We start from the raw sequence: 72,089 nt of genomic DNA on the forward strand, positions 1-72,089 counted from the left end.
ATTTATTTACAAATTAAAAAAGAGAGTGAATATTTATAATTTAAAAATAGGTTGTTGTTTGTTTAATTAATATCTTAAAATTTATATCATTAATAATAATAAAATAATTTAAAAAATGGAGAAGGAAGGAATGAATGACAAAAATAAAAAAATTGGCCAAAAATAAATATATGCGTACGATAATATCCGTGCGGTGAATTCATTATGTGCGGTTTAGATTGAATGCTGCTAAATTAAGAAATTGCTCAAGAGGTGAGAGACGCAACAAAACTACGATTGCAATTTGACTTTTTTCTGCTGCCGCTAAGTTAATTAATTATTATAAAATTAAGTTAAAAAAATATAAATAAATTATAATGGTATGTCTGATTAATTATGATTTCTAAGTAAAAGATTCACTATATAAATATAACTTGTTAATATATTTTATTATAATCTTATAAATAAATATTATAGTTTATTGATAAGATATATTTAAATCTTTATCATTCAAATTCTTATCATCTATTTATTTATTTTTTACAATTAATTTAAAATTTTAAAAATAATATTTCTAAATATAAAATTATAATATTATAAATAAATACTCTAATTTATTCATAACGTATATGTAAATTTTTAACATTCAAATTCTTATTATCTATTTATTTATTTTTTATAATTAAATTAAAATTTTAAAAATCATAATTATAATATTATAAATAAATATTATAATTTATTCATAACATATATGTAAATTTTTATCATTCAAATTCTTATTATCTATTTATTTTATTTTTTATAATTAAATTAAAATTTTAAAAATCATATTTCTAAATATAAAATAAACACTATGAGTGAGCATCGTGGTTTATGAAGTACAGTAGTTTTGTTGTAATTTATTGTTTTTAAGTTTTTTTAATAAAAAATAATTTTTGTAATTATTATTTGCTAACCACAATTATTAAATCGAGTGTTTACACTTGAAATTTGAGTAAACCTATAGGAAAATAAACCAAAAATACAATTAAAAAACAATTTCATTTTAAATTTAAAAGATTTTGATTGATTTACATAGTATGACATGAAAATTACATAAAAAATTCATGGGTAGTTTTAGGCTGAAATTTCTTCTAATGTTTTTTAGTAATTACATATTAAAGTTGAGATGTATCTCAAAAGTAGTTATCTACTTTGAATATGTTTATGGTTTTTTTGGGAATGTTACATTAGTAAACAATGACAATGGTATTATAACAAAGTCTATTTTTATACTTAGAATCTCTATGGTAAAGTGAGGTAAATCTCCATTATATGTATATGTTTAACTCATATTAATTATATTAATTATTTTAATAATAGTAGTAATTTAAAATAAAGTTATAGTTTCATGTTGGGTATGTGTAACGTATAATGAGGTAATGGTTTTGACGTCTATGTCTATCAGTGTTTATGAGACATTTAATTTATATTGATGCACTAGTTATATGATGACTACGACAATAAGTGTGTCTATTTTGGAATAGTGCTTCAATAATTTTAATTTAATTATTAAATGATTGAGCCAAAATAGTGCTTCAATAATTTTAATTTAATTATTAAATGATTGAGCCAATAAGCTTTCCACAACCCAGTATGAAGGAGTTGTATGTAATGTTACACTTCAAAGTAATAAAATAATACTTACATTAACAAATTTAAAAATAATAATAACAATAAATCAATGTCTATAATAAATAAAATACTTCAATTTTCAACTTTATCGAGCCGAGAGGATCTCCAAAACCCAGTATGAGAGAGATGTGAGATGTTGTCATGTAACGTTACATTTAAAAATATTAACAAATTAAAAAGTAGTAATAAAAAAAAAATCAATGTCTACTATAAATAAAATACTTCAATTTTTGTCTTTATTTTACATCAGAATTTCTATAATGAGATAAAGAATTGAAAGTTAAAAAAAAAAAGAACTTTTTAGTTTGTGGCCTATGTAATTAATTTCATTACTTAATATGGAGTTAACAAATGACATCTAACTAATTAAAAATTATTATTAACCAAAACAATCAATATAGTTTATAAATAAAATACTTCAATTTCACCTTTATTTTACATCAAGCTTTATATAGTAAGAACAAAAAATAATTAATATGAGAGATATATGTAATTTTTCATTATATTATTTAATATGAAACTCACAAATGGCATGTAAAACTAATATTATTAATATTATAGGATGATTAATTCATTCTACACATAACATTTAATACAAAAATATGCTGATAACAAAAAAATGTTTTACTATTAGTTATAAATAATATAATTTATATCAACTTTATATAGAGAAAAATAAAATAATTAAAGTTAAAAAAAAATCTTATATTTTCACTTTGAAGATATTTTACTATTAGTTATAAATAATATATATTTTACTATTAGTTATAAATAATATAATTTTATATCAATTTTATATAGAGAAAAATAAAATAATAAAGTTAAAAAAATTGTTATATTTTCACTTTGGAGTTGTTCAATTTATTCCATTAGTTAATAATAATAATAATAATAATCAAATAAATGATTTCTTTCATAGTTAAAATATTTTATTAGTATATTGATCCATTATTAAATTCATCAATTTTTGAATTAGAAAGAGGTGTCCATGTTGAGGGATTTGATCCCTCATTATTAAATTCATCATTTTTTGCATTTAGAAAGAGGTGTCCATGTTGAAGGATTTGATCCCTCTAGGCTCATCAATTTTTGAATTAGAAAGAGGTGTCCATGTTGAGGGATTTGATCCCTCATTATTAAATTCATCAATTTTTGCATTTAGAAAGAGGTGTCCATGTTGAAGGATTTGATCCCTCTAGGCTCTTAGTTGATCCCAACTTAAAATGAAATTATACTTGTAATTAGTAAATGGATAATAAAGACTTAATCTCTACATAATATTTTAGAATATTCTTAATAGTAATTATATATCAAAAATTGATAATAATTTATACCATTTTTTCTATTTAAAATAAATTAATTAATTAAAAAATATAATATGAAATATGATTTTTTAAACATGTCATATAAATTATAGATTTAAAACATTATAACAAAATTTATTAATAAATTAAAAAATCTTTATAATGAAACGAAGGTGAGGGTGAATTATATATAGAGAATGAATGAATAACAAAATTAAAAAAATTGCCAAAAATAAATATATGCGTACCATACTATCCGGTTCAGATTGAATACTGCTAAATTAAGAAATTGCTGTGAGAGACGCAACAGAACTGCCGTTGCAAGTTGACTTTCTTGTCTTTCCCATAACCTTCGCCGTGACGGTGAACCCGGGCGTGGGAGGAACCTGATCTCTCTTTTAAAAAAGAAAGGCAAGCAAGGCCTGCTTTAAACATTTTACGTTTGGGTATATTTGGGTGGAGATTTGATTTATTAAATAAATACGTAATATTATTATGACTCTGATTATAGAGTTTTTATATGGTTTTAAATCAATTTAGATTCATTTAGAGTTAAGATGGATCTATGTCAGTTTAATTATTAATTATTTTAATTAATTAATTAATCAATTTATTTATTTTTATGTAATTTGATAAAGTAAAGATGTTTTAATAATAGTTATAATTATTATTATAATTTTATTTAGCTAAAATATTTAACAAGATAGGATAGGACATCACAACATCTCTTTCATATTGGCCTGAGTACCTTTTGGTGCAATAAGTTTGATGACTTTATATTACTTTATATGTAGAATTGAATTTCTATGTTGTAGTTATCACTATTTCCTAAGCAACTCTTATAAACAATTATGTATTTGTGAATATGGAGATGTTCATAACATTCCCCACCACCATTCTATAGCATTTATAGACAATTATGTATATATTAATGTGATGATGTTGTTGATATTTCTCACCACTATTCTGCTTTCCCCTCATATATTATAAAATCCCACTTTGCATATCACATTTCTCCTTTTGAGTAACTATTATGTATTTGTGAACTCTAGATTATTTTCTATATCACATTTGTCTTTTCGAGTAACTATTGTGTATTTGTGAACTCTATATTATTTTCTATGCTAAATTGTATGAAAGTGTACCATTCATATTGTTCCAATCTAGGTTAATTATCAATGATTACATTAGATAAAATATGAAATGTGATAACCATCCACTCTCGATGTATGTTAGCTACGTGGAATATATGCTACTTGATAGTTACAACTTATCATCACTATTTCAACATGCATAATTGGATATTGTTATAATTGACCTTCCTCCCCAAAAGTGACTTGCAAGCAAAGCTTTGATCTACAAGTGAATTTTCTTTGATCTTTGAGGTTTAGGTACAAATTACACATACAGGCAATTCATGAGTAGAAAATATTATTCTTATTAACATATACATATTTATTAGTTCAAAGTAAAAAAAATTGTAAGTCGATTCTAAATTGACTACTTTGATAACATAATGTTATCTAAATTCTATCTACTCTTAGTCTCCTCACCAAGAAAGTATGTGGACTTCATATGTCTTAAGAAGGGAAATCCAAGCATCCTTTGGTGTCTACACATGTAATTTGTAGTAGTTTTATGTCCTTCAAACTTAGGACTACACTGGCTAATGGTTTTGAATCCCTTTCTTCCACTTTACTACTGCATTTGATTCAAAGGGAATAAGGATCATCCCATCACTGTTTTTATAAACATCCTGGCATATCCATTCCTTTTATCTTGAAATAGTGATACTCATTGCATCAAACTACACAAGGGTTGATCAAAAGTGGTTGGAGAACTTCACTCAAGGAGTGCACTTATCACAAGTCATATTCCTAATCCAATGAAAAATGTATTAGCCAAAAAGAGCTTAAGAGTTTGATGCTTTGAGTGGAGCAACATATAGAGGACGTAGGTTACAATCCTAATGATCTTGTTAATTTTCTTGGCCTTAATATTGAATTTGGTTTGAATATATTAATATGTGCGTGAAGGACCTAGCCTATAAAAATTATTCTATAGAAGGAAAATATACAAAGTTGGTAGGAAGTAATTTTGATTTAGAGTAGCTAGCAATATTATTGTCATTCAAACTCTAAAGTTATGGCTAATTAACAAGTGATAAAAAATATTGTACTTATCATGATCCCCCACCCATTGATCAATTTACCACCTTTTATCCATTATTTTCTACTAATTTTCTATACAATAATACCAAAACTTTCATTAAAATTGCTTCAAAGAAATAATCAAACAAGAAGCTTACTAGGGAGACAACAATGTTGGAACTAGAATGGGTATGATAATTACTCTATATATTTATGGAGATGAGGGTGGCCATGAATTTTGTACCATTGATGTAGGCTAGGGTCGAATGACCTAGATGTTTTTTCCTCTGGTTGTTGATACTATTGATATGTGTAAGAAACAATGCCCAATATAATTCAATTGATAATAAAGCTAAGAGAATTGAGCATAAACCCAATTCACTTTGGTCATGTTATAAAAGATGTATATCTAGAAATTAGGAACTTAATTTACTTGATGGGCAAGGAGAGGGACACACGTCAATTCCTATGTATCTATTTGACTACTGCTTCTACTCTTAGATGATTATCACTACAATTACAACTCAAATTCTTACAGAGAATCATGTAAGTTGGTTTTTATAACATGAAAATGTATCACATTATCTAGGCATGTGGCAAGGAATGTTATTAAAACACAATATATGTCTATGTATTATAGTTGCAACAATAAACCATTGCAACTTGGATGTCACTATGTGATCAAATCTAATAGATGCATGTCTTGATAGAAAGACAACATAAATTTATCCCATCAACTTTTGGGATATTAAGAAAGGATGCATTATTCTCAAAATGCCAAATAGGTATTGCAAAAAATCAAGGTGCAAGATATCCAACATAGATTGGTTAGAGAGGGGAATTAATAATCAACATGTCTCTTCTTTACATTATTTGAAGGGGATTTTTTTTAATTGACTAGACCCACACAACTCTTTTTCACACAATTTATCAGAGGAATTTCACTTTTAGGATAAGATATTTCTCTCAATTGGATATATTTTAACTTCGTTTGTTGAATTTTCATTGTGTAACATACCCCCTATGATCCATATCCCCAACTGAAGGTAGCAAGAGGAACTTACTAAGCTGGCCTGACCTCCATAGTCCTACCATGGAAATGGGGTTATAAAATTTCTCATTTTCCAGTTTCGTTAAAGATAAAACCCAATGCAACCATTATGTTTGTCTCATTGAGACCTTTCTAGTGATATGAAATTTACCTCGATCTAACTTACAGACCAAAAGATGTGGCCACTCAAAGATATGCCCACTATAAGTTTTCCACATCATCATTGATTCCCACATAGCACCCACGTAACAACCCACATGGTGGCTGAAGTGCTTGCTCTTCTATCATGGATAAATCCACTTGTAATAAGTGTGCCCCTCTAGATAGTCGAAGGTCGACCTACTCGACAAAACACAAATATAGCTTTTGACCAAAGCCATGACCCCAACCTGGACAACTGGACTGACCCCCCAACCTAGAGGTCCCACCCAACCATACCTGAATTTGGTTATGTAATAGGTCCGACCATACCATACCAAGGTAGGAATTCAGTTATGTAATAGGAAAAGCAGATAATATTGAGATTTCAATTTAGTTCATAGACATTCACTAGATTCTATAAAACATAAAAATAAAACCCTTTTAAGTGGTTAAACAATGGAAAGTGGGTCAACTTCTTTTTGGTGAACAAACATGGAGTAGATCTAGTGGACCCTTACAGGAAGTTTTATTATTCATAGGGAGTGGAAAAATCCTTCAATTCTAAAAAACTATTATACGGGTATAATATTTTTTGAGAGGAGAAATGAATGTGCTTAAATTTTGCATGTATTGAGTTATCCCTAGTGTTTTAGATTTTCTACATCATTTTATGGAGTCAGATTATACTCACTCAAGCAAGCTTATGTTGTGATTTTATTTTATGGTTATGACATATTCATCATCTTCATATTTTGTAAAATGAAAAATTCTTAGGTTCATGCATCACATTAGGTGCTAAGAACAACTAATTTGCTTCAGAAGGCTTTCGTGCTAATAGGTACCAATAATTTTAATGAATGTTTTCCTATGAATGGGTAGGTGATTGTGGGTAAGGGCCTTTCCTAGTCTATTAATGGTCATTCCCCATGTTAAATAAATAAATAAATATTTTTATTATTACTGATAGAGGCAGGCATATCAGTATCAATAGAAAAGGCATATAATCCACTATTAGCAAGACCTTTTAATGTTCAACTTGTTTAAACACCACCACTGATATATGAGGTAGTTGATATTTCTCCAAATACAATTTCTCTATTAGGATATTTAATACTATGTACATATACATATACAATAGTACTATTTACAAAGCCATGAAAAATAGAAAACCATTAGTAATAGCATATCCAATAATAGAACATCTAGTTTATCTTTTAACATTTTGTAGCAACTATAACAAAGCATATTCATGAATAAGATTGACATTGAAACAATGGTTTAAATTGATCCATTAAATGAGGATCCAACATCATATGCGTATATGTAGCTTGGATACACCAAGAGAGGATCCAACATCATTCACATATATGTATATCAAAAGTTACTTCTAAAGTAAGAGATGATGATGAAAATAGTATAAATATTACTATTAGCAAAGACATAGGCTATGAAGTAAGCCCTATACTAGTAGAATTTTTAGTAACCAACCTAGATCCATCTTAATTTTTTTTCCCATGGAAAAAGTCGTAATTTCTATTAATATATAAGAAATTACATTTTGTAGATGCCAAGGCATATGCATATGGAGGCATGGTTGCCTATCAAGATACATGAAACTGTCTAGATAAAGATAAAAACTTAACTGCTAATCGTTGTTACTCCACGCAGGGAGTCTACTATCAACCATATTGTATCAAAACTTCCCTCAACAGAAGGAGGGAAAAAGGTCCAAAATTGTATCGTCTCTGCGCAGAGAGAGATATACTATGTACCAAAACCAATACTGTTGTATATACAACCGTTAAGATAGATATAAGAAAAACATAATTTATACAATGAGTTCAGCAAAATATTGGGCTTATAGCCCAATTTGTCCATGTTCTACAAAAGGTCTGTGGTAGTATTGATGGTAGGTACCATCAATTTCCTCCTGTATCAACCAGTCATTGCCCTGTAAATGCGCTGCCTCTTTTGAAAGTTGATCAGCCTCCGAGTTTTGTTCCCTGTAAATATGTCGACAGACAAAGGAGTCAAATGTGGCTATCAATCTTCGAGCTTCTCCTAGAATATGCCTCAAAGTATATGCATTACAATGCGATGCATTGTTGAGCCAGTTACACACAATTTTTGAATCACCAAACAATTGAAGATGACTACAATGATGTTCTAAGGTAGATCCATCTTAATTTATTTGTAGATAGCCATGGATATTCCACTCGATAGTTTGTCACAACATATATGATAAAATATACTTAAAAATCCAATATCTACAATATTATAGTTTTATTTCTCTTTAGAGTTACATATTTGTAGATTAGTGTTAATAGTACATGAATGTGAATTAAAAGTTTGAAAAAATTGAGAACAATGAAACAAAAAACTAACACAAACATTTGACACAGGACATGATCAGAGAAACCCTTTCAAGAGAAAAACCTAGTTGGAAGGTGAGGTCGCTCTACTCTCTTTCTCTAATGGAAATATGGTTGTGAGTAAAAGTAAGTATGGCTTGTGGACTGTGGGTCCACAATGGAACAATAATGGTAAATAATGGAAAAAATGCACTCGAAATAATGAAACCCTTTTTCCTCCTAGTGGCATGGTTATAACACAACCTGATAGTGTACTAATGGTTAGATTTGACTACCTCAACTCCTAACCAGAGATAAAATATAGGCTCTTCTACATCATATCACGTGGATATCCCATTTTTCATGAATAATGGGGGTTGGCATGGCATCCTCTCAAACAATGGTGGTGAAAACAAGAAGGTCAACTTTTGAGTGGTATGACTTTCAAATATAGACTCTGATTGACGTGATTCTTACATCATTGGAAAGGTCCCTGTGTGCAGAATAGGATAAAAGGGGTGCCACACTAATTTGGAAAAAATTTACCCCCAAAATACGTTGTTTCATGCCTCAAAACACTCCTACAGGGTTTTATGCCCCTATTTTCCAAACTAGGCCCCATAAAAAAAATGATCCTGAGAGTTGATTTATCCACATTTTCCACTCTAAAAGCATTGAGATGGATGAGAAACAATATAATTATCCAGTATGGATTAAACCTCCCTATTTGGGAGGCTTTTGGTCCCCAAAAGATTCTATTGAATCAAGTGAGGAAACTTAACCCTCCACCTTCTCTTTGGTGTACAATTTAGCTTTGCTTGGAAGTTATCCTCTCAACCCAATATGAAAAAGGTGATGTTGTCCCTGTCTTGTGGTTTTGGACCTTTTCTACAAAATTTTATCTTCTGTCAATTATTCCTAAGTATCTGGATCCAAATTCTCTACATAAGGTAGGACTTGTTCACCTTCCTGATTTATCATGGAAGGCTCATAGAGTTTTAGATTCTCTACATTCACAACTAAGTAAATGCACATATGTGGTGGTAAACTAAGTCAATAATAATTATCAACCACCTTTTCTAGTATCTCGATTGGACCATAACTCAGAGCCTTAAATTTCTTACTTTCCTCCTAGAGCTTTTCCTTGTTCGATTGTAGCCATACTTTGTCTCCCACCTTGAACAATTTCTTTGTTCTATGATGATCATGCCTAGCCTTATATTTATTGTGTGACTTCTATAGTGTATCTTGTACTTATCTATGTATATACCTAATCTTCTCTATAAAAAAATTATCCCTTAATGCATATTCTATAAGATCTTCCCTCACTCCTCCTTGTTATCCATATGTAATGTCCAAAGGTGAAGGAAAAAAATATTCAAAACATGTTTCAAATTGGGACTTTCTTATAGAAGTGTTGATTATTCTATTTCAATAATGTTGTATATGTACTATATTTTCATCCTAAGTCTTCGAATGCTTTTGGATGCACCCCCTTAGAAGTTGCAACAAAGTCTTGTTGAATACTTTTTTCCCATTTATTTGTGGATGGAATTTTTTATATCACTTCAACTTCATGTCCATCTTCTCCCACAGTGTAGTCCAAAATGCATTGAGAAATATTGTGTCCTTGTTTGAAATGATGCTCCTTGGTATCCCAAAGTGCACCCAGACCTGTCCGAAGAGCAAGTTTTTTTTTCCTACCCACTGATGGTTTTATTACAAGGCATCAGAACATACATCTTGTTGAACATGACAACTTAACGAATAGTTTTTCATGTCCATTCCTTGTTGTTGGTAAACCTCCCATAAAGTCCATGGAAATTCTTTTTGAAAGATGAGTGGGTACAGGGAAGGGATGATATAGACCATGTTTCCTATCACTAGGATTTATAGTACAAGAAAACATGCATCCTCTTATGAAGCTAGCTTCTTTTTCTTACATCTTGAGCCAATACACATACCTCTGCAAGTTGACCACTATCTTCCCTACATCAAAGTGCCCTGCAACCTTGGAGGTATGAGCCTATCTAATTAGTTGCAGTTTCTCACCTTTAGGAACAGACATCTTATCCAACCCGTAGAGTAACCTATCCTTGAGATGGTAGTCAACAGTATTGTCACCATTGTAAACATGACTCTAGCTCTTCAACTGCTAAAACACCTCCTTGAAGTCCTCATCCTCTGAATATGCCTCTTTGTATTCATCATGGGTGAATGGATCCATGTGCATAAGGGTACCTAAAGCTATGATCTTTGATGTAGGTAGCTTGGAGAGCATGTCATCTAGCTTGTTTTTGTTTCCCTTCTTGTACTTGATCACCAAATGAAATTGTTGTAGAAACCCCATCCACTTGTAATGCATGGTGTACTGTAACTTAATCTATGTCCGCAAGTACTGTAGTGGCTGGTGATCTATGTGGATTATTGCCTTCTTATTCATCAGATAGTACTTTGAGTTCTTCATAGGTAGAGTAATTAAGAACTACCCAATGAAATACATTAGATTGGTAGCATATAAGCCTTCATCGCTACATCAAGGCCACTCCCATAACATACCCACCCGCATCTATCTCCACTTCAAGCAGCTGCTATAAGTTTGGTAATGCATGAACTGGTTCTTAACTGATATTCTTCTTTAGCTCCTCAAAAGCCCTTTGCTGACCCTTTCCCCACTAGAAACTCTTACCACTTGTTTTTATGCGATGGAGTGGTGTTGCTACCACTATAAATGAGTCTATGAATTTCCTCAGGTACTGTGTTGCCCCAATGAAACTCCCAACCTTATAAACATTAGTAGGAACCATTCATTTCATGATGGCCTCCATCTTGACAGGATATATTGTTAGCTCTCATCTACCTATCACAGACCCAGATACACCAAATATCGTTGTGTAAACTCACACTTCATGATATTTTCTAGCATTTGGTGCTTCTTTAAAGTCTCCAACACCTACATCAAACTGTAAATGTTCTCCTCTTAGGTAGCACTATACACTAGTATATCATCCAAATAAACAATAAAAACAAATCTATAAAATGATGCAGTACATCATTCATTAATCTCATAAACATAATTGGTGCATTGCATAGGCCAAATGGCGTGACTAATCACTCTTACAAACCTTCTCTAGTTTTGAAGGTGGTCCTCTAAGTGTCATCTTCTCTGACTCGATCCTAGTGATATATAGCCTTTAAGTATAAATTGGTGAAGTATTTTTCTTGTTGGAATTGATCCAGTAGATCATTCATCCTAGGTGCAGGGTATCTTTTCTTGAGCATTATTTTGTTCAATGCCATGTACTCTATACACGCTTACCAAGTCTCATCCTTATTTGACACAATGATGATGGGTGACACACATCGTGGTGTACTTGGTCAAATGACACCTTGTTCTAATAGTTGTTGCAACTCTTTCTTCTTCTCACTTGCTTCTATAACAAACTACCTATATACCCCAATTCTTAGCAATGGGGAGTCTGGAAATAGCTGGATCTCATGCTCTATTTCCCTCTTAGGTGGTAACCCTTTAAAATCTTAGTTTACATCCATGTATGCCTATAAAAATTCTTCCAGTTATTGTTTTTCTTTGTTAATACACCCCTCCAGGGATGCATTTCCTCTAATAAACTCTTCTACAGACTAATTTTCTCTTAAAAACAATAAAACATACTTATTGATCAAACTTATTAATTTCTTCACTTGGTTGGCAATTACTAGAGAAATTTTCAACTTGCCTTTATGTGCATTGATGGTTAACTATTTTTCATCCTTAACGAGTTGATATTGGTTGGTTCTCTGCATGAATATTGCATCTTACATGCACATGAGTGACTTCGAAATACACTCTACATACATGAAGGGAAACCACATCTAGTTCTACTTCATTAATAAAATAAAAAATGGTGAAATATATAACTTTGCACCATTTTTTTACATTCGACTCTTCATCCTTATCTACCCGTCCTAGTGGTTATGGGTTTGGATGATCATAAACTTCCAATCCAAATTTCTTGACTAGCTTTGCTGCAATGAGATTCACTTGTGATCCTAAGTCAAACAAAGTTTCAATCTTGGTATTATTTACCTATATATTTATATGGAAGAGTTTGGTCATTTCTTTTTCTTGCTCTATTGAAGGCTACTTATATTCACTTCCTTATGCACTGATGTACAAATAATTTTTTCATCCATGTTTGAGCTAATTTCAACTTGGTTGCTCGAATTCGTGGCCATGAGATTCTTATTTTGAATGTCTTTCTCTTTATTCTTTGTGTTAAGCTCTAGATGCAACTTCCAACACTTCTCCTCTATATGGATGTCAATGTTGCAGTGGTTGTAGTGGTTGCATGGATCTTTGCACTGATATGTTATGGCTTCCATATTTTTATATTTTCCCCCTTTTTTCATCTTCTTCCCCTCCTTAGAAACATCATGTTGCTCCTTCTACCTAAATCCACTTTATTTTTCTTTCTTCATACCTATGTTCTCCGTGTATTGTGCCTGTGCACAAGCCTCTTCCACTGATTTGGGTTTGAAAAACATCACTTGCTCACGAAGATGGCTATGTAGACCCCCCAAATACTTCAGGAGTACATCTAGGTTCTTTTGGGGAGATACCAAACATTACGACCATATTTTTGAACTTTGTGGTATACTCCTGTATGCTTTTCCTTGACTTTTCTGTAAAGTAGTGCCACTGGATCCACTGGTTCTCTACATACCCAATACGGTAAAACTATAACATAATGAGCGTTTTAATGTCCTCACACTTAGCCACTAGATGCTCTCCCTCCAACCTCAGGGTCTTCATGTGGATTTCCCAACAACTTAGGGCATGGCCCTCCAATTTCTTCTGCACAAATGAAATCTTTTATTCTTCCTTAAATTGATGGATACTGAAATACACTTTGAGTTGTTGCAACCAATGATTTAGCTTCAAAACATCGCTGTCACCATGCTATGGCCTAATATCAATATTCACTTCCATTTTGAATAGGGGTAGTGATTGATTCATGACACTCTAACTGGGTTGACCCTTTTTGAGTTCCTTCTTTGGCTAGTTCTTTGTTCCTCATCAATCTCTTCATCCCCCTTCTTATTTTTCCTCTACATTAGAATCCCCATCTTCTCGAATATCCCAATTTTATTGTTCAATGCCACCATGAGGATATTTACATTATGATTTATATCTTCTACTTGTTTTCAGCAATGAAAACCTCTCCTTTGCAGGATCACAAGGGCTATTCACATATTTGTCAGCGATGATTAGGGCTTTACAACTTTTGGCCCAACTGGTCTAGATCCCCTATAAATCTCCACTTACACCTAAATAAACCTACTATGAGACCAATAGATACATAAATTTCCATGGTTATTCTACTAGATAGGTTATCACAATATATCTAATAAAATATACTTAAAAACCCAAGATCTTCACTCTTACAATTTTATTTCTCTATAGATAGATTACCATTAATAACATATGCATGCGAGTTAAAATTATGTATAAAATAAATAATAGTGAAAAAAACTCACGCACACATTTGACACAAGATATGATCTGGTACACCCTTAGGGAGAAAAACCCAGTTAGAAGGTGAGCCTGCTCCACTTTCTTTCTTTGAATGGAAATCTGGTTAAGAGTACAAAGAAGTATGGTATGTTGCCCGTGGTTTATTATAATGCACAAGTCCTCCCTTTGTGCTCTACCTTTTATCCCTCTTGGCTATTTTTTCTTTGCTATTGAAAAATGTACTCAAAAGAATAGAACCCCTTTTCCTTCTAGTGGACTGGTTATAACACAACTCAATAACCTAGTCGTGGTTAGGTTTATCTACCCCACCTCTTAACCAGAGTTACAATAGAAAATCTTTTAGATTCTTCTATATCATATCATGTGGATAGCCCCTCTTTCATGAATAATGGGGGCAGAGATGACATCCTCTTGAATTATGGTGGTGAAAATAGGAAGGTCAACTTCTCAATGCCATAACTTTTGCATATGGTCCTTGTTTGACGTGATTTTTGTGCCATTTGAATAATCTATGTCTTTAGAATAAGGAAAAAGGTACCACACTAGGGAAAGAAAGTTCTACCTCCCAAAAAACATTGTTTAATGCATCAAAATACTCGCGAAAGGTTTTAGACCCTAATTTTTTAAGTTGGGTCACATCGATAAAAATGGTCCTAGGAGTTGATTCCTCCACTTTCCTCTCTGAAAACATTGAGATGGGTGAAAAAATGTACAATGATTGAATACAAAAAATTAATTCCAGACCTACAGGGCGCCAAGAAGAATCAAATCTCTCGAGGTGCAAACCTATTTTAAAGTGAAAATAGATTTGATCCCTTTTGGAAGTAGGCAAATCTAAAGTTTATATATATATATATATGCAATGGACTTTTCAAGGTATTTTTTCTAGTTAATTTTAAATAAAATCTAGTGGAGATTTTTTAAAAGTTGAGATTAAGTTGTTTAATCCATATAATTCTAGTTCCCTAGGGTTTTCCAAGGTGCTAAATCCATATATGCATTCAAACATGTATCTTAAATTACAAAAAATCACACACACACACACATATACTCAAACATCACCAATAGTAAATTGACTATTTTAACTCAATTATTTTAATTAATATTTTTTTATTTTTTTTATTTTCTTTAATTCTTTTTTATTTTTATTTATTTTATGTGAGTTGCCAAGCCAAATGTTTACATAATAAGACATTATAATATCTCTTTAATAGTGACTAGAGAGTGCCTCTCCACCATTATTATTATTATTATTGTTTTTTAATAAATTACTTTATTTTTATTTATGAATTATAGTAATTTCTTTTAATTATATTTTTGTTTTAAATATTACATATGAACTTCTTTTTTTCCGAGGAAAAAAACCGAGCTTTTCTATTAATATGGAAATAAAAAAGCTACAAGCAGATGATTTAACATTCAGCAGAGTACACTGCCTGAGACAGAGAGGTGTGAACCATCCTTCTCCGCGAAGTTCATCGAGCAAGTCTATACATATAGACATATACACCAAGTTCAGCTGAACTCGGCCTGCCACAGCCAAAACAAACCGGCTGTAAAGGAAGAACCCGGGTCTCCATTTTCAGGAAAACAACCCGTTAAATGTCCAAAATTGAAATAACAGAGTTTTTGTATCTTTTTTAAGCCATTGCGCATGGAAATACAGCAGTGTGATAATCAAAACACAGGAACATATGCCTCCAGAAACAATAAATAAATCCGTTACTCCTGGAGCATATTCAGCAAGTAAAACAAAAAAACCACTATGTGTAGGGGGCCAAATCCGTCTCGCGGATCTGGTCCTGAAGCTGCTCTTTTATCCTCCACGAACCCACAGGCTGTTGAAGACCTTCTTTAGAATACCGGTCTGCCTCATCATTTTTGTCCCTGTAAATGTGTTCAAGATAGAAAACAGAGAAAGAAGCTTTTAGAACTTAACATAAAATAAATTACACATCAAAATCCATATTAAATAGTAAATAAATTACATATCTCATACTCAAAAGTAAATTATTTTTTATTTTACTTTGAATTACGTTCTGTCTTTATATAAAACTGATTTAAAGTTAAGATGGAAATTGGTTTATTTTATCTGTGGCCAACATTAAATGTTTAATTATTACTTTTTTAATTTATTGATATACTATTTTTTTATTATTTTTAAATTTAAAGTGATAAGCTGTAAGATTTACATTATATGATGATATTGTTGTAGAGTTGGTAACACGGTTCTAATAAATAAAAAAGATAATATAGTATTGTAGGTAGATTAAAAAATTTAATTAAGAATTATTTAAAATAATATGTATTTTATGCTTAGTATTAGAATAATATTATAAAATTATTTAATAAAATTTATTATAAAATATAAAATTTATCGTAAAATTTTAAAATTACAATTTAATAATATATTATAATTTTCCTTTTATTAATTTAATTAAAATTAAAAAATTAAAAATCTAATCAGATTTCAACCTTTGATATCAAAAATAAATTCAAAACAAATCATGAAAAAATATCGAAGGAAGTCATTCAAAGAATAAGTCTTATTGATAAAAGGATCTCATTCAAAAGAATCAACTGTCTTCATCCATGAATCCTATATTTGCTAAACCTGTTTTGGGAAAAAATATTTTTAATCAATAAATTTATTAGGCTTTTACATTAAATGCCGGTCATATATTTGACAGACATTCTCGCTTGTGAATTAAATTTTGATAACGTATGTAGCCAATATATATTTTTTGTGGCCAGTATTATTATTTTAAGAATTTTTTTATTATAAATAATTTAGGGAAGAAGAATTTAGGTAAATTTGATGAAGTAAAGAATATAAAAGGGAAAGCTTGGATTATTATAATTTTAACTAAACTGGATTGACTATTTTTTTCATTAAGGTTAAAATGAAGTGATTAAGGTGTTTTGAATTAATTAATAAATTAATTAATATTTAAAGGGCATAATCAATCTAATAAGTATTATTTATTTTTATATAAGTTGATATAGGGGATTGATGAAAAGTCTTATGCATTAAATATTCAATAATGGGTGGTTTACATAAGAAGAATAAGTGAGAATTAGAATCAAACACCTTAGATGCGAGATGGTTTTATATATATAATTATTAGAAATAAATAAATTCAAAATAAAAATCACAATTCCATTAGTGTTCTTCTCCTCTAGCTAAAACTTTCCCATTGAACAACTTGGTATTTCCATAGTCACAAACATCTAGCACATAATAAATATTGTTCATTAATATCTACTTAATCAAAATAGATGAGTCATTCGGAAAAAAAAATGTTTATGCCTAATCCAACTAAAAAAGATTACATAATTAACATCAAATCAGTATATTGTTCTTTGTCAGATTAATATAAAAAAATGAAATATATTTCAATGGTTGAAAGTCATATAGTACAATATGACTACACTTTACCTAGTAATAATGAGCTAGATAAAAGACATTGAGATTTATTATTTTCAATCTAGAAGTTTGAATGCATAATTAGTTATAGAAAATAAAAACTCTCTATAGAAAGTTCATATTAAAACATGTATCTTCTAAAAAATCAAAATCTTATATTAATTTTTTTATTATTTTAAAATTATTGTAGCTTTCCAATATAGCTAATTTATATTTGGACTAAAATATGTATGTCTATATATATTTTGGTGGTATTAAGTTAGCTCACAAAAATATTCACTTGAGAGTTCATAAAACTTCAAACTATTTTGATGAACCACCCAAAATAATCCCAATTAAATTATTTTTCACTCAAATTATTTTCTAAAATATTAGTAAATATAAGAATCCAAAACATCATAATCGCGTCATAGTTGTTGATACACATTATTAACATTGCGATTATTCTTGATCATCTGTAACATGTTCTATTTATAAATACTATAAACAATTAATTGGAAATTTCGGTTTTTCATATTGTTAAAAATTAATCTAAAAAATAAACATAAATAAATCACCAATGTTTTCCAATGCAAATTTAAAAGGCAGAACAAAACCACCTCAAACTTCTGCACTCATATATTGGATTACTACTAGCATTTGCACCTAATGTTGCAAAGGAAATGTCGTAAGGCATAGTGTGTGGAAGAATATTGAAATGTGAATAGGCTTTTGTGGGCTTTTTTGAAAGCAAGGGTTGATGATTTCGAGTTTAAATTTGAGGAATCCATGCCGAAAACCGTTGAAATGGAATGCAAGTAGCCATAAATATGCATTGAACTTGTTTAGAGACATTTGTTTGTAGTTGGTAAAAATTGTGGAGTTAAAGGTGAAGATAAATGAATGAATCCATGCGAACAACAACCAGGTATCCATATTGATTTGGATAGGGTTATTTAAGAAATCGTTATTCAAACGGGAAATTAAACTAATATGAAGATATATTGAAAACATGTATTATATTCATTATAAACAATTGGATTTTGTCAACAAAATATGTTAAAACCCATTGACAATGAATTGGTTGTGAGGACATAAACTATCAAAATGGTATTGATCTTGAAACATCCCTTTTTAAGTTTGAAATGGAAAACACAAATAGTTGTGAGGACATAAACCATCAAGATGGTATTTGATGTTGAAACATCCTTTTTTAAGTGTGAAATGGAAAATACAAATAGTGTGTTGTAGCATCTTTTTTTAAGTTTGAAATGGAAAACACAAATAGTTGTGAGGACACAAACCATCAAAACGGTATTTGATCTTGAAACATCCTTTTTTAAGTTTGAAATGGAAAATACAAACAGTGAATTGTAACAGAAGAGGTTCGAGAAGGAATATAATATTCTAAAGAACATTGTGCTTGTCATTCCATATTTGAAGTTGTATGAAAACATGTTGGAGGCATCGAAGACCTGAAGAAGCAGTAATGGACCTGCAAAATGTATATTTTGTTAGAATTAGTAATATGTAAATCAGCTGCGGAAATTTATTAGCAATACTTTGCAGGTGAGTTGTGTTAAAATGAATCTGGAATGAATGGAAATGAAGTTACCTTTGCTATGGGGATTTATATATTGTTAGTGGAAGATGCATGGTGAATAACGGCATATTGAACACCATTGGAGGTTAATGCGTAGTTGGAGATGCATATCTTTTGCTTGCCATTCTACTTATAGTTGCTTAGCTATGCTATTTCTGAGTCCATGTGTCCTGTTGCAAAAGAAAGAAAATGTTAGAATGAGATGTATAGATAATATAAAGACATTCTAATATTTGCTTAATTATTAATATTGATTAAAGTTGGTTGTTGTTGAAAGATATGAAAAGTATGTTATGAAATAGAATGAGGTAAATAAATGGAGGAAACCTTTTGGTGATGTTAAAGTATGGGCTGGAGTAGATTATCTGGAGGCGGCATTGAACGGAGAATTTCTTCTGCGTGTTTTCTGTGAGCAATGTTTTTGTTGTCCTTCATTTTACTGTAACGATCGAAACTGAATGCGGGGTTAATCCGGAGATCTTGTAGAGAAGGTACTCTTGAAATAGCTATGAATGTGAGACCTTGACGTTCTGTTTTTCCAATGTCAATTGTTTCTTTTGGAAGTGTCATACCTTGAGATTTATGTATGGTTAAAGCCCAAGCCATCTTCAGTGGAATTTGTGCACGTCCATTTCTTTTTACTGCTGGAATAGGCAAGTGAGTGGGGTTTCTCTCATCCCAAGGAGGCCCAATGTATTTGGGAAAATCTACGACAACAAATGTTGGAATTTGTGGTGGTGCAGTTGATTCTTTGTAAAAGATGGTCACAATTTCTCCGAGGGAACCATTAACAAGTCCGGCAGAAACCCAAAGGTTGGAAGTCAACATAACTTTTTTGCCATTGCATAGTAATACAATTCGCTCAAGTTGCTCATCTTCTGAGGAAATGCTGGAATATGTGTTGTCATCTTCAGCAATGGATCTTGCGATAGGAGTGTTTAGAGATTTCATCATTTGCTTATTATGGACCATTGTTTGAGCATTTGTTGGAAATAGATGCATGGAATCATGGAATGAACATATTTCTTCTTCCGATAAAAAGGAATCTGTGTACGACATGAGTACATTGTAGTCGTCAATTGTTGGATTTGCATCTCTAATGTTCTGGAGAATGTTCCTGAAAGTAACCTGTGCAATGTTGTCGCCTTGTTGATGAAATATTGTGTCTAATGTGATGACTGTGTTGAAGGTGTTCCAGAGTGCACTTCCATGGCTTGTCCCTGCATATAGAGGTATGTCTTTGACAGGTGGTAGTTGACCGAGATCACCAACCAATATAATGGAACAGCCATTGAAAGGAGCGTTTCTTTGGTTGGAAAATGCCTCTCGAAGACGTTCATCAATATGGTTGAGAAGCTTTGGCCCAATGAAGCTCATTTCATCGATTAGTATGTATCTTATATGCCTGAGTTCTTCTTGGAATTTTGCAAGAGCATTACCTTGTAAGGGCATAAGATCCTTTATAGGAAGGTGCAGAGCAGAATGGATTGTCAATGCTTGTATGTTGAAGGCAGCAACCCCTGTAGGGGTGAGGAGCATGATCGGTGAAGGTTCTGGGCTTGCAAGGCTTATGAGCATATCTTTGATGCAATTAATAAGGAGGGATTTTCCTGTACCGGCAGTGCCTTGTATTATCATTCTGAGAGCGGGTAAATAATCCTTCCTAGCAAAATGATTAGAAATAATATTTAGAGCTTTTCTTTGCATTGGAGATAATGTAGTAAGGGTCGCCAGGATATGTTGATGTGTTTGAAGAATGCGGTGGATGGAGCGGCTATTCTCAATGAATTGTATGGCATTATTTTGTAGATCCAATGGGATAGTGGTATGATTCCAGTTATGGGTGTCATCAAAGCCACAAAGACCAAGCATGTCAAGGTCATTTATGAAAAGCTCATTTGTAGGGTGTAATTGGGAAAGTAATTCCCATTCATTTATTTCCATGGTGTCTGGAGGATTGGTTTCATGAATAGTTGAGGTATCATTTGTGACAGATTCAATATCAGATAGTGTGCGGTGTTGATGCCAAGGTCTGTAGAATGGACGAAATGTTTGCCAATTTGCGATGAATTCTGCAGCAGAATCTCCTATATCTTGTACGATATGGAGAAAAGGTTTGTATAGCATAAGTTCAACCCTGCAAAAGTTAGTGTAGCAAGGTTCTATTGTGGATGGTATGGAGGAGTAACGTGGTATGACCCGAACAATTGCTTTTTTAGGTCTTTGTTTCCATTTGTTTGTTTTGCGACGAGGATCATATGACCAGGATCTTTCCAATTCTATTAGTGATGTGGATTCTAGGGTAGAAGGGCGCTGGATATATGTATCTATGATGTGTGGGGATGTAGTGGAGGGGGTGTTCATTTGTGGAAGGCGCATAAGAATTTTTTGGTTTACATTTAAAGAAATGAATGGTCGGCTACATAATCTTAATGGTAATTTTTGCAGCATATGGCAGGTTTCTTGTGCTCAAATGTCACGATCAACAAGGGTTTCTGCAAGAAATTTTCGAAATACGGATGTTGCTGGGTCAGCAATGGGTGAAGCCAGGACAATTCTACATAGCATGTGGTGGAAGCTTTCAGATTTTTTTTTCTGCTTTGGATGCATATTTGTCGATATATTTTTGTACAACGTGTATGGAGAGTACTGGTTGGCAATCAACATTTGCACGCCAAATAGATAGGATGGTAGGGTTATGGCTATTGAGTCGATCGTCGTTGCGAGCAGGGGTGTATGTTTTTTGGCCATTGGAATCAATGAATAAGCCCAATTTTGGATGTAATTCCCATGGTGCTTTATAATGACATTGGAGTGAGGATCCATTTTTTCTTAGGCATGTGCTTTCTGAGCATTTTGTGTGACGTTCAACACAATTGACGAGCTGTTCATAGTCACTGAAAGGATTGGTTCTGAAGATTTGCGGTGTGGAGAATAGACAAGGGTCTTTGGGATTTGTGCAAGCAGTTGGTTGGTTTGAAGTCGAAGGGGTATAAGGGTTCCAAGCAGAAATATATTTGTCGAAGAATTGCCTTGTAATATCAACTGCTTCTATGTCTTCCCAGTTGAGGTTTTCCATATCAGGTGCATTTTCTATCCAAAGGAAACCATGGATGTGCGCAAATCCCCTATGTTGCCATTCATACCTATCAAGTATGCATTTTTGTAAGATAATTTTGCAATAGGTGAGGAATGTTGTTTCGCGTTTTTGGGAAAAAATGCGGTAGAATGTGTACCTGTACCAGTAATCTTTTCTATTTAAGTGTTTCTCTAAGATAATCTCATGAAATGCTGTGAATCTATGGTGCATATATAGTGATGTTAAATGTGGGTTAGAGATAATGTTATCATTTCTCCACTTTTGTTGTTTTGCAATATCAGAAGGAAGACATCCGAGCATGATTGCATGAAGATTAGGCCATTTTGTATCAGTTGCACTTAATGTGAAGAAGAACGTCGGGAAACCGAGTTGAGATATCATGTCCGTTAGTTCATTCTTAGCTTTGTGCCAAAATGATCTTGTTCCACGTAAAGAGCTACCGAATCGCATGACTTGCTCTGCCAATTTCTCATCTAGAAATTGTTCTAATCGGATGTTCAGATCTTGAATAGATATTGGGAGGTTATCTGTGATGTTCTTTTTCACAAAAATCGATGTTGTTGCTTGACTGCGATGTTGCATCATGAGATTATATATGTAATAATGAAAGCGTGGGTGCTTTCCAAATCTGTTATCATAGTAACGTATGAGATGAAGCGCATATTCATGTAACTGCACTGCTTTCATTCTTGGCTGATTTGGCATTGTAGCTCCTGTCGGGAAAAGGCTGGGGAAAGCCATAGAGAGTAGACCTTTTGTGTTGTATTCATTCACTGGCGATAAACCAATTTTTTGCCACTCAATTTTAGTATCAGATTGGTGGTTGTAAGCATGTAAATAATGGCGAATTTCTTGGATTTCTATATTTGTATTAGGTACGATGGGTACGAATGCTGATGTTTGGTTTACGGATGGGTCTGCGGAATCTTCGGTGAGCTCATGTGGTGGTTCAAGTGAAAGGTGGATAGTGGTTTCTGTAGTATTGGAATGGTGAAGGGAGGAGGAGACATCGGTGGGGATTGCTGGTAAGGATGCCAGTGCGTTGGTATCAATACGAACATTCTTATAGTATGGGTCATTTGCTAATTTGTATTCTAAAGTAGTGAGAATGCGATGTCTACTGACAATGAAATCATAAGCCTTATGGTCATTACTATGACGCGTGAAAATTAGGATGTCCAAGTGTTCAACACGTCGTGGCAACATGTTTGTGATTTTTGTAATGTCTTGAGGAAAACAAATTGTGTGGCCACTGTATTTATATTGGCCACCACGTGCATGTGTTACTTGTAGTATAGGGTTAACCCTAGCAATGAGCATTTCTTCTATTTGTGAAAGAGATGTAAGGATAGCTGGTTGAGGACCAGGGTCCATGTTGTTTGATAATGAGAAGCGATGATCCTTTGTTTCAGAGACGCATCTGGAGCAGCAATACATGTGGTTGGAATTGCGGATATGTATTCCAGGATATGATTCAAGACAAATGGAGCATGGGCATTTAGGTGGAAGTTTATCAATCTTTGCATGGAAATCTCGATGTGCTTGATTAGTATAAACATTGTTGAAAGCATGTGCGAAGGAGGGGTTAGGGCAATGAGGCATGGATGTATTTGTTTGAGAGGTGTGCTGAGAAGATAAAGAGTTTGATAATTGCAAGGGAGGATTTTTTTCCGGGTGGGCCATTTCAGACGAGGAATGTTGGTTTTCCTTCTGTTTTTTGTGTTTTTGACATTCTCTGATGTCTTTTTTTGCGTGATAAAGCTCACGACGATGTGCATTTATTCGTTCTTTATTTGTTGCATAGTATCTTCGAGCACGTTCATTATTAGAAGAAGAAGCCATTCACAAAATTTATGGTACCTATAAGCAAGAGAGGAGAAAAGAAGAATGTTATTTGGAGACAACAACCATGTTATTGTATGAAAGCGAAAGAAGGGTAAAAAATTCAAGCGAAAGCGAAAGAAGGGAAAAAAATCTAAGTTTTGAATAGCTTTATGTGAATTTTTTTATTTGAATAATCTGTTTGAAAGAACATAGTAGTATTTTTTCTTTATACATGTAGATAGTTTCATGTGTAACGTAGCAAGTTACGTCATTTTTTAAAAGAAGATGATAGAAGAAAAAAAGAATGTGAATTTGTCTACTCACATAATGCTAGATACAATGGAGGATAAATACTTATTTCAATGGTATATAAGAAAATTTCATAAGAAGGCATGCAACAGTATATCTTGTAAAGTTGTATTTATAAAATTGGACAATAGGAATTATCAAAAAGCAAGGAATACATTTTGCAATAATTATCTACAATGTCGAGATGTTCTGAATTTCTCGAAGGATGTTGTTGCATTCTGTCGTGAAATACAACTTTTCTTCTTTTATGATAACGCATTTCAATCGTGGCACTTCTTTAAAAGTTTCTATCTTCACTGATACCGTGAAGATATGATCTGTCCATAGATCTTTAGAGACAATTTCCTTGATCAGTTCTAGATCTGAAGACAATAAATAGAAGTCTTTGGCATTATTTCCAAGAATTGTAGATCTCGCGTCTTCGAAAGCAAAAGTTGAAGCTAATTCACCAGTGTGATCTTGTATTTCGATTTTCAATAAGTATCTGTAATCACAGTCACTTACTTTAACGTTGCATTTTGGACAGAACCACATCCCTATATTTTGTGGAATAAGCTTTTTCATGCATTTTTTCCCACCAATGATCGACGGGCAAGAAATGTAGTAAAAACTATCCATCCCAATTTTTGTTATTGTGCCCTTTAATTGAAAAAATGTTGGTTTCTCTAAGGAATCCATACTGTAAATGTCAGCAATTGTTATTTTTTTTTGTTGATGGCCAAAAGGAGATCTTGTTGTCAAAGATGTAGAAGCTGCAGTTGAACCTTCTTTTTTAAACCACGACTTTAGCGTATGGGCCTCTTCAATGTCAGGATCTACAAGAACAATGGATCTCGTTGTAGTGCCGATATTTTTTCCATTAAATTCTCCAACACGCGCAGATTTGATTGTAATGATGGGGTTATTTCCTGTAGCACATAGGGAGGAGATTTCCTGTGACACGGCATTAAAATTATCTCCCCAAAATATTGCATCTATGTTATACCCTGACATGTCTTCAAGTTGTACTGTTTGTTTATTAACTTCAGATCCGTCTTTTCTATGTATAGTGCATACACTGGAAATGGCTGTGACAACACCAAGAATATCAACAATGGAGTTGACGTTTGTTGTTCTGATATCATTAATTGATTTTATATTGAATCGCACTGTTGGATTATTTTTTTTTTCGTTAGCAACATGTTCTATGGTAGATGTTGCATTCAACAAAATTTCCCAGTCATTGTTCAAGTGGTTGTATTGCTTATTAGCCATTTTTACATTCCCTTTAGAGATAATGTAGACATTTTCATTTTGGATTTTGTCGAAAAAATAATCTATGACATTATTGAAACATGTAATATGTATTTCTCCACCCTCTGTATCGAACAAGTCAAAACCAAACACTTTACTGGGTCCATATTGATTCTGAAACTGTCGAAGAGCTGTTTTCCTTTGGACGTATCCTTTTATGCACCAATTTGAGTGGTAAGGGTTTAACGATTTGATGGGAATTTGAACTGGCAGAACGGATGGAGTTGGAGTAGTTGGAAGAGGGCAGTGTCTTTTTGATAAAGGATTTGGGTCCGATAAGGATGGAGTGTTTTCATCAGATGTGATCGGGATACTCATAGTTTTTGGATTGCCAGTTAAGGGTGCAAATGATGTAGATATTTCAAAGTCCATTAGCTTTATAGACCTACACGACAATGAGAGTCATATGAATAACTGTTAGAAGTGGTTGTGTTATAAATAAAAAATGTTAAATTTGAAATAAGAAATTTATAACAAACTTACGTTGATGGACCGATAGCTGAGGTAGTCCAAATTTTAACATTTATAACAGAACCCTTTTGTAGCAAGCCTGCTGCTACGAGATCATTGAAATATTTTGGAAGCATGATGTGTTTCTTATGTGTTCCATCTGAAATTGTAGTACGATATCGTGGAGTTGAATTTTGCATTTATTGTATTGGTTCAAGTTCAACAATTTGTCGGTATGGTTGAATATGAGTTGATCCAGATAACATTGAGGAAATTGCATTCTGAGTAAGGTTTGTTGTCATTTTCTGGTACAAAACAAAACACAAAAATGTTGTTTTCTTCACATAAGATGTTTAATATTCATTACATTCCTACAACATTACTTGAAAATATATGAATTAAAGGGCAAAGGGCAAGAAGCATGTTCAATTTGTTTCTGAATGAATGGATATCTAAGCTTGGAAACATAATGAAGAAAGATATTTATTACAACAACTTTTATACGATCATTTTTTTTGAAACATAGTTTCACCAAGCGAAGAGGAAGAAGGAGAGGGAGAAACAGACGAAGTAGAAGGTTGGAGGGTAACTCTAGTATCATCTGGTTGCTGATTTGATTGCTCAAGAATCATGGTGTTTTGAATGACAGATGTCGAGAAAAGCCATATTGGCGGGCCAATTGCAAGCCCTGGAAGGGACAATGTAGCCATATGAGGTGCACCAACATCTCCCCTAGAGGAAAAGGGAGTAGGATTCCCCCAAGGGGAAATCCTTGATTAGTGGACCCCATTTTTTCAACCTAAGACCAATGAGGGAACAATGATGTTATTTCGATTTAAATAAATTTTATGACGCTTTGACACAACTTGCTTTTTCAATTTTTAAGAGTTGAGAAAAAGCTAAAGATGACTCTAGTCGCCTTCGATTTGGGTAACTCTAGTATCATCTGGTTGCTGATTTGATTGCTCAAGAATCACGGTGTTTTGAACGACAGAGGTCGAGAAAATCCATACTGGTGGGCCAATTGCAAGTCTTGGAAGGGATAATGTAGCCATATGAGGTGCACCAACATCTCCCCTAGAGGAAAAGAGAGTAGGATTCCCCTAAGGGGGAATCCTTGATTGGTGGACTCCATTTTCTCACCCTAAGACCAACGAGGGAACAACAATGTTATTTCGATTTAAATAAATTTTATGATGCTTTGACACAATTTTCTTTTTCAATTTTTAAGAGTCGAGAAAAAGCTAAAGATGACTCTAGTCGCCTTCGATTTTTAATGAGCCTGAAGTGACAAGTGCTCAGATGGACCTTTTCTTTTAAGGAGTCTGAAAAGGAATGAAGGTGACTACTCTGGATATCTAGACAGGGGGATTACCAAACCAATCACAAAACTGCATAATACTTTTTATGGTATAGCAGTCAATCTTCCTGAATGCTGTGTTTAGTGCATTGCGATTGATAGGGTGGAAGACACGGCTTCCTATGGATAAAGGGTATAGCCTACTATGGTCTCCCAATACATACTCGACGGTACGTGGGAGCACAAGTCCATACTGGAACTTGTCGTTTCAAAGAGGAGGAATCACCCAACCTATGATGAAAGCGATAGTTACCAGGCTTTACGACGTCGAAATACGTCTCTAGCCTAGACTTCTAAATGTTGTGCGTTAGGTTCCAAAGAGTTTTTATGTTTATTGAAATTTATTTTACAGTTGATCTTTCTTAAGAAGTTTTCCTTTAAGGTTGATCGCGTGATGTACATATACAATTCCTAAATATGCAATCTAAGATGATAAATAGTCGTTTACTTTCTTTTTGCAGTGAAAATCCTAGCTACTAAGGAAAGAGAAGTGAAAATGTTTCAACATAGAGCAGAGAGCACACACTAAGTCATAAATCAATTTCCGCATGCATTCTAAATGCAAATGCACATGCATGTATTTGTTTTCCGCTTTCTTAATGTGTGGATGACAAAAAAATGCCAAGTGGAATATAATATCAATACAGGGATATGACTATTCCAGAATTCTGATAGACATGATCAAAAAAATTAAAGTTGGTATCTAAGATTTCTAGAGTCTGTTCACCAGAAACAAGACAGTCACGATGGCACCACTTTGCATTAGTTTAACACAAAGGAATAAAGTTTAAATTTTCAAGAAAGCATATATATAACTGAATCAATTCAATTGGGAAATAATTTTGAATCAAATTTATAAGACTCTGTATCTGCTTTGTGGCTAATGTACAATTGATGGCAGAGGATTTTCTATCATGGTCCATGGATGAAATAGAAATTAAACAAAAACTCATAAAGGAGATTAAGGTTGTTACCAGAGATGAAGTAAGACAGAAACGTCCAGAAATGTCCTTGAAAGTTGAACCTGAAAAAGACGAGGGTTATGATCCTCGATCTCAAACATAGACTTATCACATTGAAACTTAACAAGACTATGGTTACAATCTTCAATACCAAAAATAGATTATGACAGTGAACCCTAACAAGACTAAGGTTATGATCTTCAATACCAAACATAGACTTATCATTGTAAACATTAACAAGACTAAGGTTATGATCTTCAGTACTTATAAGAACAATCATACTTCCATTTCATATCTACAGGGGATGAAATAGAGAATCGAGATCACTACATCATATACCTATGTGGGGTTCCAATTCACTGGCAAGGAAGAGGCCTCAAAAAGATACAAGCCTTGACCTAAGTGATAGAAACTCAAGGGACAGAAAAGTTAAAAGTAAAGGGGTCAAGTCTTTCTCAAGACAAGCATTCCGTGAAAATGGCATATGGATTCCTTGAACCCCTACTAAATGCCCATGAAGATGAACATGGTGATCATAAATTCACAATAGAACAAATATATGCAAAAACAATACATTCTTTCATAAAGGCTTACAGGTACCTACATTAACAATGGGCAAGAGAAATTTTGATGCAGTAGTAGACACAAGCAGTGATGAGCATCATCTCTAATCTCTGCTGGGAAGAGGTATTCAGAAAACCACCTATAAAACCAATAAAGATGATAAGATCCTTATAAGGGTGGCCAATCACATTATTTGCAAGACCATAGGTAAATTGATGGCAGTAAGAACACAGTGTTATGAGATCACTCCTCATAAAACATTTGAAGTCCTTAGATTACCTAGAAAATTTTATTGGGCATTGCTTGGAAGATCTTGAATATATGCAACGAGAAGAACCAGATGTTTCGATAAGGAAGAATTCATTTTCAAAAACAGCCAAAGAAATGTAAAATCGCACCAGATAAAAGTAATGTGGTAGTGGAAAGTGAAACGGATACCACAAATATAGACCGGCCATCAGGAACAAAACCCAAATGGAACACACTTGTATATGATGTGGAACCCAGGCCATCAGGAATTTTTGTTTTCTGAACAGGGTTTTCATAATTTTCATCTTTCGCTGGATTTTTTTACACTTTGCTGGAGGGTGGGCTGACCACGGTGAAGAAATTTATAATTGGAAAATGTAAACTATTGTTAAATTACGTTGTTCTGGAGGTGAACATCTATTTGATAATATATCAGTTTGTGGAGTGACTGATAATTTGTAACGTTGATAAGCCACTCATTTTGTACTGGCATCTTTATAGTAACAGAATCCAAACTATTGAGTTAGTATTTTCTAATTTCCATGGCATTTGGTCTGCATAGCTTTTTTTTACATATATTTAGTATACTGTATATGTCATTACCACTATCAACGAGAAGAACCAGATGTTTTGATAAGGAAGAATTCATTTTCAAAAACAGCCAAAGAAATGTAAAATCCCACTAGATAAAAGTAATGTGGTAGTGGAAAGTGAAACGGATACCACAAATATAGACAGGCCATCAGGACCAAAACAAAAATGGAACACACTTTTATATGATGTGGAACCCAGGCCATCAGGAATTTTTGTTTTCTGAACAGGGTTTTCATAATACCATATTTAGCTTGCAACTGCTTGCTATATAGTAAAAAATGGCTATTGTCAGATAAAGGTAGTGAGAAACAACTGCAAATTCAATAACGGAACAGAGATTAAACTGCATGCAAGATGATCCGAGAACGAGTAGTAAAGAAAAAATTACCTAACACTTTCTCCAAGGTGCATAGATATCGAATTCAGCTGTGCCTTGTTAAGGCTTCTAAGGTTCCCTTTTAGAACTATATCTAAAAACATAATAGCTGCAAGGGTAGTCCTCAAATTTTTATTGCCCTGTGATGTGATGTGAATTTTTAGGGACATTTCTAACAATAATATATCTAGACCTATCCCGAGATCTATTGGGAACATGGAACATCTATTAAAATTGTAAGTCTTGTATGTAGAAAAGTTTTTGAATTATTAAGCTACAAGTTTTATGTGTGAAAGTTATATTTATTTTTAACCCCATTGGATTATGAAAAGCTTAATGGGTGAGAGTTATATTAATCCCATGATTTCTATTGGATTATGAATTCAAGGAACTTGAGTGGAAATAAATTGAGTGGGTTTCTCCCTGCAGACTTGGGAAACTTGAGAAGTATCGGGGATATGTAAGTCCTTAGTATTTGATTTGTGTAGCTTGTGAACTAGTTCTACTTTCTAGTTCTTTCTACATCTCTTTTTGGTGTGCCCTAGCGACTTCATCAAAACAGTAACATAGTGTGGTATTTTTTCAATGCAGGGACCTTTCTGCCAACCAATTATCGGGCCCTATTCCTTCAGAACTTGGACAACTACAGAATTTGGTCTCACTGTAAGTTCCTTGGAGTGATCCCTAAATTATAATTTATTAATACCTTCACAATTATTCTGAAAATAACTCTGTAAATGGATAATATATAGGATACTGAATAACAACAGTTTATCAGAGGAGATGCCATGGCAGTTGACCAACTGCTTTAGCCTTACTACTCTGTAAGAATTTGCCTGAATTGGTGCTATTTTTTGTTCATTTCATCGTGAAATTACAGAGGAAATAATCCTCGTATATCAACTCGTAGTTATTCATACTGGAAACGATCAATTTGTTTTACAGAAACCTCTCCTACAACAATTTGTCTGGGAATATTCCTGTCACACAGAACTTTACAAGGTTTACCCCAGAAAGGTGTAGATATAATGAACACATTTTATTTCTAGATCAAATTCAGTTTTCTTCTTGATATTGTCAAGTCTGTACATTTTATCTGATGGGAACGATTTTTGCCTCAGTTTTTTTGGAAATCCAGGTCTCTGTGGTTATTGGATTGGATCACTTTGTGGGATATCTGCCAGACAACCAAAAGGTGAAAACAGAACTAGATATTACAAATCAGATTCCATAGATTTGTATTAAATATCCTTTAGATTATATTGATAGTGTTACCTATTGATTGTGTAAATGGACAGCTTCTGTGTCAACAACAGCTATTGTTTGCATCTCATTGGGTTCAGTGATATTAGTGTGTGTAATCACCATCGCTCTCTACCTTTCAAATCAACATAAACCATTCACTAAAGGGTCATCAAGCAAAATGGGTCAAGGTATTATGCCTCATTTCAAATTTGTTATTTCTCAGAGTAAAGCTATCATCTTACCATCAATATCTATGCCTCTTGTTAAAATATTCTTGCATGTCCTGACCGGGTTCTCCAAGGCTTGTAATATTGCACATGGATATGGCCCTATACATGTATGATGATATAATGAGAATGACCGAAAATTTGAATGAGAAATTTATAATTGGCAATGGTGCTACAACCACAGTTTACAGATGTGATCTTAATAACTGTAAGCTAGTTGCTATAAAAAGACTATACACACACTATCCACAAAGCTTGCGGGAATTCGAAACTGAGTTAGAGACTATTGGAAGTATCAAGCATCGATCTGTCCTCCAACAATATCACGGGAACAATTCCTGTAGAGCTGGGCAATATTATAAATTTAGACAGATTGTGAGTTTTAGTTATTCTAATGTCTTGGTTAAGGCTTCTAAGGTTCCCTTTTAGAACTATATCTAAAAACATAATAGCTGCAAGGGTAGTCCTTACATTTTTATTGCCCTGTGATGTGATGTGAATTTTTAGGGACATTTCTAACAATAATATATCTGGACCTATCCCGAGATCTATTGGGAGAGCTCTTATTTAACAAAGGAGAACTTTCAAACAAATGGCAATCTTGGTGTTGAGACAACGCCCAGTCAACCCAATGGCAAACTGATTAGGTTCTGATGGATGTGCAACAATCACAAGCGGATAGACATTGCCACTGCACATATAAATCAACACAAATTTCTCAACAACAATATAAAATAAACAATAGGACCAGCTGGGATCCCTGCTATTTAGATGAGGATAATTTACCAACATTGATTTACACAGTAGATCTTAGAATGACGACAATTTAAAATAAAACTGTTTCTCAACATCCTCACAACTTTCTGAGAATAAACCATGATAGCTTGACCTTTTATGGTTCAAACAACATTTACAAAGCATATACATAGAGATAAAAAAAATTGCTAGAATGGTTTGAGATTCGAATCCAATAACCAGAAGTTCTTTTTCAGGAGATAAATGCCAGTAATAAATCAGTTCCAAACACAGGCCCCACTATTTTGAATTCAACAAATCTGACAATTACTACATGATGTTAATTCGGTCAGCATCCGATACAGATATAACACAAAGAAAATGCCTAAGGTTATGCACTGTTCTTTTATGGTGTTATGGCTCATTGTTATATTGTTATTATCATACTATCTGATTGAAGATTATCATACTATCTGATTGAGAGGGCAATAGCAGGCAAAAGGCAAACATGATATAGCTAATTTCTTTATGTTAGTTATTCTGGATGGATTTGGAAGTCCTATCAATTTAGTTTGGTAATTTCTGTACATTAATATAACTTTTCCAGGTTAAGAAGGGGATTTCTGTTGTTTTGTAATATTATTATAGCGGTGATGATACACTTACATTATCCATCCAAAAGAGGCCAGTTTTGGGAACACTTTAAGCATATTTTACGTAGAAAAAGGTCACTTATTTGCACAAAATGCACACGTTTTGAAGCTACCAGGCAACCACTATTTAAGAGTATTAAACTGGAGAAGATAAACAGAAATTAGATAACAACACTTCATGGCATAAGGCAAATATGAACATGGCACATATCAGATGGTATACCTGTTGAGTCTTTGAGCTGCACTCTATGTAAGCAGCAGCACTGACCTGTTTCCTCAACTCCTCACCCTGAAGATAAACAAAGACCTTCATATCTTTTCGTGGAGCATGTAGGGTGTAAATGTAGTTTTATTAAGCATGTCCATCATCTAAATTCAAAAGTTGTGCAAGCTACAATCCCAAACATGGGAACATCTAAGCAACTTCACCTAAACTGGAATTTCCCTTATTATTAACAACATAACAATCTAATATCGAGAGTAAGCAAAATGAAACAAACATACATGTGCAGTTGTTATTGGTGTAGTACCCAGATTGTCAGCCAAATAACGCTTATCTTCACGAAGATCTGCATTGTGAATAAAATTCACCATTGAATCAGCCTGACAAGTTAGATATATGTCTCATAAAATGCAGAGTAGGCAACAGAGGTTGGAATGTTTTCAAAAATGCAGAGCAGGCAGCAGAGGTTAGAATGTTTTCAATCTGCTTTTGTAAAATTCTTGAACTGTGAGATGTCATTAGAGAATTCACCAATTTTACAAACATCACATGCTGATGAAATTCTTTCAGTGAGAAGTAATAAGTTAGCTGTTCAAGATTATCATACTATCTGATTGAGAGGGCAATAGCAGGCAAAAGGTAAACATGATATAGCTAATTGTTTTATGTTAGTTATTCTAGATGGATTTGGAAGTCCTATGAATTTACTTTGGTAATTTCTGTACATTAATATAATTTTTCCAGGTTAAAAAGGGGATTTTTGTTGTTTTGTATTATTATTATAGCGGTGATGATACACTTACATTATCCATCCAAAAGAGGCCAGTTTTGGGAACACTTTAAGCATCTTTTACTGAGAAAAAGGTCACTTCTTTGCACAAAATGCACACGTTTTGAAGCTAACAGGCAACCACTATTTAAGAGTATTAAACTGGAGAAGATAAACAGAAACTAGATGACAACACTTCATGGCATAAGGCAAATATGAACATGGCACATATCAGATAGTATACCTATTGAGTCTTTGAGCTGCACTCTATGTATGCAGCAGCACCGACCCTGTTTCCTCAACTCCTCACCCTGAAGATAAACAGAGACCTTCATATATTTTCATGGAGCATGTAGGGTTTAAATGTAGTTTTATTAAGCATGTCCATCATCTAAATTCAAAAGTTGTGCAAACTAAAATCCCAAACATGGGAACATCTAAGCAACTTCACCTAAGCTGGAATTGCCTTTATTATTAACAACCTAACAATCCAATATCGAGAGTAAGCAAAATGAAACAAACATACCTATGCAGTTGTTATTGGTGTAGTACCTAGATTGTCGACCAAATAACGCTTATCTTCACGAAGATCTGCATTGTGAATAAAATTCACCACTGAATCAGCCTGACAAGTTAGATATATGTCTCATAAAATGCAGAGTAGGCAGCAGAGGTTGGAATGTTTTCAAAAATGCAGAGCAGGCAGCAGAGGTTAGAATGTTTTCAATCTGCTTTTGTAAAATTCTTGAACTGTGAGATTTCATTAGAGAATTCACCAATTTTACAAACATCACATGCTGATGAAATTCTTTCAGTGAGAAGTAATAAGTTAGCTGTTCAAGATTATCATACTATCTGATTGAGAGGGCAATAGCAGGCAAAAGGTAAACATGATATAGCTAATTGTTTTATGTTAGTTATTCTAGATGGATTTGGAAGTCCTATGAATTTACTTTGGTAATTTCTGTACATTAATATAATTTTTCCAGGTTAAAATGGGGATTTTTGTTGTTTTGTATTATTATTATAGCGGTGATGATACACTTACATTATCCATCCAAAAGAGGCCAGTTTTGGGAACACTTTAAGCATCTTTTACTGAGAAAAAGGTCACTTCTTTGCACAAAATGCACACGTTTTGAAGCTACCAGGAAACCACTATTTAAGAGTATTAAACTGGAGAAGATAAACAGAAATTAGATGACAACACTTCATGGCATAAGGCAAATATGAACATGGCACATATCAGATGGTATACCTGTTGAGTCTTTGAGCTGCACTCTATGTATGCAACAGCACCGACCTGTTTCCTCAACTCCTCACCCTGAAGATAAAAAGAGACCTTCATATCTTTTCGTGGAGCATGTAGGGTGTAAATGTAGTTTTATAAAGCATGTCCATCATCTAAATTCAAAAGTTGTGCAAGCTAAAATCCCAAACATGGGAACATCTAAGCAACTTCACCTAAACTGGAATTGCCCTTATTATTAACAACCTCACAATCTAATATCAAGAGTAAGCAAAAGGAAACAAACATACCTATGCAGTTGTTATTGGTGTAGTACCCAGATTGTCAGCCAAATAACACTTATCTTCACAAAGATCTGCATTGTGAATAAAATTCACCACTGAATCAGCCTAACAGGTTAGATATATATCTCATAAAATGCAGAGCAGACATCAGAGGTTGGATTGTTTTGAAAAATGCAGAGCAGGCAGCGGAGGTTAGAATGTTTTCAATCTGCTTTTGTAAAATGCTTGAACTGTGAGATGTCATTAGAGAATTCACCAATTTTACCAACATCACATGCTGATGAAATTCTTTCAGTGAGAAGTAATAAGTTAACTGTTCAAGATTATCATACTATCTGATTGAGAGGGAAATAGCAGGCAAAAGGTAAACATGATATAGCTAATTGTTTTATGTTAGTTATTCTGGATGGATTTGTAATTCCTATGAATTTACTTTGGTAATTTTTGGACATTAATATAATTTTTCCAAATTAAAAAGTGGATTTCGGTTGTTTTGTATTATTATTATAGCGGTGACGATACACTTACATTATCCATCCAAAAGAAGCCAGTTTTGGGAACACTTTAAGCATCTTTTAGTGAGAAAAAGGTCACTTCTTTGCACAAAATGCACACGTTTTGAAGCTACCAGGCAACCACTATTTAAGAGTATTAAACTGGAGAAGATAAACAGAAATTAGATGACAACACTTCATGGCATAAGGCAAATATGAACATGGCACATATTAGATGGTATACCTGTTGAGTCTTTGAGCTACACTCTATGTATGCAGCAGCACCGACCTGTTTCCTCAATTCCTCACCCTGAAGATAAACAGAGACCTTCATATCTTTTCGTGGAGCATGTAGGGTGTAAATGTAGTTTTATTAAGCATGTCCATCATCTAAATTCAAAAGTTGTGGAAGCTAAAATCCCAAACATGGGAACATCTAAGCAACTTCACCTAAACGGGAATTGCCCTTATTATTAACAACCTAACAATCTAATATCGAGAGTAAGAAAAATGAAAAAAACATACCTGTGCAGTTGTTATTGGTGTAGTACCGAGATTGTCAGCCAAATAACGCTTATCTTCACGAAGATCTGCATTGTGAATAAAATTCACCACTGAATCAGCTTGACAAGTTAGATATATGTCTCATAAAATGCAGAGCAGGTAGCAGAGGTTGGAATGTTTTCAAAAATGCAGAGTAGGCAGCAGAGGTTAGAATGTTTTCAATCTGCTTTTGTAAAATGCTTGAATTGTGAGATGTCATCAGAGAATTCACCAATTTTACCAACATCACATGCTGATGAAATTCTTTCAGTGAGAAGTAATAAGTTAACTGTTCAAGATTATCATACTATCTGATTGAGAGGGCAATAGCAGGCAAAAGGTAAACATGATATAGCTAATTGTTTTATGTTAGTTATTCTGGATGGATTTGGAAGTCCTATGAATTTACTTTGGTAATTTCTGGACATTAATATAATTTTTCCAGGTTAAAAAGTGGATTTTTGTTGTTTTGTATTATTATTATAGCGATGATGATACACTTACATTATCCATCCAAAAGAAGCCAGTTTTGGGAACACTTTAAGCATCTTTTACTAAGAAAAAGGTCACTTCTTTGCACAAAATGCACACGTTTTGAAGCTACCAGGCAACCACTATTTAAGCGTATTGAACTGGAGAAGATAAACAAAAATTAGATGACAACACTTCATGGCATAAGGCAAATATGAACATGGCACATATTAGATGGTATACCTGTTGAGTCTTTGAGCTGCACTCTATGTATGCAGCAGCACCGACCTATTTCCTCAACTCCTCACCCTGAAGATAAACATAGACCTTCATATTTTTTCGTGGAGCATGTAGGGTGTAAATGTAGTTTTATTAAGCATGTCCATCATCTAAATTCAAAAGTTGTGCAAGCTAAAATCCCAAACATGGGAACATCTAAGCAACTTCACCTAAACTGGAATTGCCCTTATTATTAACAACCTAACAATCTAATGTCGAGAGTTAGCAAAATGAAACAAACATACCTGTGCAGTTGTTATTGGTGTATTACCCAGATTGTCGACCAAATAATGCTTATCTTCACGAAGATTTGCATTGTGAATAAAATTCACCACTGAATCAGCCTGACAAGTTAGATATATGTCTCATAAAATGCAGACAAGGCAACAGAGGCTGGCATGTTTTCAAAAATGCAAAGCAGGCAGCAGAGGTTAGAATGTTTTCAATCTGCTTTTGTAAAATGCTTGAACTGTGAGATGTCTTCAGAGAATTCACCAATTTTACAAACATCACATGCTGATGAAATTCTTTCAGTGAGAAGTAATAAATTAACTGTTGAAGATTATCATACTATCTGATTGAGAGAGAAATTGCAGGCAAGAGGTAAACATGATATAGCTAATTGCTTTATGTTAGTTATTCTGGATGGATTTGGAATTCCTATGAATTTACTTTGGTAATTTTTGTACATTAATATATTTTTTCCAGGTTAAAAAGGGGATTTCTGCTGTTTTGTATTATGATTATAGCGGTGATGATAAGCTTCATTATCCATCCAAAAGAGGCCAGTTTTGGGAACACTTTAAGCATCTTTTACTGAGAAAAAGGTCACTTCTTTGCACAAAATGCACACGTTTTGAAGCTACCAGGCAACCACTATTTAAGAGTATTAAACTGGAGAAGATAAACAGAAATTAGATGACAACACTTCATGGCATAAGGCAAATATGAACATGGCACATATCAGATGGTATACCTATTGAGTCTTTGAGTTGCACTCTATGTATGCAGCAGCACCGACCTGTTTCCTCAACTCCTCACCCTGAAGATAAACAGAGACCTTCATCCATTGCCAAGAAACATAACAGCCATGTAAACATAATATCCTAATTTCCCATGTATTAGCTTCATTCAAAATGTACAAAACGGTACCTTGCATAAATTTAAACAGATTTGGGATAGAAGCACAAGGCTACGCAGTTTTGTTCCAACTAGAACAACTGGAACTCCAGGAGCATAATGTCTAAGCTCGGGCATCCACTGCCAAGAAACAGAACAACCATGTAAACATAATATCCTAATTTCCCATGTATTAGCTTCATTCAAAATGTACAAAACAGATCTGTACCCTGCATAAATTTAAATAGATTTGGATAGAAGCACAAGGCTACGTGGGCTACGCGGTTTTGTTCCAACTAGAACAACTAGAACTCCAGGAGCATAATGTTTAAGCTCGGGCATCCACTGCCAAGAAACAGAACAACCATGTAAACATAATATCCTAATTTCCCATGTATTAGCTTCATTCAAAATGTACAAAATAGATCTATACCCTGCATAAATTTAAACAGATTTGGGATAGAAGCACAAGGCTACGCGGCCCTCATGCAGGGAAGAAAGACACGTTTCAGTCATTGCCAGAGTCTCATCGCCAGGAGGCCTACCCTTTCATAGCCCATAACCAGATCCTCCCATCCTCCCTCTCTGTCTTCCAGCCGGTGGGAAAAAAAGACGTTTTTCCATGAAAAAAAACATATTAAACCAACGACAGAAAACACCCCAATGGTTTAACACAGAATCAATGGCTCAGGATCCCACTCTTCACATTTTAGGGATGTCTTTTTCAGATGGAACACCTTACCGCGTAATTATTATATTTGTAAGTATTGTAATAAGAAACGATGTACAATGAGCGATTTCAACGGATACAACTACATAGTATTAATGTGACGTATCGAGATTACGTATTACACACGGTGATTCGTTTCTCGTTTTACTGAATTACATCCATTTGTGATTTTATCCGATGCAGTTTCTAATCGCCCATGGACATCTGATTTGGTACTTATTTACATACAACAAAATATGCTTTTGAATGAATTGTTCACAGATGTAGGATCGAAACAGCCTGTGACAAGATGTCTTCTGCCAGGATACTGTAAGTTTTCTCTGTTGGATGGAAAGAATCCCAGAACACGTGTTTCGATGGATAGCGACAGATGGGGGTCAAGGGGGTGCACAGTATTGATGCCTCCAGCAAACCGGTTCCGCAGCAACCTCTCCTCACTTCTTCAAAGCCTTCCACACATTAATTAATTTATAAACTGTTAGGAAGTTCTGCACATAAACGCCCCCAAATATATTCAAGCATTAAGGGATAAGAAAGAGCGAGAATATTACCATATTTTTTGGGATTCGTTATCATGTCAAGCAGCTTATCATATATGTCAATATAAGCCATTTTAAGACTAGGAAATGCGGGTTTCAAAGTCTCTAGTAAGGCTGCAGCTTTTTGATTAAATGACATCGCCACATCATTAAACTCATCAACGCACGTGTTACCGAGCAAGTTGTGCAGAGTAATTTGCGAAGGCAAACATCCAAAAGGAGGAAGACCGATTAGGCCAAATAGGGTGGCCCCTTCGCTGTAAATACCCTGTCACAAACTCATTTGGTACTCACAGTTATATTAGCGCAAGGTTCTCAGCAGTAATTTATCTATTCGTTATCATAAAAAGGATTAGATCAAATCCTAATAATTATCAATTTTCCTAAAAAGGATTTGATCAAATCCTATAGAAATTTTGATACAAACAGATCAACATAGTGTTCATCACTTCTCGTAAAGTCTAAATATAGATATATACCCGTCCACATGAAATATCATTGTTAAAATCTATTCAGTGAAATCATTTGAAAAAAAACACATTTCAATCAAGTAATTATCATTTTTCCTAAAAAGGATTAAATCAAATCCTAAGGAATTTTGATATAAACAGATCAACACAGCGTTTATCACTTCTCGTAAAGTCTAAATATAGATATATACCCGTCCACATGAAATATCATCGTTAATGTAAAGTCAATATGATCACCTCGATAAATCTTGAGAGAGAGGTGAGAAGATGATCCTGGAATTCTGTAACATTATAGTCTGCTCTAGTAATGGGATTGATGTAATAAGTATTGGTGAAGTCATCGGATCCGGTACTTAGCACAAACAAGGCTCCTGATATTATCTCGCTGGCATTCTCCCCGCCTACCATATTTACAAGCCGCTGTCGATAAAGCTTGAAATTCTCCAATTGGTGTCCCAGAGTTAGAACATTCTGCATGAATTCAAAATTATATTTCAGCTATGAAATGCTTTTCTATATATCTGTGTCCTGTGTAGCATAACATATAAAACATGTACTAACCATGGTATGCGAGGTAGTATCATCGTATCCAGAAGCAGCAGAAGCAAAACTGGCTCCCCTAAGAATTAGTGGTCCTCGGAATTCAGGATCCAAAGATGCTTGCACTATATCTGGAAGGCCTGCCAATCCGGCTGTATACAGCGCGAAAAACTAAACATAAACATTATTACCAACAGATAATAAGAGTACTAGAATTGGAAGATTTAAAGCTAGACATTTTACCAATGGATAATAACAATCCTAGAATTGTGATCATTATACATAAAAGTGTGCCAGATTAATTAGAAACACTTGTAAAAGAAGCCTACTATGAATTCCTATCACCATCTATGCAAACCAAGCCATCATATATTTTCTTTCTACATTAAAATATAAAGTGAAAAGAGGGGGACAGTGAACTTACAGAGTATATCTGTTACTAATTTCCCGTTTGTAAATCGACCAGTGGGTTTATGATCAATGAAATCTCTCCCATAGGGAGGAAAGTTGGCCTTTGCAAGAGTTACAAGTTCATTGTTATTGCCAGGGTCTACAGTAGAATCTCCAAAGAAGTAGATGGCTGGCACCAAAGGCTTTGTGGCCCTTGTCTGTGTGTTGGTTAAATTTCGCAGACGTATTGCCAGGAAAATACTCAGACATGTAATAAATATACAAACAATAAGACGCCCCTCCATAGCTGATACTTTGTCTGAATTGCTATGGCACCCCCACGTTAAAAACAGCGTGATGGGTTTACATCGGGCAGTTGACGATAGCGATGAGTTAATTGCCTGCGTAACCTGGCACAGGATGTAATTTGCCTGACGGATCACAGAGTAGATTTTGACGGGGTCAATTTGCTTAGCCAATGGAATTAACTCTTCATGTTATGATTATTTTTGTATTAGAGTGTGTTTACATCGAAGTTAATTTATCAATGGAACAATAATGTGTTAAATAATGGGAGGCCATCAATTCTGTGAGATTGGGTTGATTTTTATCTTGCTTTCAGAAATCGTAATGTGAGACAGAAGATGGTCATATTTAATCTTCTATGAAAAATAGAAACAAACTTCTTAAATATCACGTGGGCTTCCCTTTGTATGAAACTCGTAACGTGGACATAGCAACCTAATCCATTTCAAGGTTGACAAGATGCCTTCAAATATATTTCACGCGAAAATATATTTATATCGGATTCTTGACCGTTTCTTTCGGATTCGGTGGTTGAAGGAGAATGAACAACTAATGCTTTGCCGATGAGTATCTGTTGACCTCTTCTTCTTTTTTTAATTAAGGTTCTAGATTGATTCTTATGTTCAAATATGTTCGGAATTTTCACCAACTACTGTGTTGTGTTTGAGAGTTTATTAGATTATATTGAATTTTAATAAATTTCAAAAATTTGATATCTGCGCTTTTAATGGAATCCAGATAATTTAGTTTTTTTTTGTAGTTTAGTTTTGTTTTGTTACAATTTCCCTGCACACAACTGAACCTTTAACTCTAAAATTTAGACAACCAACATTTAACAACATTTAAGCAACCAATATTTACCAGCCTATAAACCCATTATTACTAAAAGCCATATATGCCAACAGTTAAATTTAATCAGGTACATTATCCAGGTGGGCGTATACCGCCCAAGCCCATTAGTGGAACTATAGGCTCGTAAATATGAATCGGCACGAAGTTTCCGTTCACCCGTCACCGCACATCAGAGCTGGCATATCAATTCTACAATAAAATACGGGATGGTGGCTGTCGGCCCACGGGAATGATTTCATTATGTCAGCGGTGACAGTACAGCCGTCTTTGGGTGGTATATCAATTCTACAATAAAATTTATGGTTAAACTATTTTTTCAACGAAATATGTTTTCGTGGGGCACCTAAAAATAAATTCAATTGACAACTATATTCTATATATGATTATTAAATGACTAACTATACTCTATATATTATCATATACTTGAAAAAAAAAAAAATTTCCTTTTTCGATGGGATTGCCGAAGTGAACAATTCAAGCTTTACTTATTCAAACATACACCAATGCTTTTATCAATTTCATTTTTTGAAATTTATTTTATGAATATTAAATTATTTTACCTTATTAAATTAATCAATAATTTGAAAATAAATTTAGACAAACTATTAATCAATAATTAATAGTTTTGTTCTGTTACAATTTCCCTGCACACAACTCAACCTTTAACTCTAAAATTTAGACAACCCATTAATACTAAAAGCTATATATGCCAACAGTTAAATTTAATCAGGTACATTATCCAGGTGGGCGTATACCGTAAATGTGAATCGGCGCGAAGTTTCCGTTAACCCGTCACCGCATATCAGAGCTGGCATATCAATTCTACAATAAAATACGGGATGGTGGCAGGGGTTAAATTTGACGGGTGACCCTACCCGTTAAGGAATTTTTTTATGACGTTTTTATTTTTAAACTGCCCATCATATGACTTTTAAAATTTATTTGTACAAGTTTCATCTAATTTCAAATTGTACTCATAATTGTTCAAATTTTTCATTTTTTGTTGTACAATTCGGCTCAAATCTCATTGCTACACTTTGTTTTGAGACCTGCTGATCAAATTTTTCTGCAAATTTTCCAGATTGTTCAAATGTTCTGAGTTTTTTTTGTTTAAAATGAAAATACTGATAAAATAGATGGGAAATATATATAGAATCAATTGAAGCAACCCTGGAAACCTGATTCAAACACAATGGGGCCAGAAAGAACCACCAGTCCCTGCCAGCGTTTGTCCTATGGGAAATCTCGCTGACAAGGAATGAGGCCTTGTTCCAACTTCCAAGACAAAGTAATCTCTGCTGGGAACCTTCCCTAAATTTAAGACAGCCTACTTTTGCTACCAAAAAGTCTCAAAGCAAGAAAAACTAAAAAAATCTAGCAGCCCCAGACAGCTCTCCTAAACTTTAATACTCCTCATGGATTCTTCGATGGTGTAGCAAGCAAAGTGGAGGTGGGGGGATTCTGATTCTTCCAGAGAATCTGAACACAACCAATCTCCTTTGAATGTGGATTAGGTGCTGCCACAAATACTTTTGCAGAAGTAAAGGCTAATGAACCTAGCAAGAGGAAGAGGTCTCAGAAACCTAAACATATATGGGGATTCCAAACAGGTTATTGACTGGATGCAGAGCTCCAAAAATCAGGTGTTCAATTACAGGGGTGCCTCGAGTTTGCAGAAGAACTAAAGAACACCTTCATTTCTGTATCCTTTCACCACATCTACAGAGTATAACCAGGAAGCTGATACTTTCTCAAATCAGGCACACAGAAGAGAACATGGTTCCTTGCCGATCAAAGGATCAACTGTGGGTGGGGGAGAAATCCATCCACCTAGACAAATCGAATACTGTTAAAGAATACTCCAGTTGAGCATGAAGCTATTTTCAGTCCATCTCTGATGATTGCAGGTTTTCAGAATCTTTCTTTGAGGCCAAAGTAGTAGCTCACAGACTAGTACTTTATCCAGTCTGGCAATACTCTTTCATTGTATATGAAGAAAATACCAGTGCCGCCTTTGCAAAACGTGTTCCTTGAAAGACTGAATAAACAAGTCATATATATATACTCACTCACTCTAGATTAATGATGTGGAGTAGACTTCTGATAACTTTCTGTATTTTAAGTAAACAGACGGTCACCGTAAAGGGAACTTCTGTTGGTGTGGGTAAAGGATTAGTTATAAAAGATAAACTTAGTAAATTTCCAAGAGGCAGACCAGTGGAGAGGAGAAGATTGGAAGTGGAATCTGACGAACAGTGGTATTTCTTCGTCTTTTCACGCGAATTAATAAATGCCTTACAACATTGTCAAATTTACAGGGATTTTGCATTGCAAATCATAAACTTTTATAATATGCGAAATTTCAAAGGAAACTTGACGTCTTGATACGGTTTAGGTCAAAGGTTCGAATCAGAGAAAAAAGATTGAGATATTTCATTACGGAAAAGCATGCCTGTGCAAGAATACTGGGACAAAGAGAGCTCAATGACAAACTACGCTTAAGGAAATCCGTTTGGCAGTTTACTTTGAACACCTTAGCACTCAGAAGGCACATATCAAAGCTTTAAACTGTGAAGTGAAAAGGTCGTCTGTAAATGCATAACACTTGTCATTAGATTGTATTTCGATACGGGAAGAAAAGACAAACAACAAGCAAGCAAAATCTTTATTGGCAGCTGAAAGCAAAGCGAGGAGCATAAAATGATGTTTCTACGATCTGGGAAAATGACAGCGAATCCTTCGTTCTGCATTTGTTAGCAAAAGAAGATCAATATTAGACGAGACAATGCATTTATGGTTTCCCATGGAAAATGTGTATCGAGTTGAGTAGAGGAAAGATGTTCGAAAATGGGCTATTACATTAGCTTTTGGAAAGGGTGAAAACTTTACAGGTGCAAATATGGTAGCCGCTTTTCTTCCCACAAAAATGTTCACTGGATTTCCATTTATAATACAGGTAAAGTTTTTACTAGTTTCGCTCATCATTTCAAACACAAAAGAAGGGAAAACTCACGAATAATGCATGTTTAAAATATGAGACGACTTACCAGTCAACAGTTTTTAGTCACGAGAGAATTGGTGATCCCTTGTTTCCCAATCGCTTGTAGAGAAGCCGAAACAACTCTTTGCAGAAGCTCTGAACCACGTTTTAGAACCGGCAACGAGGTGCGTTCGATGGCAACAAATATTTGGTCTGAACCACGTTTTAGAACCGGCAACGAGGTGCGTTCGATGGTGGGAACGGGAAGTAGGTGGGAATAAACCACTGTGGCTTTATGGCATTAAACTATGTCATGACTCATCGCAGATTCGCAGTGCCGACGAATCTGTACTTCATCGATAGCCATATTTTCAACGTACAACAATGCAGATGCCTGGATGCGGATATATATATCAAACCATTATTAAAAAAGACTTAAAACTTTTGATTTTCAAACATGCCCGTCATATTGACGTTATTAAAAATTAATAGCAAGTTACGCCTGACGCGCATATTTGAAATTAGAACGTATTTTACTGGTAAAAAACCTAAAAACGGGCATACGGGCGTCAAATTTAACCCCTGGATGGTGGCTGTCGGCCCGCGGGAATGATTTCATTATGTCAGCGGTGACAGTACAGCCGTCTTTGGGTGGTATATCAATTCTACAGTAAAATTTATGGTTAAACTATTTTTGGTATAAGTGAAATTTTGGTAGAAAATGATTAGAACGAAGGTGCCATGCATAATCCTTCCAATCGTACTTCACGGAGTGAATATTTTTACCCTTTTTCTGTGCAACATTTTTGACTGCTATGCCATTTCTTTTTTCCTGCTGTTAGGGTAAAAACAACCCCTAGTTTTTCGATTGGTTCTGTGGGGATACCAGGAGCCATCGGAATTGTTCATATCTTTTGGGCATTTTATTGGGAGGATTGTTGTTTAATTTTCTCTTTTGGCTATGAATGAATAATTTGCAAACATCAATATTTTGGGCAGCGAGGTAAGTGTTCGTTTCTCCGAAAATTCTGCGATTCATCCTCTGAAGTTAGTTATTTTAACATGGTAATGCCCAGAGCCGGAACCCTACTGTGTGTGGCGGACGAGAAGGATTACGATGGCGGAGCGTCCACCCATGTGTTCGGTGAATTTCATCGAATATACATAATTTTCTACACACATTTAAATTAAAATTTCCTCAAACTAATCATTAAAAAAATAAGATATTCACGTTGTTTAACGACAATGTTAAAATTCAACAAAATATGTTTTCGTGGGGCAACTAAAAATAAATTCAATTGACAACTATATTCTATATATGATTATTAAATGATAACTATACTCTATATATTATCATATACTTAAAAAAAATGAAATATTTTTCCTTTTTCAATGGGATTGCCCACGTGAACAATTCAAGCTTTATCCATTTCATTTTTTGAAATTTATTTTATGAATATTAAATTATTTTACCTTATTAAATTAATCAATAATTTGAAAATAAATTTAGAGGTAAAGAATAGCATGAATATTATTTAGAAAAAAATAATTATTATTTTTATTATTATGATTATACACTAGTCTTAATAAAATTATTTTTCATAAATTATTATTTTTTAAGTTAATAAAATATTTTGTATATATGTCTTTTTATTTTGAAAGGAAATTTCTTAAATTTAAATTTAATTATCAATTAAATTTATATTATTTTTAAGAGTGAGTTTAGTAGTTAAGAGTATGTGTATGACCTTAAAATTGAATAATAATGGATTAATATTTTTAATAATATTTAATAATAATAATAATAACAATAATAATACTAATACTAATAATTATTAATATCAATCTCAATTTAAATTAATAACTTGAGAAATTAATAAGTATTACTAGCACAACCACATTAAAAATATTGATGTGGTTGATATAGGCCCAGGCTTCATTTGTATCTACACTGATAAATATATATTAATAAAAATAATATTATTACAACAATAATAATTATTATTACTATTTTAAATTTATATTAATTAATATTTAATATTTCATTTAAAATTATTTTATATAATTCAAAATTTTCATAATAATATTAATTGGAAATAGTAGTAATACTAATTAGCAAGAATAAAAATAATTATTTTGGTAAATGTGGTTGATATATGCTCAAGGCTTCATTTGTATTTATAATATTCAAAAATAAATATATGCAATTAAATAAAATTAAAAATGATAATAATAAATTATTATTTTTTTTAAATAAATAAACAATTAATTAATTAGTTTAAATAAATAATGATTTCTTATTAAATAATTTTAATAAATACTAAATAAATTAAATCAACCGTGATTAACCATGGTAGATTTTCATCAACCATGATTAACCTTGATTATAGTCTCTTTGATCATGATCAACAATGATGGTCAACGATGGATAACCATGGTCAATCATGGTTAACCATGTGATATAAAATAAAACATGATCAAATATCACACTGTGACAGAGATTGTCTCGATATGAAAACCAACCATGGTCAACCATGCTCCAATGTGGCATTGTGACAAGAATTGTCTCAATATGAAAATTAACTATGGTCAACCATGTTTATTTTGGTGTTTATAATATTTATCTTAAGTTTTATATACCTTGGGTTTATAATATTAGTCCCTTGGGTTTAATATTATTCCCTTGGGTTCATAATCTCTTGTGGTTTTGGTATTAATCCCTTGGGATCACAATCTCTTGGGGTTTTGATATGAATCCGTTGGGTTTATAATATCAATCCCTTAGGTTTATTATTCCCCTATGTTTATAGTATCAATCATAGTCAACCATTGTCAATCATAGCCAATCATGGCCAACCATGGTTGAATGGCACATTATGACAAGGATTGTCTCATTATGAAAATCAACTATGGTAAACCATGTTTATTTTAGTATTTATAATATTTATCTTAGGGTTTATATATATTGGGTTTATAATATTAGTCCCTTGGGTTTAATATTATTCCCTTGGGTTCATAATCCCTTGGGTTTAATAATATATAATATTAATTAATATAAATTTATAATAATAATAATAATAATAATACTTTTATTGTAATAATATTACCTTTTTCAACCATGATTAACCATGGATGAATTTCATCAACTATGATAAACCTGGAGTATAGTCTCTTTGATCATGATTAACAATGATGGACAACTATGGTCAATCATGGTCAACCATGTTTTATAAAACCAAACATGGTTTATCATGGTCATCCATGGTCAAACATCGCATTGTTACAAATATTGTCTCGATATGAAAACCAACCATAGTCCAATGTTGTATTGTGGTAAGGATTGTCTCAATATGAAAATCTACCATGGTCAACCATGTTTATTTTAATGTTTATAATATTTATCTTAGGGGTTATATACCTTGGATTTATAATATTAGTCCATTGGGTTTAACATTATTTCCTTGGGTTCATAACCTCTTGGAGTTTTGGTATTAATTCCTTGGGTTTATAATATCAATCCTTTGGGTTTATTATTCATTTAAGTTTATAATATCAATCATGGTTAACCATCATCAATCATAGCTAAGCATGGTCAACCATGGTTGAATGTGGCATCATGACAAAGATTGTCCCAAAATGAAAATCCACCATGGTCAAGCATGTTTATTTTAGTGTTTATAATATTTATGTTAGGGTTTATATACCATGGGTTTATAATATTACTCCCATGTTGGGTTTAATATTATTCCCTTGGATTCATAATCACTCGGGGTTTTAGTATTAATCACCTAGGTTTATAATATCAATCCATTGGATTTATTATTCCTTTGGGATTATAATATCAATTCCTTGGGTTTATTATTCCCTTAGGTTTATAATATCAATCATGGTCAACCATCGTTGATCATTGCAACCATGATCAACAATGGTCAACCATGGTGCATTGTGACAAGGATTGTCTCAATATGAAAATCAACCATGGTCAACCATGTTTATTTTAGTGTTTATGATATTTATCTTAAGGTTTATATACCTTGGGACTATTATATTAGTCCTTGGGATTAATATTATTCCCTTGGGTTCATAATCCCTTGTTGTTTTAGTATTAATTCGTTGGGCTTGTTATTCACTTGGGTTTATTAATATTAAATATTAATTAATATAAATTTGTAATTATCCCTTAGGTTTATTATTCCCTTGGGGTTATAATACCAATCCCTTGAGTTTATTATTTCGTCAGGTCTATAATATCAGTCATGGTCAACCATCATGAATCATAGCCTACCATGGTCAATCATGGTTGAATGTCGCGTTGTGACAATGATTGCCTCAATATGAAAATCAATTATGGTCAATCATGTTTATTTTAGTGTTTATAATATTTATCTTAGGGTTTATAATATTAGTCCCTTGGGTTTAATATTAATCCCTTGGGTTCATAATTCCCTCAGGTTTTATTATTAATCCCTTGGGTTTATAATATCAAGCACTTGGGTTTAATAGTATTAACAAGGTTTGTCTCAATATGAAAATCAACCATGGTCAACCATGTTTATTTTAATTTTTATAATATTTATCTTAGGGTTTATATACATTGGATTTATAATATTAATCCCTTGGGTTTATAATATCAATCTCTTGGGTTTATTAATATTAAATATTAATTAATAATAATAATAATAACAACTATTATTATTATTATTATTATTTTATTGTAATAACATTATTTTTATTAATATATATTTATCAATGGTAGATACAAATGAAGCCTTAGACATATATCAAGCACATTAGTGTAGGGTTTAGATACTGTGGGTTTAATCTTTCATTGAATGGTTGACCATGGTTTATGAAGTCTTTGGCTATATCAACCAGATTAATAATTTTAATGTGGTTGTGCTAGTAGTTATAACTTAACATCACCATTTCATTATGCACAATTCAATGCTATTATAATCCACCTTCGTCCTAAAAAGTGACTTGCGTGAAAAGCTTGGTCTTGTAAATGGGTTCCACTCAGAAGTTTGAGGTTTAGGTACAAATTACACATGCATGCAATTCATTAGTAGGTAATATTATATTTATTATCATATGCATACATTAGTTGCAGGTATAAAACATGGAAAATAAATTCTAAATTCACTACATTTATATCATAATTCTATCTAACTCTTATTGATCCCTAATCTCCCTTATCGAAAAGGTATCTAGAGCTCTTATATCTTAAGAAGGATATTCCAAGTTTTTAAGAATGAAATTCCAAGCATCCTTTGATGTTTTTATGAAGGGCATTCCAAGTATCCATTGATATTTTGACATCTGAAATTTGCAATAGTTATGCGCTCTTCAAACTTAGGACTACAATTGATAATCATTCTGAATCGTTTGCTTCCACTTTACTACTACATTTGATTAAGAGGGAATAAGGATACTCCCATGGATGTGTCTATAAAGATCCTTTTATATGAATTTATTTAATCTTCAAATAGTGACACCCATTGCATCAACCTACATAAGGGATTAAGAAAAGTGGTGGAAAAGCTTCACATAAGGATTGGGATTTTCATGAGCCATATTCCTACTCTAATGAAGAATGTGTTAGTAAAAAATAGGTCAAGCTATGATAGTTGAGATGGAACAACGTATAGAGGTAGGTTACAATGCTAATGAACTTAAAATTTTTATTTCCTTGACCCTAACCTTGAATCTGGTTTGAAATTAATATGCACATGAAGAACCTAGCTTATCAAAACTCTTCTACTGAAGGTAGACCCACAAAGACAATATGAAGTAATTTTTATTAAGAGTGTCTATCAACATTATTTTCTTAGTTACCGGAGAATCCACAGTATGAACCATTTTTATGTCAACGTTTCAAATCCCAACTAGGATCCATCATCGGGACTTATGATGGATCCCAGTTGGGATTTGAAACGTTGACATAAAAATGGTTCATACTGTGGATTCTCCGGTAACTAAGTCAAAAGATACAAACCACAGATCTATTAAATCCAGAACATTATTTTCATTGAGACTCTAAAGGCATGATCAAGATGAATGATTAAGGGCTTGGGTGTTACAAATTATTATGCTTACCCCAATCCCATAGAAATTGATCAACTTACCACCTTTTCTCTACTATTTTCTCTACTATTTTCTCTACTATTTTCTATTAATTTTATATGCATTAATACCAAAGTTCACCAAAATTAATTCAAAGGAATACATGGACATCGAATCTTACTAGGGAGAGAGAAATATTCGCACTATAATTTATATTAAATGATACACTCAAGATTTTATGGTTAGGAAGGTGGCCACGACGGTGGTAACATTGACATGTATTAGACTAGAATGACCTAGAGGGCCTTTTCTCTAGTTGTTGATACTAACCGGCATAGATCCATCTAACTCTGGATCTACCAACCACTGAGAGGGATCAAATCTCTCAAGATGCAAGAATCTTTCTGAGTGTAGAAATAAAGGAAAGGTTTTCACCTCAAGATATTTGATTCCTTCCAACTTTTAGTAAATCTAGATTTAGATGGATCTGTGCTAGTTTCAAGAAACACACTAACAAAATTATTTAAACTATAATAAATTTCTTATTTTCACTTTATTTTTTATTTAATATATATACCTAGTTTACATTGAAATATTTTATTTATGGTTCACATATTAAAATTTTAATACATATAACATCACATTCAAACTCTTAAATAGAAAACATATATCCGTATAGTATAACTCTCTCTCTCTCTCTATATATATATATATTTGTGTGTGTGTGCACCCCCTTCCTTCCTTTGAGAGAATTTCATTCTCTGCGAGCTCCTTACCTACGCTTCGGTTTTGGGACCTTCGCTATTGGTAAGTAGCTCTTCGAGAATTTCATTCTCTCGCATGGGGAAGGAATGACGTCCTTCCTTCCCCTACACCCCCCTTCCTTCCTGAATGGTACGGGTCTCAGAGAATTTCATTCTCTTCGACGGAATGCCTACCTTTGGTAGATGAATGCCTACCTTTGGTAGATCGTGTTCTTTCTCTTCAAGAAAGCAAGATAATGCCTACCTTTGGTAGATTTCCGAAGGCGCTGTTTGTTGTTTTTTTCAAAAAACGAACGGGTACTGTCTTGAAAGAACAACTCTCCCTCCGAAAGAGGTAAGGGTCGGCTGATCGCCGGAGGACCGTCAAGGGCCGTCACTGGCGAGCGCCGTCAAAGGTAAGAGATCATAGATAGAGATAAGTGAAAAGCGATCAGGGTGAGCGATAAGTGAAGGCGAGCTTGAGAGCCGACCGGGCGAGGGTGGGGGTACGGGGAGGGAGAGGGGAGAAAAGAGAGAGGGATGAGAGAAAAGAGACAAGATAAAGGAATAAGAGAAAGGAAATAGGGGAAAGAAGAAAGTACCCGAAATTCAACAACTATATAATGGGGAAGGAAGGAAGTGACATGTTTATGTATTGAGTGTTATATATACATACAAATTCTATACACACACTTTGATTTTTTTATTAATATTTTTTCTTGTATATATAACACTTCCTCTGTCGGTCCCTCTGATCCTCTGGACATCCCACCTTTCTCCATCCCTATCTCTGGACTTCCCTCTACTACCAATCCATGTTCTCTTCACCATCGGCAAGCTTTCTATTCTCATTTCTGCGCCCTCTCTAACTTCTTCAGTCATGCTTCCAAGAAGAATTGAGAAAATAATTATTTTTTAGTCGAGCTAACCCTCTCCTTTAGTTGTATCCTCTGGTCATTATTTATATATGTTATTATTCTTCTAGGTTTACCTACCTTATGATTCGCTATCTTTATATTCCCTTTTCCTAATCTATCTTTATTTGATTCTTCTCTGAAGACATCTACACTCTTTGGAGAAGGGGACACAATGAGTACACCTACATTCTTAGAGGAATAAATAACCTATATTTTATTACTTGTATGAGCGTGCATCTTGTATGAGTTTATCTGTCATTGTATGAGCTTTCCTTATGACTGGTTTCACACCAAATAAGTGTTGCACCTTCCAATCTAAGAGAAGCAAGTTGAATCTTGGTTTCATCTTCTTTGATTCTTTGTATCATTCAATACACTTCAATACAAAGAACCCAATTATCCAATCTCTTTGCATTTACCTCTCCATTGTACATAGGAAATTCAAACTTAATATCAAGCTTAAGAAAAGGAGTTTCACCATGTCCTTTTGGAGAATTTGGAGTTGTTTTTTTCTGTGAAAGGGTAGAAGAAGTAGAAGATGAGGATGAGGATGACAGAGGTGAAGGTGGTGGTTTGTCACCATTCCCTCCATTCCCTTTTTGAGGTTTTTCTCCTTTTCCTCCATCTCCTTCTGGACGTTTTGAGCTCTGTCCATACAACTTTTCATTTCTCTTGTCATAAAGAAACTTTACCATTTCATACAACTAAAAGAATGTTTTTCTAAAAGTTATTTCATATTCAAACATCACTTCAATACCTTCTTCATGTGCCATGACTATTGAAGCTTGAGGTGTATTTGTTCTCCTTGAAACAATTTGAGATCTTGGCTCCACAAGTTCTCCTTCTCTTCTTTCGAGCTTCAACCTTGTAAGCATCAGAAAAACACTTGCAAACAAATCAAACCTTCACAATAACCTATTGTGCCAATACCAAAATGATATGCATATTTAAACTTGAATATTTTTAACAATTTGCAATTGAAAATTATATGTGTTTTAGGTAGAGGATCAATTTACTAAACACATAAAATAAGTGAATTTAACCACAATTTATAGCCAAATAGAGACAAAATAAGCATATCTGAAACACATAACACAAAACATGATAAAGAGTTCACCCCTCTCCTGGGCTACATCTCCTAGTATAGCTTCCAATGCAGGTCCTCTTTCATTAAGTGTTAAAAAGTGTGCTCTCATTATTTTACGTAGCTAAAATAGTAAAAGTGATGTCCTCAATGGATCCATCACTATCAAATACACCCATTTTGGTTATTTCTACACCTTATTTGGCCAAACATTGAGAAAGTTATGCATGTTTCAAGTTTTTGCCCAATTTTATAGCTAACTGTCGTCCAAATTCGACCTAAACCTGGCTTTAGCACCCCAAACCCAGAACTAACGTGAAAATCTAGCCTACAATCCCACCCGATGAGCCAAATTTTAGGATGGTTAGTTCGCCCATTAAGCCCCCAATTCAGAAAATCTTGGTCACGTTGGCACACATGACTGCACTAGGGGCCGAGATTTCAGGGCTTAACTCCAACCCCTTTGGAGTTTTTGCACCCTCAGTCTTATGGTACCGATATGACCTAGGGACGGCCCCCTTCCTCCGCATGCTCCTTGTTCTATAGCCCATAACATGGCCTTGGGCTAGCCCCCTCCTCATTTCCGCTGAGTCTAAGAATTGGCTCCGATGGTTAAGTGTTGGAGCTCTAGCCATGGGTGAGGCTAAGGGCCAACCCATTGGTCCCTCTGCCTGTGGTCCCATGGGCACTAGGGCGGCTAAGGGTTAGGGCTTAGCCTAACCCTCCTTCCCTAATGTGTTCACTCTGAAAATTTAAATAGGATTTTGGAACCATAGTAGTTAAGTAATGCCATATGCTGGTTCGTGGAGGGTTTGCCTGGCAAACTTTTGGTGTGGCGTTCGAAACTCATGAAGGTAATTCAACCTCATACCATAATTTTACACCAATATCACGAGGCGATGTGACATCAACCCGTTCGCCCACGTGGCCTCTTCTAATTAGACCACCTCAATTACCATTCAACCAATGGAATTACACCAACCGCCAACGAATCAAAATGTGACACTTGTCACCATACCATTGGTCGATAAGAATTTTGGTCACTGTGTACAATCATTGTCCAGTCAGCGTATGGATTGTTGACTGGGCATCCCTGCAAATTCATTTTAAAATTTTTAATTGTTTACCAAATCAATCAGAATGCAATATCAGGAGCATTCGATTTCGGTTTTGAGTGAAACACTTTGCGTTGGGTATTCTCCTTGGCACTAGTTTCGATCCAATCCAAGCACTTTGAATTTTGAGCATTAAATTGATTCGCCAGATGATTCCTCCCCATTGGAAGCTTTTGGACTTCCAAAAGCTCATTTTCAGTCAAAAATTAGATGAGGGTACAGTTCCCTCACCCTTCCAATCTTAATCCACTTAGCTTTGCTTGGATTTATCGCTTCGATCTTTTCATGAATGTACTTCACATTTGAAGTCTTTGTCTTTCTGTCAAAGATAACATCTTGCTGCAATTTCCCAAGATTTTCAAAATTCTCTTGAAGGAATATAAAAATTCCCTGTTCGGTCTTCAATCAACGGAAACTTAAACAATTTCAAGTTCAATTCACCTCGAAAATAATTGCCATAAAGATGCTTAGGATGTCTAGCCTTGTTTTTGGCTTGACTCTTCACCAAATGTGATCGCCATCACCATGCAGTATCCCTCTTCAAATCCAAAACATTATGAAACCCACAAGAACTGATGTTTTTTAACCAATGTCCTCTTTTTCAAATAGCCTTTGCATTTTGTTTTCTACCTCTGCATGCTTTAACACTGGCATCTTGTTCACACCAATGTTTAACAATGATGCATCCTACTGGAATTTCTCTTCATGTTGTTTACCTCTTTTTGGAGGAAACATGTTAGACTCATAAAACAAATTATCGCATGAATTAGAAACCTCAATAAAATCAAATTTCAAACTTGATTCATATTCTTGAAAGGCTTTAGGTTCCTAAACATCTTTGTACCTGAACATTAACAATGCAAAATTTTAACTAGCATTAACAATTCTCTTCATTTGTCCAACATTCCTAAGAGATGAACTCAATTTCTTGTTATGTGCTCTAGCAATGTACTCAATACCATTCTTGAACAAATGATATGATTTCTCATGGGAATGAAAAATATCTCTCCTATCATAAGGATATGGACTTCCCAAAACAATACCACATATATCAAGTGGAACTACATCAAGTTCAACCTCATCAAGAAAGTCTGCAGTAATTGTAAACCTATGTATGCATTTCTTTGTCACCTGAAATTTTGCATTCTCACATACCCAACCTAAAGGATAAGGTTTAGGATGAGGAATGGTTTTTAAATTCAACTTCTTAACAATGTCTTCTGAGATAAGCTTTGCTTTTGAAGCACTATCAAAAAATGTGTCTATCTCGGTATGTTTTGAGAAGATATAATGTGGAAAAGCTCTATTTTTGCTTTTTCATATTGAGTATCATTGAGACAATTTGAAGAACTAGTACTGACAATGTCCTTACCTTTCAAACCCATCGTTGTGAGTTTGTTTCATCCTTGGAATTAGAAACTAAATCTTGTTGTGTAGTTACAACAATCTTGTCTTTCTCCTTGTTATTAAACTTATTGGGTCTCATTTCACGATGAAGTTTCCAATAGTGGTCTTCATCATGGCCTTCTTTAGAATAGTATTTACATGTGATCTTCTGTCCTTGTTTCTTAACCATAATATTGTTTTTATCTTTGCCTTTCCCTTTTCTTTTTTTTCCATACTTGAATGACTTCTCACTAGTTTCTTCATAAATATATTTCCCTCTTGCGTCTAAATGAGTTTCCTATACACAAACTCCATCTAGTTTTTTAGGGTTAAACATGAGAATGGTATGTCTCAAGTAACTATGCAATCCTCCAATGTATTTGAGCAAATTATCTTGAGAATACAAATCTTTACCCAAAATCAAAGCTCTTTTCCTAAATTATTGAGTATAAGATTGCACATTTTCCCCCTTAGCTTGACTAAAGGTTTGCCAATCCATAAGAGCTTTCTGTATGTATGCTAATGGATAAAACTACCTTCTTATTGTAACAACAAAATCATTTGAAGAGGATATAACCTTACCATGTTTCTTCATGTCCTCTTAAGCTTTGGCTTCACACCAAATAAGTGTTGCACCTTCCAATCTAAGAGAAGCGAGCTGAATCTTGGTATCATCATCTTTGATTCTTTGTATCCTACAATACACTTCAATATGACGAACCCAATTATCCAATCACTATCTATTGTACATAGGAAATTCAAACTTAATATCAAGCTTAAGTAAAGGAATTTTACCATTTCCTTTTGGAGAATTTGGAGTTTTTTTTTTTTGTCAAAGGGCAGAAGAAGTAGAAGATGAGGATGAAGATGAGGATGAGAATGATGGAGGTGAAGGTAGTGGTTTGTCACCATTCCCTCCATTCCCATTTGGAGGCATGTCTCCTTTTCATCCATCTCCTTCTGGACATTTTGACCTCTCTCCATACAACCTTTAATTTCTCTCTTAATAAAGAAACTTTACCATTTCATAGATCTCAATGAATTCCTTTCTTAAATTTATTTCATCTACAAACATCCCTTCAGCACCCTTTGCATGTGCCATGAGTATTGAAGCTTGAGGTGTATTTTTTCTCCTTGAAAAAATTGATATCTTGGCTCCACAAGTTCTCTTTCTCCTCTTTTGAGCTTCAACCTTGTAAGCATCAAAAAAAAAATTGCAAACAAATCAAAACCTTCGCAATAACATGTTGCTCTGATAACAAAATGATCTGAATATGTAAACTTAAATATTTGTAACAATTTATAAGTGAAAATTATATGTGTTTTAGGTAGAGGATCAATTTACTAAACATCTAAAACAAGTGAATTTAACCAAAATTTACAGCCAAACAAAGACAAAATAAGCATATCTGAAACACATAACACAAAACATGATAAAGGAGTTCACACCTCTCCTGGGCTACATCTCCTAGTCTAGCTTCCAATGGAGAGCCTCTTTCATTAAGTGTTAAAAAGTGTGTTTCCATGATTTTTCATAGATAAAATAGTAAAAGTGATGTCTCCAATGGATCCATCACTATCAAAAACCCCCATTTTGGTTCTTTCTACACCTCATTTGGCCAAAAATTGACTAAGTTATCGCTGTTTCGAGTTTTTGTCAAATTCTATAGCTAATCATCCTCCAAATTCAGCCTAAACCTAGCTTGAGCATCCCAAACTCAGAACTGACACGTAAATCTAGCCTATAATCCCTCCCGACAGGCAAAATTGTAGGATGGTTAGTTCGCCCATTAAGCCCCCAATTCTAAAAATCTCAGCCACATTGGTGCATATGACCGCATTGGGGGCTGAGGTTGTAGGGAATAACTCCAACCCATTTGGGATTTCCACGCCCTCGGTCTTGTGGTACCAATTTTACTTGGGGTTGGCCCACTTCCTCCACGTGCTCCTAGTTGTATGGCTCGTCACGTGGGCTTTGGATGGCCCACTCCTCATTTCCACTCGGTATAAGCATTGGCTCCGAAGGTTAAGTGTTGGGGTTGTCATCGTGGGCTAGGCTAATGCTTAGCTCCTTAGCCCCTATGCTTGCGGTCCCGTGGGTGCTGGGGTGGCCAGGGGCTAGGGCTTAGCCTTGCCCCCCTCCCCCAATGTGAGCACTATGAAACTTTAAGTAGTATTTTGGAACCATAATAGCTAAGCAATGCCATAGGCTGGTCGGTGGAGGGTTTGGTTGGCAGACGTTTGGTCTCGCGTTTGAAACTCGGAGAGGAAATTCAACCTCATACCATAATTTTATACCAATCACAGGAGGCCAAGTGTTGGCAACCCATTGGCCCACACGGCCTCTCCTAATTAGACCACCTCAAGGACCATTCAACCAATGGAATCACACCAACTACCAATGAACCAAAATGTGACACTTGTCACCATAGATTGGTCGATAGGAAGTCTAGTCACCCTGTACGATAATTTTTCAGCCAACATACAGATTACTGACTAGGCATCCATACAAACTCATTTTAAATTTTTTAATTGTTTACCAAATCGAGCTGAACACGATATCAGAAGCATCTAGTTTCAGTTTTGAGTGAAACGAGATGCGTTGGATTCAAGGAAACAAGATATTTTCTTTGGAACTAGTTTCAAGCCAATCCAAGCACTCTGCATTTTGAGCATTAAACTGATCCACTAGATGATTTCTCCCCATTAGAAGCTTTTGGACCTCAAAAAGTTCATTTTCAGTCAAAAATTAGATGAGGGTACAGTTCCCTCACCTTTCCAGTCTTAATCCACTTATATTTTCTTCAATTTGTCACTTCGAGCTTTTCATGAATGTACTTCACTTTTGAAGTCTTTGATTTTCTGTGAACGATAACATCTTACTACAGTTTCCCAAGATTTTAACAAAATAAAACTTCCCTCGAAGGAATCTGAAAATTCCCTCCTCGGTCTTCAATCAATGGAAACTTAAACAATTTCAAGTTCCTTTCACCTTGAACATTGTTTCCATAATGATGCTTACGATGTCTAGCCTTGTTTTTGGCTCAACTCGTCATCGAATGTGATCGCCATCACCATCCAATATCCTTCTTCACAGCCAAAACATTATGAAAGCCACAAGAACTGATGTTTTGGGACCAATGTCCTCTTTTTCAAACAGCCTTTGAATTTTCTTTTTGACCTCTGCATGCTTTAGCACTGGAATCTTGTTCACAACAATTTTCAACAATGATGCATGCTTCTACAATTTCACTTCATGTTGTTTACCTCTTTTTGGAGGCAACATGTTAGACTCCTAAAACATCTTATCACATGAATAAGAAACCTCAATAAAATAAAATTTCAAACTTGATTCATATCCTTGAAAGGATTTAGGTTCCTCAACATCTTTGTGCTTGAACATTAACAACACAAAATTTTGACTAACATTAACAATTCTCTTCATTTGTCATGGTATAAAAGGATTGTTTTTCTGAAAAAGAAATAAGAAGTTAATGCTATGGATATTTTGTGTTTGGTATTCTTTTGGATAATAACCATTTTCCTTCCTTAACTTTACAGACATATATAGAGAAAGGGATATTTGTATGACCAATAGTCTCTTAAATAGAGGGTTAGTGCCTAACTATTCGGCAAAGTCCTTGGATTGGGGAATAGGAACACTTTATTTATAGACTTAAGAAAAAGGAAAAATCAGTGTGAAACCCCTTTTAAGACACACAAAAGTTTGGGAAAATTTTGAAGAGACCATATTTATTAGGAAAATGAATTTCTTTCTCATTTAAAACATGACTATTAACAAATGAAAAAAAAATTATAAACATATTTCTATATAACTACCACATCCAAAATGGGATTTTTTCCTTTACACTTTCAGAACAGTAACCCAAGATAAAGGAGTGTGATACATATAATAAAAATAAAATAACTATACAAAGTACTTTCATAGGTTACGACAATTTTTGAAAGAAATATTAACTTATGTTCCAAATAAAACAAGATCACAACAACCATTTACAATTGTCAATTTTTTACCAAAAATTAAAAGTAAAAGTTATGGCTAGAGAGGTCATAGTTTGCCTTCAAAAATACAATTGGAACAAAAAATTATAGCATAACCCTAAGGGTTGATTTCGACCATAAAATAACAATAAGAGTCATGTCTAGAGTGGTTGCAGTCTTTACCAATGAAAGAAACAACTAGAATATTTAATGGTAACAAATACCTTAAAGGCTAACTTCTAGTTAGAAGTTATAAATATAACAACAACCAAAGTTAATTATTGCCTTCACAATAGAGCTGGGTTTAGTGATCGTCTGATGGGGAACTAGAAAACTAAGTAAAATGGAAATTAAAAAAACAAATTAAGGAACCTAGATGGGAGTTGTCATCAAGATATTGAGTAGAGGAATTGCCTTATAGTTAAATTTTCTCCAAATAATCCAAGGGTTTTGCGAAAAAAGATAATCAAACAACTAGACAAGAATTAATAGTTAGGAAGAGGTAAACCATAAGGAAGAAATTCCATAGATAATGAAACCCTTAAAAAATATTTCGGAGCCTCTTACGAGAGAAAACCCATTTCATAAGAAGGTAAATTGTACCTGTGGGTGGCAAGAATGAATCATTTCTATTGTGTGAAGTGACCGTAACTCTTATAGAAAGACAAGGATGAAAAAATTAGTTCACTGTATGAAAAGTCTATAGCCAATGAAATGGGAATGAGATGAGAGAGGAACTATAAGTGATTTACCTATATGCTAGATAGAAGAAGAGAATTTTTTGTTTAAAAAATGAAGAGTTTTGGGAACTATATAGAGACCATACTATGTTTGGTGGATGCGAAACGGGTGAAACCATGAAAAGAAAACAAAAATAAATAGTTTAAGATGTCAAGAGATCAAATATCATTATGAAAAACAATCAGTAGAAAACAATGCCTAAGTGTATAATTACACTTGCGGAAAAGAAAATGGTACGAGTGATTTTGGCTTCTTGATAGCCTACCACGATAACACAATTAGGGTTAGATAGTCCTGAATAAGTTAAAAGTTGATAAACCCTAGAGTGAGCTGAATGTGATGCTCTGCTTCTCAAACAAAGAAATAAAAATGATAGAGACTCACCAGTGACCCATGCGGTGGTTACCCTAGTGGCATGTCAGTGAAGTTTGATTGTATATATCCAAAGATGATAGATGTATGAACCAGATTAAAACTCTATTAAAAATATTACTTAAGTGTTATCTCAAAATTCCAAACCACATGTATCCAAAAGTTCTAGAGAATTCATATATCATTTAAATGTCAATTTAATCACTATAACACCCTCCTCCCACATTTACCCAAGCTAACTGGTCCACCGGGGTAAATATGTGATGAAGATTTAATACGATATGATTCAAAACCCTAAGTGCAGTTAAGGAAGTGGAACCGACTAATGAACACTTTATAGACCTCCTTAAGTTCTACATGACCCCCAGGAGCTAATCCACCACTCTAGGTTCCAAACACATGAATTAACCTAGCATTTAAATGAATTTAACCCCCAGTCACTTCCATAACAAGGCATGCATGCGACCAGAACCCTATATTATCTCCCACAATGCATGCAAGGGAGAAACTACAATCCTTTTCAGCCATTGTTTTGGCAGAGACTACGCGATTTAAGTCACTTTTTCAGGGCTAGTCTCCAAACCACTACCCAGAACTTGATGATAATTTACAAGAAAATAAATGACACCAAGGCAAATCCTCTAACACAAAACTTGATCAAGTATTTGACCTAATCAAGCCTAACCATGACATACATTTTGTTAAACAGATCATGAACATGTAATCTACGGGTCATAATAATAGATCTGAGCATAGGGGTCTCATACTTATCTGGTATTCTTCAAGAAGCATTGATGCCTTATCACATTAGCTACATTATCATCTATTAGGTCATATATTAATTGCTCATATATTTATCAATCAAGACATGATGAGAGCCACACATTATCACTATCATAAAACATGCTCATAACCAACATATATCTAACTGAATTAACAAGGATAAAACAAACATAAATGCCACATATGAACACATAAAATACCAAGGAGAAGAAACTCTTATTAATGAATGAAAAATCCAACCTGGTATGGGACTACCACATTCCACTCGATAGATTGGTTGAGTCAAATCTCTCTTCTGCCAATCACCCCCGTGCCATATTCCAGACATGAGTGTGGGAGTCAAAACCAAAAGAATCAACCACGGCTTCCTAAGGCTAAACCACATAACCATCATCAATAGAGCTTTACCACAATTCTTATCAAATCACTAAGCCATAAATAAGCATGGGTGCCACCGGATTTATCCACCTACACCATGAGGAATTTTCCTATCTCCTAGTCTCTAGGATTTACCACAATCCACAGTCCGATCTTGTTGTCTTAGGTTGAGAGGACCTAGGCTTTACTTTTATTGCACACCAATGAAACCCTCAATCATTGGCCCTTTCAGAAATGACCTGCAAGTAGGTCGCAGTCTCACCTGAAGTGACTATGGGAGGTTGCAGAACTAGGTTTCTACAACTTGAGTGATGCTGCGATGTGTCACTTTTATATTCTATTTATGCTTTCATACTTATAAACTACTTTGCATACATCAATTACTTCGCACTTATATATATTACTTCGTAGAATTACTTTCATCACTTAAATATAACATAACCATCCATGAACTTCATAGTACTGAAATAAAGTATAGATAATAAGAAAATCAACACATGAGACACAAATTTTACCGTGGTTCATCCCAATGTGGGACTACATCCACAAGAAATATTTCTTATAATAGAGAATTGGTACAACAAACAGTTATTTCCTATACACACAACTCTAGGTTGTCTGTGCACTAAGCTGCAAACGGTCTACACACTAAGTTGCAAACCTAGGCCTCTGTGCACTCAGCTGCATTGCCTCACCCTTTTTCCAAAGTACAGATCACAAAAATATCACCATAAACATAGATCTGGATTAATTCGATAGATGCTTTCCTTCTTTATTATTCATCCCTATATACTATTACATGAGGGATTACATCACTACATTACCATGGAATGGATACCATAGTTTCCAAAATACAAGGGAATATGGTCCAAAACCATTAAATTTTACAATATTTTATGTTTTTTACAAAAAGGGAGGGGCTTCCCCATGAAGCCCCTATGCTGCACGGTGACTTTGTTGCATGGTCTTTGTTGTGCTCTGTTGCTCTGCTCTGTGGTCGATTTCGTACTCCGTGGCATATTTTATACTGTGCGCTCCACAAAACTCAGATTTCTTGCCCAAAATCTAACCAAGTTGGGATGCACCCAACAAGCCCCCAACACTCACATGTGACTCTTCCTAAGTCACTCAGCAAATTTTCCTCTGATCTCTTCTACATTGCTATTGTAGGCCTTATTGAACTATTGGAAAACTTATGTCATTTGTTTATCCTCACTGCATGCTTCCTCCAACTATGCTTCTGTTATATGATCTGCATCCTTTTGTGGAAATGCTACCTCCTTCTGCCGAACCTCCTAAAGCTTCTCATCTACTATTTGCGAGATTTGAAGGGCCTCATCCTGCGAATGCTAAGTTATTTCTATCAATTTATGCTCTTCCCTCTTCATCTCTTTGATCCTTTTCTTCAACACCTTTGATTCATTGATCTTTGCAGCTGCTTGACTCTCCTCTAACTATTGCTGCCTCTGCTGCATTTCCCCTATAGTTTCTATATATTTGGATCTTCCTCTAGCGAAGTCCAAATTTGTAAACTTTCATCCAGTAGTTTGTTGTAGTCCACCAATTCTGCAGAGATGCTAACCATGACTAACTTTAGGTTAGCCTCCCTCTGCCTTCTTACTTTCCATGGCATAGTCGGCTGCAACTTCATTTTCACCTCACTAATTTGCATCTCATATTTAAATTTCACTTCGGTAATTTTATCCTTATATTCCCTAACTACAAGGTCGAGCCTCGCGACTGATCCGGATTTAAATAGGAACGCAACACATTACAGAGATAACCATATACACAAAGATGCAGCGGAAATAATACTTCATTTCATTAATGGAAAATACTGAAATATGCTTACAACCAGAAATGGAAATAAACCAGCTAGGGCGATGGTAGCTTATCTTTGAGAAGAGATGTGGTGGCTACATGCCTCTGAACTGTTCAGAACCGTGTTACAATGAGGCTCGAAGGCCTATTTATTGTTGTGAAACAATGGAAAGCCCTTCACATCCCAAAACCTAACCCTAGAAGATGAAACACCAAATTGTGGGCCCCATTTGGGTAAATTGGTACATCAATTTCCTGGGGTCGTAACTTTGGCATACGATCTCCGTTTGACACGTACTATAGCTCGTTAGAAAGATCTATCCGAGTACTACCACTTTGGGAGGCAACATCGGTCCATGAACCCATGTTGCCCTAGATTCCCAAAAAAATGTCGTTTAGGGCCTCAAAACGGCTCTGGAAGTTCAGGACCCGAAAAACTGCTAAAAATAGTAAACTGTGCTACAATTTAGGAAACTGAAAAGACTGAAAGAGATAGTTGTGGGGGTCCAAATGGGATAGGTGGGTGGCCACGAACATCCACCTGGATCATTCCTCCCCCCTTCGGAAGCAATGGTCCCCATTGCGTTGAGTTCCTCCATCTGCTGAACTTGGTCCCTGGTGAGCTGTTCTGCAATCTCTGATGTGTTCAGAAATGGTGGGAAGCATGGTTGACGATGGTCCACATTGATCACTTGGTGCAAGCGAATGAATGGAGGAATGCTATGCTTCAAAGCATTGTTCCCCACAGCCTTGGTACTACTGTAAGGACCCTGTCGGAGTGGTCTGAGCTTCTGATGGGTTCTGGTAAGGCGTTCTCTCTGCAGATGCAACCAGACTTTGTTGCCCACCTGAAACTTGTGTGGTATCTCTGTGGGTGAGGAGAAGTTGTTCCTATGTTCTATCATGACCGTATCCCTTTGCTGCTGCTGCTGCATGGAGGAACCCTTTGCAGGGGTCATGGATGTAGTAGCGATCTTCCCCTTACTTTGGCAGCGAACCAGACAGATGAATTTCCTGGTCTGTGATATGAGCTTGCTGCCTTTCTTAGCAGTGATCAGAGATGTGGCGGTAGGTAGGGCTACCTCCGGTATCCTGTATAATGAATTATTCAAAGAAATAATGATAGCACGAGGCCTTGACTCATACACAGCATGTCGCCTCCACAAGTATGGCTGGCCTAATAATACATCACAAACATCTAGAGGTGTAACATCACACAATACCTCGTCTGTGAAGGGCTTGATGCTATAGGGAAGGCAGCATTGCTGGCAAACTTTGATATCTCGTCCTTCGTGAAGCCACCCGATACTGTACGGTTATGGGTGTGGTGTAGTTGGTAGGCCCAACCGCTTCACAACCTCTGCTGAGATGAGGTTCTTTTGGCTGCCACTGTCGACAATGAATTGTAGCGGCGAACCCTTCACCCACATCTGTGAGTGGAAAAGACGCTCCCCTTCCTCTGGATTTTCAGGCTCATCTTTTTGGATATTGGCGGTGGCAACAGTGGCGCTGGGATCCGCATCAATGATCTGCTTCCCTTTGCCATTCCCCTTGTCATGTTCTGGCTCAGGGTCAGAACATGCATCTGATTCAGAAGCCTTCAACTCAGCCACCAGTGACTGCTTGGTCCGACACTCACTTGTGTTATGAGTGGGACTCTTGTGGAACTCACACCACTTTCCTGTGTCCTTCTTCGGCTTCGTGGTATTGTTCTTTTCTTGCGGCTTCGACGAGTTGTCTTGGGTCACCCCGCCTTGGCTTTGTCCTTTGGGCTTCGGATTTGCAGATCCAAAGTCTCGCTTCTTCTGTTTGAACTTTTGCTCGATTTTGACAGCGTATCGGTATGTTGTGTTGAGTGAGGAGATGTTCAAGAACACCATCTCTTCCTGGATGTATCTGTGCAGGCAGCCATGGTATTTGAGTATCAAATGCTGCTCCGTATCCTTGATACCCAACTTTGTGCGAAGGGCATGGAAAAGATTGGTGAACTCTGGCACATCTTGGTCCCTTCCTCGTCGCAGCGTGGTCCATTTTATGTATTCATCCTCATAGCTTCCAACAGGATAGTACTGCTCCTTGACAGCATCCCGGAATGAATCCAAGTGGGTGCGGCTGAAAATAGTGAACCAGTACTTTCATCCTTTTGCTCGCAGTAGGTTTCCCACCAGTCCTTGACGTGGGGGGCTGCTTTGAGAAGAGCAAAAACAATCTTTTCCCGACTTGAAAATTCATGAACAGAAAAATACCCATCTAGCAGATTTAACCATTTATCTACGGCATCTGCGTCTATTTGACCCTCGAAGATGGGGATTTCAAAATTAACTTGTACCTTAAATGGTGTGGCGTTTCCAGAGTAGCTGTTGGAAGTCGATTCGTCGCCTCTGGGTAGTCGTTGAAGGATCTGCGCAAAGCTATCCATCATCGCGTTCCTTTGCCGCTCGAGTGCTTCTTCGAGCAAGATTTTGATAGGATCTCCTGCTCCCTCGTCTTTCTTCTCATCCGCCATGGGAGGTCGTCGGGATTTGCGAGGCTGGTCTTGCAAAGGTACGACCAATTCAAGCCCTAACTCCTTATATCCCGACCTCGTTGGGACATGCAAAGAAAAACAGAGAAAAAGCAGACCGCTTTGATACGACTGATTCGGATTTAAATAGGAACACAAAACATTACAGAGATAACCATATACACAAAGATGCAGCGAAAATAATACTTCATTTCATTAATGGAAAATACTGAAATATGCTTACAACCAGAAATGGAAATAAACCAGCTAGGGCGATGGTAGCTTATCTCTGAGAAGAGATGTGGTGGCTACATGCCTCTGAGCTGTTCAGAACTCTGTTACAATGAGGCTCAAAGGCCTATTTATTGTTTCGAAACAATGGAAAACCCTTCACATCCCAAAACCTAACCCTAGAAGATGAAACGCCAAATTGTGGGCCCCGTTTGGGTAAATTGGTACATCAATTTCTCGGGGTCGTAGCTTTGGCATACGATCTTTGTTTGATGCGTACTATAGCTCGTTAGAAAGATCTATCCGAGTACTACCACTTTGGGAAGAAACATGGGTCCATATGTTGCCCCAGATTCCCAAAAAAACGTCGTTTAGGGCCTCAAAACGGCTCCAGAAGTTCAGGACCCGAAAAACTGCTAAAAATAGTAAACTGTGCTACAATTTAGGAAACTGAAAAGACTGAAAGAGATAGTTGTGGGGGTCCAAATGGGATAGGTGGGTGGCCACCAACATCCACCTGGATCAGCGACCTTATCTTCTGTGGATTCCTCCTCGTGGACATCCATATCTGGAACTTTTCTATAAGTGGATTCGACCACTTCTTTCAATTTCTGCTTTTGTATCTATGTCTTCTCATTTTCATTGATTACCTAGTTGAGTTATTTCTTCAACGGAACTCGTTCTTGTTCTATTTGAATATTCAGCCTTGAAGTGTTTTGTTCGCATTGCTTTAACTCATTTGTGATGCCTTGGTGTACGTCATACAATATCGGAATGGGAAGCGGTGTCATATTCATGTTGACATGATCCCAATTCTTCGCATCCTACCTCGCCTCGACGGCGTCGAACTACAGAGCTTCTGTAGGTATCTGCATTATTCTCATCCCAAAAATCATTTCTATTAGCCTTTCCAAACGGATTCCTTGAGTTAGCTTCGTTGGTTGAGTTAGCTGCACTGGTTCTTTGGATGCTTGTGTCAGTAATTTTAGCTCTACTATACTCTACTGCACACCTATGATAATCTCCCTATAGCGATCTTCCACCGTATTCCAAGATTCCATTGTTATCTCCTCAACCTTGTCTCCAATTTGATCTAGGTCACCTTCAGTTAGAACCATTGGTGTGATTTGTTTTGATTTCTCTGCCTTATACTTCTTTCTACTACTCGATGAAGCTCCACTCTGCATCTTCCTTTTCTTTGCTGTAGATTTCTCTATTTCTGCCTTCTCTATCTGCTTAGTTGTATCTTCACCTCCTTGAGGTTTATCCTCATGTTCTTCATCTTCATGTTCTTCTTCGTAGTGTTCTTCTTCCTCTTCCTCTTCCTCTACCTCTGCTTCCTTCTCCTTGTCTTTTTCATTGCCTTCGTTATGGTGCGAAGTGTCAAACACTTCTTCTTTTTTTTGCACTGTCTCCTACCTCCTCCAGCAGAGTCATCCAATCTGCGGGCCATGTCTATACTACTTCTACCATATTATCCTCTATGACCATATATGGCAATGCATGACATTCCTTCTTCGTGTCTCTATGCACCTATATGTACAATTTATGGAAATTCGCCTTGAAACTCGCCACAGGGCTGTACTATTTGTGAAAACTCGACGAAAGGGTTGGATGCTGGTTTATGAGCATGTGTATACCATATGATATAGTATATAAAAATATTCTATTTTCTTGTGTGCGTGATGGTTGAGTGGTATGCCACAGTGAAGCATACCTCATAGCATCACATACATCTTATTCTATCGGAGGAAATTGCATATCCTCTGGCTCCTTCTATGCCTACATAGTAATGATCAAAATTAACCAGACGTAATGGAAATATGTACCTTTCTCTTGGCCCTCATAACAATCATCCAAGAATTCCTTACTTAAATATCCAACTCGGTTATACTGGACTCTGTTCCTGCACTGCGCGGCTAAAGACACCACCGACGTAGGAACTTCATTCACGTGACACTTCGTCATGATATTTCCGGCCAAAATATGCACGCAAAGTAGACTGCTTGGTCATTGATCGAGTTTATGTGGTATCCCCTATTTCCTTTGACTAGCCCATACTTATTCTTCATATTCTCCACCACAACGCGGTCCTAGTCGTTTCCCACAAATGCCTCTGCGGGGTTCCACCCACAGAAAGGTAATCTAGTGATCCTCTAGATCAACATTTGGTCTATGGGGATCTTATTCCCCATCCACAGGTGTCCATCATGTATCAATACCAATAATTTGTGCACACATGCTCTGTTTGCTAAGATTCTACTGAAGTGTGGCACATTCAACATGTTGAGCGGTCTTAACTGTGCCAACCCATTTCCCCACCGTTGTGGTTCCTATCTCGTCACTCTGTTGTCTGGGTAGTGAACTTGCTGGAAGTATTAGTCTGTTGCAAACTATGGGTACTTTTTCCAGTCATTAAAATAATTATATGTGAATTTCAATTGTTGAATATTTCCTAAAATCTCTCTTTCAAATGGCACATCCTCGAGCAATAGATGTGTGAATGTCCCATGATTCGCTTCTTTGGAATCTTTTACTGGTTTAGCATTTGGCTTCCTTGGCGAGATGTATGAGGGAATATGTGAGATGAACGTTGCACCACCTTCCTCTATTGTATTTCCTCCACTTCTTCTTTAATATTGACCTGCTCCGGATTCTTCTCAGGTTTCACAGGTTTGGAAGGCTTCTTGTCCTGCTTTTTTTTTGTTCTTACTTCCTTGGTTTGCTTCTATCTTAGTGATGACCGTGCCTTCTATGGTGGCAATGCTGCTATTGTGGTTTTTCCTACCATGGGTGTTTCAACTACTAGAGAAGACTCCATAACTTGAGACATTCTCTTCTCACAAAAAAGCTGCACAATCTCCCCCAAGCTCGCTCAGTCGACATATACAACAAAGTCTCCTGAAACTTCTTCACACTATTCATCGCTCGAGCTCTCGATTCAAAAAAGTTCTTAATATGAGCGGAATTCGACTCTTTATAATGATTCCGACCTTCCAACCTCATCATTAGATTTTATTTTTTCCTGTTTCTGTTCATATTTTGTTATTAAATGTGTATCTATCCTTAAATTATGCCGACATGTCATATTAAATGTAACTTTGTGCTTGTCTTTTCCCTTTTAATGGTCATATTTCTACTTTTATGGTGAAATTTGACAAGTCCCTTATTGTAGTGCAACTCTGTCTTACGTCTCAACTTCCTGTGAACTTCGACATATTTCCGATTGTAGTGAAGTACTTTCCTCGTCGAAGCTCTTTTTGTAGCGTAGTTTACAGTCTATTGTCCACTTTCAACTGTATGTGACACTAAGACTTTCTGTCTTTCTTCTTAAGGGAGAAGTTGTAGGGGCAGGGTTGTCCTTGTACAATTTCAAGCTATTGCCATTTACTTTTCCTTGAATTAAGTCTCCATTTAACTTTGCTAATTGCACTATGCCTCCATATATAATATACTTAATAACATATTGGCCTAACCAATTTGTTTTGAATTTTCCCAGGAATTTCAGAACTTACTGTCATATAGGAGAACAAGATATCCTATATGGAACTTGTTTTTCTTAATGGTCCTGTCATTCCAAGCCTTTTCTCTTGCTTTCTATACTTGTTGATGAAATCCTGCTATAAAATTTTCTTCTTCCAGAGCAAGTAATTGTGACATCCTATCTTCCATTATGTCGGGGTCTTCCATATTTTTAAAAGCTACAATTCTTAGGCTAGGGACAATGTCTTCCATGGGCATCAAAACTTCTTGCCCATAAACTAACTTAAAATGTGTCTGACCTGTCAACTTTTTTCATGTAGTCCTATAAGCCCATAATACTATTGGAATCCAAAGATCCCAATCATTCCTATTTATATTACATACCTTTGTTAGTGCATTCTCCAAAAAATTATTGAATGATTCCATAGTTCCATTTTCTCGAGGACGATAAGGAGTGTTCTTTTTGTGGTAAACATGAAATTCCTTAGTTAATGCTTCAATCGTCTTATTCCAGAAATGTGATCCTTGATCACTCATCAATATATTTACACACCCAAATATGGACAATATGTATTCAAAGATGAACTTCGTAGCATTTTAGGCACTGCAATCCTTCACTTCCTATGCTTCAACCCACCTTTTCGAATAATCAGTCGTAGTAATTCTATACCTCACACCTGTCCTTTTTCCTGGTGGATTGATGGGTCCCACAAAATCAATAGCCCATTTATCAAATGCCGAGAATGTTACTTGTGGCACTAGTACAATTTCATCTCTTCTTGAAGGTTTTCCTATTCTTTGATAGATATCATAAGTGACAGTACACCTTTGCATCTTTGTGAAGTGTAGGCCACCATAATCATGCTCTTAGAAATTTTTGTATAGTGGCTTTCCTCACATAATGTCAACTAGCTATACCACTATGAGATTATGTTAAAATTATCGGTCATTCATGCTCAGGGACATATCTTCGCAGTGTTTCATCTGGTCCCATATTCTACAAATTTCCTACTATTAGTGAAAAATTTATTGTCTTAACCACCAACTCTTTCTTCTACTACATAGTGTATTTTGAAGGGGCCATCCCTGTGGT

The 72,089-nt window shown here is 34.9% G+C and overlaps 2 protein-coding genes and 1 long non-coding RNA gene across 3 annotated transcripts; 1 reads left to right on the forward strand and 2 right to left on the reverse strand.

Annotated features, from left to right (window-relative positions):
• Positions 1-30,612: 30,612 nt before the first annotated feature.
• On the forward strand, positions 30,613-31,864 carry LOC149260803 (uncharacterized). The gene is made up of 7 exons (XM_089460970.1): positions 30,613-30,616; positions 30,706-30,736; positions 30,868-30,939; positions 31,029-31,100; positions 31,222-31,293; positions 31,398-31,471; positions 31,575-31,864. Exons 1-7 carry the CDS (start codon positions 30,613-30,615, stop codon positions 31,862-31,864), a joined length of 615 nt encoding a protein of 204 aa, XP_089317096.1.
• Positions 31,865-35,386: 3,522 nt separating this feature from the next.
• LOC149260804 (uncharacterized) lies at positions 35,387-36,748 on the reverse strand. Its single transcript, XR_016248349.1, has 4 exons — positions 36,681-36,748; positions 36,400-36,465; positions 35,668-35,732; positions 35,387-35,452 (listed from the first exon to the last, which is right to left on the reverse strand). It is a non-coding gene; the product is annotated as an uncharacterized LOC149260804 (long non-coding RNA).
• A 2,072-nt stretch (positions 36,749-38,820) lies between these two features.
• Positions 38,821-42,077, reverse strand: LOC149260805 (GDSL esterase/lipase At5g03810-like). Its single transcript, XM_089380708.1, has 5 exons — positions 41,271-42,077; positions 40,868-40,998; positions 40,544-40,777; positions 39,849-40,104; positions 38,821-39,746 (listed from the first exon to the last, which is right to left on the reverse strand). Exons 1-5 carry the CDS (start codon positions 41,539-41,541, stop codon positions 39,553-39,555), a joined length of 1,086 nt encoding a protein of 361 aa, XP_089236834.1. The 5' UTR covers positions 41,542-42,077; the 3' UTR covers positions 38,821-39,552.
• Positions 42,078-72,089: the final 30,012 nt, after the last annotated feature.

The sequence above is a fragment of the Pinus tabuliformis genome, chromosome 6 (genome assembly GCF_031772625.1).
Source record: "Pinus tabuliformis cultivar Carrire ecotype Pingquan chromosome 6, CPIR1, whole genome shotgun sequence".
In the NCBI taxonomy this organism is placed as follows: domain Eukaryota; kingdom Viridiplantae; phylum Streptophyta; class Pinopsida; order Pinales; family Pinaceae; genus Pinus; species Pinus tabuliformis.

Bases quoted from the DNA above. Each gene is read 5' to 3' on its own strand.
- LOC149260803 (XM_089460970.1), top strand. The intron at 30,737-30,867 runs GTAAGTCCTTAG...TTTTCAATGCAG, and splicing joins TTGAGAAGTATCGGGGATAT to GGACCTTTCTGCCAACCAAT. The intron at 30,940-31,028 runs GTAAGTTCCTTG...GATAATATATAG, and splicing joins CTACAGAATTTGGTCTCACT to GATACTGAATAACAACAGTT.
- LOC149260805 (XM_089380708.1), bottom strand. From the start codon at position 41,541: ATGGAGGGGCGTCTTATTGTTTGTATATTTATTACATGTCTGAGTATT. The intron at 40,999-41,270 runs GTAAGTTCACTG...CGCTGTATACAG, and splicing joins ATTAGTAACAGATATACTCT to CCGGATTGGCAGGCCTTCCA. The intron at 39,747-39,848 runs GTAATATTCTCG...AATGTGTGGAAG, and splicing joins AACGAATCCCAAAAAATATG to GCTTTGAAGAAGTGAGGAGA.